Genomic DNA, 50,602 nt, shown 5'->3' with positions numbered 1-50,602 from the left:
TTCTTTGGTAGAATGACTTGTGTGCTTAGGGTTGTTGTCTTGCTGCATGATCCACCTTCTCTTGAGATTCACTTCATGGACAGATATCATGACATTTTCCTTTAGAATTTGCTGGTATAATTCAGAATTCATTGTTCCATCAATGATGGCAAGTCGTCCTGGCCCAGATGCAGTAAAACAGGCCCAAACCATGATACTACCACCACCATGTTTCACAGATGGGATAAGGTTCTGATGCTGGAATGCAGTGCTTTCCTTTCTCCAAACATAACGCTTCTCATTTAAACCAAAATGTTCTATTTCAGTCTCATCCATCCACAAAACATTTTCCCAATAACCTTCTGGCTTGTCCACGTGATCTTTAGCAAACTGCAGATGAGCAGCAGTGTTCTTTTTGGAGAGCAGTGGCTTTCCCCTTGCAACCCTGTCATGCACACCATTGTTGTTCAGTGTTCTCCTGATGGTGGACTCATGAACCTTAACATTAGCCAATGTGAGAGTGGCCTTCAGTTGCTTAGAAGTTACCCTGGGGTCTTTTGTGACCTCACCAACTATTACATGCCTTGCTTTTGGAGTGATCTTTGCTGGTCGACCACTCCTGGGGAGGGTAACAATGGCCTTGTATTTCCTCCATTTCTTTCGATTATGTTCATTATGTCTTATATTAAATATAGTTAGTTTTTTTTTTCTTTTTTATCACACATCTAATTTTGGGGTTTGTTTACCTGACATGTTTCGACGTACAACTTCCGTCTTCCTCAGAGTGTCACCGGATGTTATTGGTGACGCATCTTTTATCAGCTGCTGTTTCTGAAGGCGTGGCCTTCCTGTCTGGTTTGACAGGTCGGTCAGAAACAGCAGCTGATAAAAGATGCGTCACCAATAACATCCGGTGACACTCTGAGGAAGACGGAAGTTGTACGTCGAAACATGTCAGGTAAACAAACCCCAAAATTAGATGTCTGATAAAAAAGAAAAAAAAAACTAACTATATTTCCTCCATTTGTACACAATCTGTCTGACTGTAGATTGGTGGAGTCCAAACTCTTTAGAGATGGTTTTGTAACCTTTTCCAGCCTGATGAGGATCAACAACGCTTTTTCTGAGGTCCTCAGAAATCTCCTTTGTTCGTGCCATGATACACTTCCACAAACATGTGTTGTGAAGATCAGACTTTGATAGATCCCTGTTCTGTAAATAAAACAGGGTGCCCACTCACACCTGATTGTCATCCCATTGATTGAAAACACCTGACTCTAATTTCACCTTTAAATTAACTGCTAATCCTAGAGGTTCACATACTTTTGCCACTCACAGATATGTAATATTGGATCATTTTCCTCAATAAATAAATGACCAAGTATAATATTTTTGTCTCATTTGTTTAACTGGGTTATATTTATCTACTTTTAGGACTTGTGTGAAAATCTGATGATGTTTTAGGTCATATTTATGCAGAAATAGAGAAAATTCTAAAGGGTTCACAAACTTTCAAGCACCACTGTAAGTCTTTTGTTGTTTTTTTTCGCGAATCAGCTGTATGATACGGGCTGAGCGCATGGCTACTTAACTGCATACAGGCGTGTGATTTCACTATGGAATGAGTTACTAAACAGAGCGCAGAGGAGCAAACACCGTGAAGCAAACAGACACTCAGTATTTACATCAGAGATAACCATTTCTAGCAAAAAAAACCCCGCAACCTCGTTTTCCAGATTGAATGGAATACTTGAATGATTGGATGATACACGGACCGTTCTAGGATTACATTCCATCGGAGGCATTGGTGTGTGCAAGGCGCCGTTTCTCTTTCTGATGGGGTAAGTTTATTAATCTAAGGCTGTGTGGTTATTTTTGCATGTAACGGAGAGTGTTGTGGTTTGGTTAAGCCTAGGTCACAACCGGACATACGATTTTTTGGCCATGTGATTTTTGGCGTTTCCCAAATCGCTGCATTTTTTTTGTTGTTGTTCATGGAGAAAGACGCGCGTTGGCTGTAAGTTTGTCTTGCAACCTGAAAAAAACGTAAGCGCCTGTAGAGTTTTTTTGACATGACAAAGAACCTCTGCGGCCGGTCTGCGGCTCGAAAATCAGCACATCACACGCACGCTCTCGTGCGTTTCATGCGCGCTCTCCGTGTGTTTCTTGCGTTTTTTGCGTGTAGACCGGCCGTAGGGGCGCGTACTGTACGGCCGGTTGTGACCGAGGCTTTACATGAAACTAGTGTTGTGTTAGTTGTGTCATCATCGTGCTATCTTTCTTTCTTACGGTGTGAGTAATTTTTCAACCACAAAACGTTAAAGTATACTTTAGGACTTATTTTTGTACTTCATAATTGTTTTGGGCACACTTTGCATGGAAGGAAAATTGACGTGGTAATCTTTGTTTACATGAAAGTAGTATCGTGCTAGCTCGTAGGGGGTAGGGCTTTCCTTAATGTCATGCAGATGAGCACCATTATGTGCCCGCCCTACACCCAGAGTAGCTGAGATGGAAAACTTTGAGGGCGATTTTCTCCCTTTTCTGTTTTAAGAAGTATACACTTTCAAAAGGCCACACATTCTTCAAATATTGTCAGATCTCCACATGGAAGGCATCATTGGAAAGCTTAGAAACTGTACTTTCTGAATCTGTCAGTAACTCAAAATGCCCCCGGGCAGACATGTGTCCCTGGATTCTGTGATCTGCCACAAATTATTCTTTGAGTTTACTACTATCAAAAACACCTTCCAAAAGAAGCAAAACATGACTCTTCAACGTACCTTCATCTTAATACGAACTCTGTCAGGGACACCTGACCTATTCCTTAAATGATTTTATCAGTCTTTTCCATCTTTCAGTTGATTAAAGGTCAGAGGTTAGATGTACAGCAGGAATCTCGTGTGTGCTTGTGTTTTGTGCTATCTATTTTTGGTCTATAATCACATGATTTGATGTCACCCAGAAGGTTTCTTCCTCATGTCTCTCAGGGAGATTTTTTTCTTGCCACCATCACCTCTGGCTTACTCATTAGGAATAAATTTATAAAACAGATTTATATCTGGAATTTATAATTTTCTGTAAAGTTGTTTTGTGACAATATCAATTAGACTCTGTTAGAATTTTGATCTAACAGTACACTGAGAGCCCAGGACCTGAGCAATTTTCATGATGATAATGAACTAAGATTGTTTTGTATTTTATTGATGAAGCTCCATACTTAAGAGAATATTGTAATGCATCAACCTGATTTTTGATGGCTTTTGCAACCATACAAACTTTGTACACTACCGTTCAAAAGTTTGGGGTCACCCAGACAATTTTGTGTTTTCCATGAAAAGTCACACTTTTATTTCCCACCATAAGTTGTAAAATGAATAGAAAATATAGTCAAGACATTTTTCTGGCCATTTTGAGCATTTAATCGACCCCACAAATGTGATGCTCCAGAAACTCAATCTGCTCAAAGGAAGGTCAGTTTTATAGCTTCTCTAAAGAGCTCAACTGTTTTCAGCTGTGCTAACATGATTGTACAAGGGTTTTCTAATCATCCATTAGCCTTCTGAGGCAATGAGCAAACACATTGTACCATTAGAACACTGGAGTGAGAGTTGCTGGAAATGGGCCTCTATACACCTATGGAGATATTGCACCAAAAACCAGACATTTGCAGCTAGAATAGTCATTTACCACATTAGCAATGTATAGAGTGGATTTCTGATTAGTTTAAAGTGATCTTCATTGAAAAGAACAGTGCTTTTCTTTCAAAAATAAGGACATTTCAAAGTGACCCCAAACTTTTGAACGCTAGTGTATGTGTACCACCACAGGGAACCTGATCGTAAGTGCAAGGCAATGTATCTCAGACACTAGACCACTAGACAATGAAATTTGTGTCTTTATTTCTCTAAGATAGATGGGTTTTTATCTAGCTCTTATTTTTAACTTGCTTTTTAAAAATTAACATGGGATTATTTACGAACACTGGCGCAGCCCTTGACATTATGATCAACAGCAGAGCGTCTCTGATGGGTGCATATGCATTTTATTCCTCTTGAACACGAGTATAGCATCAAACACCAGACATCAAACACCGTACACCATGAAACTAAAGAAAACAAAACCAATTCATGTAACATGGTTGTAAACGAATACACAGTTTTGCAGAGTAATGTTCACAGACTATGCTCTGAATGTTACACACCTTGCTCCGCCCAAAGCCTTGTGCTAAACCACAGTTCAAGCAATGCACCAAACACAAAACACACTCAATAAACAGCACACACAAACTTTACATTGTGCCTGAATGACATATCGGAATGACAGACAGCAACGTTTTATAACATACCCTGCTAAACCTCTGACGGAGGCACATGGTGAATATAAACACAGCAGCGAGCGTCTGTAACATAAATACATCTTCCTAGGCTGACGGCTCTGCCCGAAACATGAATAATGAGTGACACCACTTACATGTACTGTACATTGTACACTCATCAGGAGCTCTGTTTTTAGGCAGTGCCTAAAGATATATCTATATTAATTATCTTAGTGACCCAATAAAACCAAAACTTACTTAAAATAATCATTAGAAATCTTTCATCAGATGGAAATCTAATGTTGACTAATATGATCCAGTATAATGTGTTTGTGGAAGTGTATAATCCAATAACTGAGCGTACACACTGCAACATCAATCAGCAAACAATTACAACTCTGAACAATAATTCTGTCGAAGAGTGAGATGATGTTTCCTACCAGACAGCGTGAGCAGAATCAGAGCCGAGAGCAGCATCTTCATCTCTTCTTCAGCAACAACTTCACACACTCGCTGTTGGGTCTGTGTTTATACTGAGCTCACTGACTCGGTCATGATAGGTGAGAACTAAGAGTACTTCCTGGATGAAAAGAATCAAACTAATATAGCTACAGACACCAAGAGTGTTAAACCATATAGGCAGGAAGATGAGCAGGGGCCTCATGCATTATCTTTTGCACATGCGTGCATGCACACTCACACCTTATTAAAAATACATTTTGATTCAGAAATGCACTGTATGGACAAATATGTGGACATTTGACATCATATATGATCTTGTTGGACATCCCGTTCCAAACATGGGCATTTATATGGAGTTGTCCGCCATCTGTGCAGTAAAGGTAATAATGCATCATGTACAGAGGAGTATTCCACATCAGAATCATGTGATGATCATTAAAAGACCTCAAACATGAACACTGTGTGAGCGTACACCTCAATGAGATCACAGCGGTGTGTGACATTGCCAAGGTGAGACATTAGCTAGTTAGCAACATGGCAGGAGTCAAGCTGCATCACAGCTCTGCTGAGAGAGTTCTCTTCCTATTTCAGAACATATATTTTGTTCAAACAAAGACTATTTATAACAAATTTTGTTTATACAGAGGGACCTCCATGTCTGCTGACTTGCTCGAGTATACCAGCATGACTCTAAAATTCACACACCCTGCTTATAGACAGCATTATACACACACACACACACACACACACACACACCTGCTATCACTTATTACTCGTGTTATTTAAACCCTGGCTTCTCTAAGTGTGTCTTGTGTTTGTTTTTATTTTCCAGAAGTGTTCCTCACTTCTACTGTTGTATTTTCACACCAGGGTGATTTTATTGCTTTGAATGTCCTGCGTAAATAAAAGTTTTCTGCACTTGCATCTGTCTCTGTTCCTCAATCATGATAAAATATTAAGCAGAAATGTCAGAATCCCAAGGCAGAGAGAGAAACCACGTTGACGTAACTTATAATAGTATATTGTTAACCCATCCATCCATTATCTGTAGCCGCTTATCCTGTGCAGGGTCACAGGCAAGCTGGAGCCTATCCCAGCTGACTATGGGCGAGAGACGGGGTTCACCCTGGACAAGTCGCCAGGTCATCGCAGGGCTGACACTCATGCCCCTTTTCCACCAAAGCAGTTCCAGGGCTGGTTTGGGGCCAGCGCTTAGTTTGGAACCGGGTTTTCTGTTTCCACTGACAAAGAACTGGCCCTGAGGCCAGAAAAAATGGCTCCAGGCTAGCACCAACTCTTTGCTGGGCCAGAGGAAAGAACCGCTTACGTCAGCGGGGGGCGGCGTTGTTAAGACCAACAACAATAGCAAGACAGCGAAAGGTCGCCATTTTTAAGTGAAGAGAAGCAGCAGCTGTACAAATGGGAAATCATCCATTATTGTTGTTGTTTTTGTTGCTGCTTCTTCTTCTCCGTGTTGTTGTTACTTCAATGTTTGCGCCAAGGTTTATGCAAACGCAGCAGCGTAACTGACGTATACAGCGACGTAATGACATGGCTCCCCTTAGCACCCCGAGCTATGGAAAAGCAAACTGGTTCTCAGCTGGCTCGCAAGTTGAACGAGCACCAGCCCTGGAACTGATTTGGTGGAAAAGGGGTAACAGAGACACACAACCATTCACACTTCTGGTCAATTTAGAGCCACCAATTATCCTAACCTGCATGTCTTTGGACTGTGGGGGAAACTGGAGCACCCAGAGGAAACCCACACAGACACGGGGAGAACATGCAAACTCCACACAGAAAGGCCCTCGCCGGCCACGGGGCTCGAACCCAGGACCTTCTTGCTGGGAGGCAACAGTGCTAACCACTACACCACCGTGCCGCTCCTCTATTATTATTCTCCTAACATTTTTTAGGACACTGTGTCTCCCTTAGTTTTCAGCCAATCATCACCAGATTCACATGAAGAATACCTCTGGGCTGAATTACGTTGCTGTGACTTCTGGTGCCAATCCAGATCACTGGTCTGGAATGATCCATGAAAAACGGGATTATTTTCAATCACTTATAACTCTGTCAATTTTCATGATTTTTTCAGTCAGTTTTTTTTCCAGGGTGGCAGGGTGCAACTTTTCCTCATGAAGCATCATTCTCTATCTCTTACCATTCTGGATTTATAGGGTACAGTGACCAGACATCTCAGTTTGTAACAGCTAGCAGAAATTACTGTGACTTTAGTCAGTCTCTATCTAGTTTAATTTAATTTCTGCGTTGCATTGGATACATCACACCACCCTGGCATTGATTACTTTCCTATAAAAACATGAAAACTTTGAATACTCCGAATACTTTATTCCTTACACAGTCAATAAGTATCAGCAGCTCATAAACATCTTAACCAACCTTTATTTATGACATTATAAAATTTAGTTCAAATGCAAAACACAGCAAGCGTGAAGGCTGTATCATGTTTGTCTTTTTCAGTTCAAAGGGGAAATTCACAAACAGAAGACATGAATGAAGTGAACGAGGTGTGAAACTCTGATCAGCTCATTGTTATTGCATAGAGAGCTATAGCTGTACATTAGCATAGACTGGAGAATTATTCTGTTGCTGTATGTTAGCGTAGATAGCACAATCATCCTCCTTCTGCTGCTCAGTGCTGACAAACCTGCAATCACACAGAAAACTGTTTAAAAACCACAAAATACAAATGTTAATTTCTGTTTTAAACTTTTTGGCATTACAGATTGTGAGTGAGATGATGGTTTCATCAGGAAATTGTGAGAGTTTAAAATAAAACTTATTGTATTGTGTAAAAAAAAATAAACAAGCAGAGTTTTACCGCCTCTTGTAAATCACAGCTCCAATGGCTAAACCGATCAAAATCACTCCCACTATCACCAAAACAATGATCCAGATTTTCCACTGATTTTCGCCTGTAGAAAAAGAACTTACATTATTTAACACATGGATATTTGACTGAACACAAGTCACTTCATTTCCTTCAGGAATCATTCGAGATGTTCAGGAATGTTGTGAGCAGATGGACCCACCCTCGACGTGAAGGCTGATCGTTTCAGATCCTGATGTCACGTTGGTTTTCCAAGTGCAGGTGTAATTCCCAGAATCCCTCACGGTTAGAGCAGGAAAGTGAAGAACGGGTCCTGATTCAGGTAAGAGCTTGTTGTTCTTCGACCACATGAACTGTGAGGAACTGTGTGTACACGTCACATCACACGTCAGATTTAACGAGTCTCCTTGTTTAAGGGTCCCGTTTCCACTGAGCCTGATTAGTGACACCTTTAAATCTTTTCCAGAGAGCAGGAAAGACTCCACGTCAGTGAATCAGGATTTCTCTCACTGATGAAAATGTTTTACTGAATAATAAACATCAACTACATGAGATTTCTTGATAAAAATTAAAGCTGGAGTTAAATTTACTTTCACTGTTCAAAAGAGAAAGATTTCCACAAAATGATTTAATGTATTCCTATAGGTGAGGAAAGTCAATTATACAGATCATGAATCATTTGGATTTTTATTTTAATCATTAAAATTTACCTGCAACTTGTAGAGTCGCTCCAGGAAAACCTGTCCATCTGCCATCAGGATTATCAGTTATAAATCTGAATCTGTACTCTCCAGAATAACTGAACTGTAGATTGTGGATTAATAAAGTGCAGTTTGATTTGTCGTCTCCAGCGTACTCAAAGTCTGAGTTGGTGTTTGATGAGCTGTCATAAACGTATGGAGGGTTTAAACAAACATCTGTGTTTGAGTTCAGTGAGCACCAAAGCTTTTGTGTCACCTGAATATTGGGATTTGATGTTGGATCATAATAATAACTGCAGGGAATGGAGACACTGAATCCTCTCACAGCACAGATTGGATTATCAGGATATTTCACAGACCAACGACTTTTGTCCTGAGTGAGAACACCTGTGTAGAGAAATAAATGCAGATTAAAAGACATTGATAAAGTTTTGCTGATGGATTGTTTTATATGTTGTGTGTTCATCAGATATTTCTCATTACTGCACTGAACACAATACACCTTTATATCTGTACAAGGCCGTAGTCAGAGGGGGTCAGGTGGGTTTTCCGAATCCCCCACACCATGTGAAAGTCAAAAGTTAATTAGTGGACAAGTTTCTTTCCTTCTTAATGCATTAGAGATCAAACAGTAAATAATAAAAATACAGTAAATAGCCCGATTCCACAACTGCAGTAATCCATATTATGTCAAGAACCGCTCAAGTAAATAAAGAGAAACAATATCCATCATTACTTTAAAATATGGGCGGCATGGTGGTGCACTGACAGTTCCATCATTCTGTCGCTAAACGAACAGCTGATCACACCGAGGTGCTCGCTGAGCGCCGATATTTATTAGTTTGGTCCTGCGTTTCCTTTCCTTCGTATATAACATAACGTCTTTTCTTCTCACTTTCTGTTATTGTAGTCGCTCTTTCACGTTTCATTCGCACACTCACGTCCTCCATTTTTCTCTCCTGTTTCAAATTTGTATCCCTCAATGCCTTGTGCGAACGGGGAAAGCCCGCCACGTGATGCATGATGTAGTATATTGAATTGGGTCATGGTGAAGCAGGAAAAAATAGCGGAGAATTTACAGCCACATGGCCCCAAATTCATTAATTGTTCTATTTTTAAAAAGCTAATAAAATTGGAAGTCTGTGATTCAAATTCAGTAGCTTTTGGTCACTAAACAAAAATAATTGGGTGTCGGGAAAAATTCTTTTTCTGGCCTACCCTTGAAAAATCTGAAAGTCAGTCTACGTTGAAACTGACTTATCTTACAGGGGCGGATCCAGGAAATTGTGAAGGGGGGGCGGCATCAACCCAGTAAGGCTGGGGGTCTGGGGGCCGCCAGAGGCCCACGGAAGCTCTGCAATTTTTAAATACCCAGAGATGCATTTTGAGCTGTCAGAGACATGTTGTAAATGAAACCTCTTAAATAAAATTACCATCTCAAAAATATGTTTTAAAACTCAGAACTTTCAAAACATTTTATTTGTCACTGAAAATGATATGGGGTGGCACGGTGTTGTAGTGGTTAGCGCTGTCGCCTCACAGCAAGAGGGTCCGGGTTCGAGCCCCGTGGCCGGCGAGGGCCTTTCTTGTGGAGTTTGCATGTTCTCCCCGTGTCCGCGTGGGTTTCCTCCGGGTGCTCCGGTTTCCCCCACAGTCCAAAGACATGCAGGTTAGGTTAACTGGTGACTCTAAATTGAGCGTAGGTGTGAATGTGAGTGTGAATGGTTGTCTGTGTCTATGTGTCAGCCCTGTGATGACCTGGCGACTTGTCCAGGGTGTACCCCGCCTTTCGCCTGTAGTCAGCTGGGATAGGCTCCAGCTTGCCTGTGACCCTGTAGAACAGGATAAAGCAGCTAGAGATAATGAGATGAGATGAAAATGATATTGTCAGAGTTGCAGGCAGGGGCGCTGCTGGAAAATTTGGGCCCTATGAAAGAAAATAATATTCCAACCCCCCCCCCCCAAAAAAAAGAAAGAAAAAAACCCTTAGTTTATCCAGAGGAAGTGTTATTAGTGTAATTTTCTTACACACACACACACACACACACACACACACACACACATGAATTCAAAAGTCTGAGTTTGTCAAACACCAGTACCGACCCACTGGATCTGAACACCTCGACTGAACTGATCACAGAAGACACAGACCTTGTTTATCCCCTGATTTTACTTTACACCACTAGGTGTCAGTATTTATGCCTTATGGGCTTTGTTGTGCGTAATTCAGGATCCGTCATATAATCGTACTAATACAGTGTTAGTGAGAACTGTGTGTATGTGTTACTAACGTTTGGATGGAATGAGCTGCATGCTTGGTTAGTAACATTAGTTGATCATAAACGGAAAGAAATATCTTAAAAGGCTGATCATAAACGTGCCAATGGCATTATTCACTTTACATTTTAAATCAAGCGATCTCACAATCTTAGCCAGTTTTTGTGCATTTCATTATTGGAATGTCTATATGAATGTTATCAGCTAAAATAGTACTTGCTTGCTATAGCTAGCTGCTCACATGGCTAATGCAGCATAAATACTAAAAATCAGTCTGCATGAGCCTTAACCCCAAAGCCCTTTATTCACAGATTGCTCTGTAAATATATTATCAACAAAATACTGCTCACCTCCTTCAGCTACAACTGGGAGGGGGTTGAGGGAGGGTTTCCTAATCCTGAGGCTGCATCTGGGCATGTTGAGATCAGACCTCAGGAGTGAACAAGCTAGTTATTAGCATGCATCTTCACCTAGCTGGCGCACTAGCTGTCTAGTGGACTTATAAATTCACTGAGCTCTTTGCAGAACAAAATTACATTCATTACTCGTCTCATTTTCAGTGGCAATAACGGTAACCTATGAAATATTTAAATAAAACAACACTGCACTGTAAATTAAGTTGTTAGCTTGATCATCCAAGCAGTGGTTAAGCCACAGTAATAATCTCCTATAGCATTAACATTAGCACGTTGGGTTAATAGCCACTAAAGGAAGGTCAGTGAATAAATGTATAGGCCAGCTTTCTTCAGAAGATCTGAGTGACTAACTGTCGGCTCGTTTTTCTCTCTCTCAGCTTTGTGCTGCCTCTCTTTACGTTTCTGGTAACTCGACTTCTTCATGATGGTGTCAATTCACCATCAACTCTGCTTCTATCATGTACAGCTAACATGAGCGCTGGATTGGAAAGCAACAAACCTAATGCGGTGTCACGCTCTGGCTCCGCCTACACAAGACTGTAGCATGTAATGAATAGGGAGAGGAGTGAAAAATAAAGTCCGTCTATTGTAATAATTTTGTGGAAAATGGAAATCCAAACCAGAAGGTTGTTGTATTTGTTCATTTTAAGGGACAAAATTTTTTTTAAAATATTTTCGTTAAATTAACCTACACATGGTAATAATATTAATATTGTCCTCTGAGGGCCCCTGGTCAATGCTGGGCCCTTAGAATTGTCCTAACTCCCCCCACACACACACACGGTGACACTGGTTGCAGGTATATGTGTAGAACATAATTACAACTGATATTTGGTCATATTTATGAAAGTTCCATTGTCATATAACGCTTTTACCACATGACACACTACAGTGTAGAACACTGACCACAAAACACCTTCTGTCAATAAATTATTACTGTTTTAGTAACTGCAGTCTGAGCTCCTGCTCAGGACATTCAATGTACAGATAAGGCAGTGAATATACCCAGGGACACTGAGGGACTGCCAGGGGCCACTTAAGACAGAGCTTCATACCGAGAGAACTATAAACACAGACTGCAGGAGCTGCATGTCTATAATCCACAGTCAGTAACTGCAGTCTGAGCTCCTGAGTCTAACAGACTGAGAGAACGATACACTGATTGTGTGAGTTACATGTGAACAAGTTCTATAATAAGTCTTAGTTCCCAAGACTCAGGGGATTTCAAACAGATTTTCTTCAGAGTCGTTGCAAAAATCAACATCTCTCACAGATCTATCCAGCCGCTGTCATAAAAATCAAAGTGAGACTCCGCCCCAAAATGGCCCGTGTCCCATGTACACACACTGTATGAAAGCAAAGGTTCACATACTTTTGCCACTCACAGATATGTAATATTGGATCATTTTCCTCAATAAATAAATTACCAAGTATAATATTTTTCTCTCATGTGTTTTACTGGGTTCTCTTTATCTACTTTTAGGACTTGTGTGAAAATCTGTTGATGTTTTCGGTCATATTTATAAGAAATATAGAAAATTCTAAAGGGTTCACAAACTTTCAAGCACACCTGTATGCAGGGTTTAGTGAGTACAGGGAGACCCTATTAATGAATACAAGCAGGAGTCGGACAGCCGACACGTGTGTGTGTGTGTGTGTGTGTGTGTGTGTGTGTGTGTGTGTGTGTGTGTGTGTGTGTGTGTGTATGTACACAGTAAGCCTGATGCAGTATTTTGGCTTGTGAACATGCGTGTTAATGATAAACACAGTCGGATGGCACACACCCTTTACATGGAGTCTACAGTGCAGTCCGGGAATACAGTATGTTATTAGGTCGATGCATGAAGTTCCCGCGCCCTGTTAAAATCCAACAGGACTCGCCCAGCTTGCTGACCACTGCATTCATGTCACGAGCGAAAAACCCTAAGCTAGGATCTACTATTACAGTGGTGCTTGAAAGTTTGTGAACCCTTTAGAATTTTCTGTATTTCTGCATAAATATGACCGAAAACATCATCAGATTTTCACACAAGTCCTAAAAGTAGATAAAGAGAACCCAGTTAAACAAATGAGACAAAAATATTATACTTGGTCATTTACAGTGGGGCAAAAAAGTATTTAGTCAGTCACCAATTGTGCAAGTTCTCCCACTTAAAAAGATGAGAGAGGCCTGTAATTTTCATCATAGGTACACTTCAACTATGAGAGACAGAATGAGAAAAAAAAATCCAGAAAATCACATTGTCTGATTTTTAAAGAATTTATTTGCAAATTATGGTGGAAAATAAGTATTTGGTCAATAACAAAAGTTCGTCTCAATACTTTGTTATATACCCTTTGTTGGCAATGACAGAGGTCAAACGTTTTCTCTAAGTCTTCACAAGGTTTTCACACACTGTTGCTGGTATTTTGGCCCATTCCTCCATGCAGATCTCCTCTAGAGCAGTGATGTTTTGGGGCTGTCGCTGGGCAACATGGACTTTCAACTCCCTCCAAAGATTTTCTATGGGCTTGAGATCTGGAGACTGGCTAGGCCACTCCAGGACCTTGAAATGCTTCTTACGAAGCCACTCCTTCGTTGCCCGGGCGGTGTGTTTGGGATCATTGTCATGCTGAAAGACCCAGCCACATTTCATCTTCAATGCCCTTGCTGATGGAAGGAGGTTTTCACTCAAAATCTCACGATACATGGCCCCATTCATTCTTTCCTTTACACGGATCAGTCGTCCTGGTCCCTTTGCAGAAAAACAGCCCCAAAGCATGATGTTTCCACCCCCATGCTTCACAGTAGGTATGGTGTTCTTTGGATGCAACTCAGCATTCTTTCTCCTCCAAACACGACAAGTTGAGTTTTTACCAAAAAGTTCTATTTTGGTTTCATCTGACCATATGACATTCTCCCAATCCTCTTCTGGATCATCCAAATGCTCTCTAGCAAACTTCAGACTAGGGGTCGACCGATAATCGGCCTGGCCGATATATCGGACCGATATTCTGCATTTTTAGGGTTATCGGTATCGGCCATAATTTCCACCGATATGCCGATAACATGCCTTTTTGCAGCCATTTCGTTCCTAACGCGACTGTCACTGCACGTCCTTTCCTGCACTCGCCTCTCTGAGTTCAAGAACACGGTCCCGCCCACCACAACATCTGATTTGTTTGGCACAAGAGATATAGCCAATCAACACGCGCAGCTAAACACTCTGAACTGTTTCAAGGCGCCCGTATCAAGGTAAGGACGCTGCTTTTCCCGCAATAAGTCACAAACACACAAGTTGCAAAAGCACAACATCATTATATGCTTACATTCTTCATCTACTACTCGTTAAAATTGTCCATTTGCATCTGTGTAGCCAGGCAAACTTAGCTTACGGAAGGAAGCACTTGAATTAGCCTACAACCAACTAGTCTCGCTGAAACAGCATAACGTAGGCTGCAGTCATTTTTAAATCCCCGTCTGGAAACGTTGTGAATGTGTCAGTAGTTCTACTCGAACAGTAGAATGACAGCCATACAGAGAGGTGGTCGGGGGAAGACGAAATAAAACGTAGTGTTTGTGTTCTGTAGGCTAGCGCAAGCCTAGCCTACAGAAGGCTGTTTGTTATGGTGATGAGTAAACTTCATGACGTGACTCGTGCTCAAAAAGCGCATTGCACTTGTATATGTTAGGTAACTTTATAAAGCGCTATTTGAACATTTAAACAAGCCAGGTGTGACTAGTATTTATAATTCTTGCGCAAGTGATTCTCCTCGCTAGCACTTCTGATTCGGAAAGCGATATACTCTTAAAGGAGCAGCCGCTCCTAATAGGGAGTGATAGCCTACTTTACTGAATGTTTGATTTTACTTTTTAAAAAATGCTGCAGGCAGCTCCCTACACTTGATTTGTTATTTAAAAACTACTTGAAGTTGGTAAGTCTTACTTAGTTCTTAGTGTAAAAGAATCCAGAGTGTATTTTCATTTATTTTCCACTGAAAATGGTGAGCTGTAAGGCCAAAAAAAATATATGTGTGTTTCCGGTTACGTAGATTTCAAAACTAGGGTCGGTAGGCAGGCTTTTTCTCATCCCATTCTCATTATCTCTCGCCGCTTTATCCTTCTACAGGGTCGCAGGCAAGCTGGAGCCTATCCCAGCTGACTACGGGCGAAAGGCGGGGTACACCCTGGACAAGTCGCCAGGTCATCACAGGGCTGACACATAGACACAGACCATTCACACCTACGGTCAATTTAGAGTCACCAGTTAACCTAACCTGCATGTCTTTGGACTGTGGGGGAAACCGGAGCACCCGGAGGAAACCCACGCGGACACGGGGAGAACATGCAAACTCCACACAGAAAGGCCCTCGCCGGCCACGGGGCTCGAACCCAGGACCTTCTTGCTGTGAGGCGACAGCGCTAACCACTACACCACCGTGCCGCCGGCAGGCTTTTTATTTTTGAATTTTTTTTTCAAGATGGCTGCCATAACCTATATTTAGACAGGAATAATTTCACAAAATATAATGAATTTCTTTGCAGGTCACCTGAGTTACCACCTTCTGACGAATCTGATGCAGCATGAGACACCTTTTAACATGAATTTTTCTGTAAATATTACAGCTCAATACACCATGAGAGAGAGAGAGCAGCCCCGCCCCTCTCTGCTCCCTGAGTGCAGCTTGTCGCCTTGGTAACGGTGCAGGGAAAAGACACAATATAACAAGCAAAGAGCGCTTTTTCTCAGAGTTCCCTCTCCTCGAACAACGCTGATTTACACGGAAACGGAAGGAGCTATTCACAAAATTCTTTCACATTGAGTGCTACAAGGCTCCCATGAACACATTAATGTAATTTTTTTGTCCCTAGTGTAAAAAATGTGGACACTAGAGTGAGTTAAAAACAAGTGACTTTTCTGATTTTGCAGTAAAAGCGCTGCCAGGTTTATAATGTGAGTCTATGGGAGAGTGCAGCTGTCCTCTCCTTACTCTCAGGCTTCTCATTCAAAACTGTAAATCCTATCGCTCAGGTAGACACTTGTCTTGATTCACACAATGTGTGACTACAACTTTTGAGAAAATTGTGTGTGTAGAGTGAAAATTGTGGCTGAGAAAACAGTTTAAATGAGAAAGTTAGAGCTTTTTTTTTCAAGCTGCCTACACTCTAAATAACGCAATAGACACCCATTATAAAGCCTGAATTTCTCCAGAGTTGCTCATGGGGTTTGATCTGTGACTGATCAAAAAGTATAGAACCCAGCAAAAAAGTTGAATGCCAGATCCACACAGGAGAATTTTGTCTCCGTTTTAAAGTTTGAATCATGTCTCTAGGTGAAAGACAAAATAAGTGTTATCTCTGCTTCTGTTCCCTCCGACAGCCCCGACACACTACTGCCTCCGCCGAGTGCGCGCGCACACACCGCATGTCGGGGCCGCGGATGAGTTACTCTCCCCTGATCAACGAAGTCTGCGGGGAATTTGTGGTTATTATCGGTACAAACAGCGCGAATCACAACTTAAATGAGTGCGGTTCAGTTTGACATTATTGTCAGTCCGTTAGATAAACATTTAATTTTATTAAAATCGAAAATTAATATTTAGAGCCTGTGGGCTACAAAAATAAGTCATTAAAGTAGCTGGCTGGACTTAATTGTGTAGTCGGCTGTATGGCCGGCGCTTGTGGAAAGCCCTGATTTTCCCAGTGAGTGACAAAAACTTCCGGTTCACGCGGTTGGGTTATATGTAAAAGTCACGACTGGGAAAAAAACGAAAAAAAGTTTAGGGTCGGGCGGTACGGATTAGGGTCGGTCGGGTAACCGGAAACACACACATTTTTTTTTTTTTGGCCTAATATAGTAGGGAGTGATTTATTTTTTTATTGGTGAATATTTATTTTATTATTATTTTATTTCTCATTTTATTCTAACTAATGTTTGACTTTATTGTACAAATGCTGCTGGCATCTCCCTGCACAAAATTTCATGTTCAATTTTACAATTAAACATACATTTCATGGATGTGAAGGTCTGTGTCAGTGTGTGCTATGTTTAATTTCATGTGAATTATAATGTTTACATTTATCGGTTGCACATATCGGTTATCGGCATCCCAATTCCATAATAATCGGTATCGGTATCGGCCCTGAAAAAAACATATCGGTCGATCCCTACTTCAGACGGGCCTGGACATGTACTGACTTAAGCAGGGGGACACGTCTGGCACTGCAGGTTTGAGTCCATGGTGGCGTAGTGTGTTACTGATGGTAGCCTTTGTTACTTTGGTCCCAGCTCTCTGCAGGTCATTCACTAGGTCCCCCCGTGTGGTTCTGGGATTTTTGCTCACCGTTCTTGTGATCATTTTGACCCCACGGGGTGAGATCTTGCATGGAGCCCCAGATCGAGGGAGATTATCAGTGGTCTTGTATGTCTTCCATTTTCTAATAATTGCTCCCACAGTTGATTTCTTCACACCAAGCTGCTTACCTATTGCAGATTCAGTCTTCCCAGCCTGGTGCAGGTCTACAATTTTGTTTCTGGTGTCCTTTGACAGCTCTTTGGTCTTGGCCATAGTGGAGTTTGGAGTGTGACTGTTTGAGGTTGTGGACAGGTGTCTTTTATACTGATAACGAGTTCAAACAGGTGCCATTAATACAGGTAACAAGTGGAGGACAGAGGAGCCTCTTAAAGAAGAAGTTTCAGGTCTGTGAGAGTCAGAAATCTTGCTTGTTTGTAGGTGACCAAATACTTATTTTAGCGAGGAATTTACCAATTAATTCATTAAAAATCCTACAATGTGATTTCCTGGATTCTTTCCCCCCATTCTGTCTCTCATAGTTGAAGTGGACCTATGATGAAAATTACAGGCCTCTCTCATCTTTTTAAGTTGGAGAACTTGCACAATTGGTGGCTGAGTAAATACTTTTTTGCCCCACTGTATTTATTGAGGAAAATGATCCAATATTACATATCTGTGAGTGGCAAAAGTATGTGAACCTCTAGGATTAGCAGTTAATTTGAAGGTGAAATTAGAGTCAGGTGTTTTAAATCAATGGAATGACAATCAGGTGTGAGTGGGCACCCTGTTTTATTTAAAGAACAGGGATCTATCAAAGTATGATCTTCACAACACATGTATGTGGAAGTGTATCATGGCACGAACAGAGGAGATTCCTGAGGACCTCAGAAAAAGCGTTGTTGATGCTCATCAGGCTGGAAAAGGTTACAAAACCACTTCTAAAGAATTTGGACTCCACCAATCCACAGAGCAAGGCATGTAATAGTCGGCGAGGTCACAAAGGACCCCAGGGTAACTTCTAAGCAACTGAAGGCCTCTCTCACGTTGGCTAATGTTAATGTTCATGAGCCCACCATCAGGAGAACACTGAACAACAATAGTGTGCATGGCAGGGTTGCAAGGAGAAAGCCAATGCTCTCCAAAAAGAACATTGCTGCTCATGTGCAGTTTGCTAAAGATCACGTGGACAAGCCAGAATGCTATTGGAAACATGTTTTGTGGATGGATGAGACCAAAATAGAACTTTTTGGTTTAAATGAAAAGCATTATGGTTGGAGAAAAGAAAATGCTACATTCCAGCATAAGAACCTTATCCCATCTGTGAAACATGGTGGTGGTGGTATCATGGTTTGGACCTGTTTTGCTGCATCTGGGCCAGGACGGCTTGCCATCATTGATGGAACAATGAATTCTGAATTATACCAGCGAATTCTAAAGGAAAATGTCAGGACATCTGTCCATGAACTGAATCTCAAGAGAAGGTGGGTCATGCAGCAAGACAACGACCCTAAGCACACAAGTCATTCTACCAAAGAATGGTTAAAGAAGAATAAAGTTAATGTTTTGGAATGGCCAAGTCAAAGTCCTGACCTTAATCCAATGGAAATGTTGTGGAAGGACCTGAAGCGAGCAGTTCATGTGAGGAAACCCACCAACATCCCAGAGTTGAAGCTGTTCTGTGCGGAGGAACAGGCTAAAATTCCTCCAAGCCGGTGTGCAGGACTGATCAACAGTTACTGGAAACGTTTAGTTGCAGTTATTGCTGCACAAGGGGGTCACACCAGATATTGAAAGCAGAGGTTCACATACTTTTGCCACTCACAGATATGTAATATTGGATCATTTTCCTCAATAAATAAATGACCAAGTATAATATTTTTTGTCTCATTTGTTTAACTGGGTTCTCTTTATCTACTTTTAGGACTTGTGTGAAAATCTGATGATGTTTTAGGTCATATTTATGCAGAAATATAGAAAATTCTAAAGGATTCACAAACTTTCAAGCACCACTGTCAATATAAATTTATACCATAAACTCTTCAGCTCAATCCCAAATAATGATTTATTTTGTTTATTTTTTAAAACCTTATGAATTAAATAAAAAAACAGTGGGCATATCTCGATATCTGCAATACTAAAATTATTTTTTTGGGACTGTAGGGGATCACTGGGTGCCCCCCCCCCCCCCCCCCAAATCCACGCCAGTCTTAAGTCTCATGTGTCTCTTTACACTTTTTCAAAAGCTAAAGTTCAGAAGCAGTGATGTTTCTATTTCTTCTGACGCTCCTTCAACACACACAATTCTATTTGAAAATATTCTTTTAGCTTTTTATGATTTTACTGCCATCAAAAACAATGATGCTTCCAAATGAAGCAAAACACGACATAAAGATGACATAAAGATGACTCCTCATTAAATGTTTTTATCTTAGTATTACCTCTGGGGAAAAGAAACTGACATAATCCTCCCATGATGATAGAAATGGTTCCATCAGCACAGGGTAAACTGTGTGAAATGTAGTCCAGCTCCGTGAGGCTCAGTGTTTTCTGATGTACAGCAGGAGTCGTGTGTTTACTTTTTAAAGAACCTGCTGTTGTGTTCTCTGTCTGTGTGTAATGTGTTTTTGTGTTGCACTCACACTGACTCTGTTCATTATGTGAATGGAAAGGTGGGTTCTATTTGGGCAAAAGAGTAACGAAATGTAAACCATGATCTTGATCCTAACAGCGCACTGAGAGCTCTGGACCTGAGCAATTACAATGATGTTAATAATCAGATCAGATCAGAATCTAATGTTGACTAATATGATCCAGTATAATGTGTTTGTGGAAGTGTATAATCCAATAACTGAGCGTACACACTGCAACATCAATCAGCAAACAATTACAACTCTGAACAATAATTCTGTCGAAGAGTGATACGTAACCAAACGTAACCCATCGTAGGCTTCTAGGCTAATTACGCGCTTACACTGTAAATGCTTGACATGTATTGCAAATAAAATAAGAGTGTTTTCCTGGCCAATGGTAAGGGTAGGGTTGACAGGTAGCCTATGAGGGGCCTCAAAAAACCCAGTAGCCCCTGGGCCACGGGTGTTGATAAAGCGCCCCTGATTATTGGAATGTCGATATGAATGTTATCAGCTAAAATAGTACTTGCTTGCTATAGCTAGCTGCTCACATGGTTAATGCAGCATAAATACTAAAAATCAGTCTGCATGAGCCTTAACCCCAAAGCCCTTTATTCACAGATTGCTCTGTAAATATATTATCAACAAAATACTGCTCACCTCCTTCTGCTACAACTGGGAGGGGGTTGAGGGAGGGTTTCCTAATCCTGAGGCTGCATCTGGGCATGTTGAGATCAGACCTCAGGAGTGAACAAGCTAGTTATTAGCATGCATCTTCACCTAGCTGGCGCACTAGCTGTCTAGTGGACTTAAAAATTCACTGAGCTCTTTGCAGAACAAAATTACATTCATTACTCGTCTCATTTTCAGTGGCAATAATGGTAACCTATGAAATATTTAAATAAAACGACACTGCACTGTAAATTAAGTTGTTAGCTTGATCATCCAATCAGTGGTTAAGCCACAGTAATAATCTCCTATAGCATTAACATGAGCACGTTGGGTTAATAGCCACTAAAGGAAGGTCAGTGAATAAATGTAATGAGCAGCATCTTCATCTCTTCTTCAGGAACAACTTCACACACTCACTGAGCTCACGGACTCGGTCATGAGAACTAAAAGCTGTTACTGAAGAGAAAAAAAAGATGCTGCACAATCTGGCTACAAGACCACAAGAGTGTTAAACCATTAGAGGAAGAAAGACAGAGGCCTCATGCAATATTTTCCCTTCACACACACACACACACACACACACACACACACACACACACACACACACACACACACACACACACACACACTTGTCTCCAATTCTTACAGAACATTCAGTTTGAATACCTGCTCATAGAAGGGTTTCTTCCACTTACTATTTTCTAATATGTCAGTATAATAATAATTATATTCATAAAGATTTATGTTTATTATTATTTTATAAATGATGGTTTCATGTGCTCTCATGTCTGTGTTACCCCCCCCCCCCCCCCCCCCCCCCATGGTATCATCTAATGTTTGGTGGAGGAGGAACAACAGTGTGCACAGCTTCATCAAAATACTGTTAATTTAAAATATAAAATGGTTTGGATTTTTGACACCACAGACTTTAGAAATGAGATGAATTTTACTTGTGCCAGCGTCCCCATGAGTCCCAGAATCCAGCTAACAGAGGAGGAGGTCCGGAGCTGCCTTGGACAGATTAAACCTCCCAAAGCACCAGGTCCGAATGGGCCATGTGGCCGTGTTTTAAAGCGATGTTCCATCTAAAGGGTGTTTTAACAAGACTGTTTCAGTTCTTATTAAAAACACAGACAGTGCCAGACACTTACAGACTGTCAGTAATAAGACCACTGCCTAAAAAGTCAGGAGCTAAGGCTGGGCTCACACTACAGGATAATCCGGCTGAGTTTGGGTCCGATTTGCCCCTTCTGATAATCACGGGGGCGTTCCTGAATCGAAGCTGGTCAGAAGTGATTATCTGCCTGAATAACTCTGCAGTCTGAGGGGTTTACAGACATAATCTTAAGGTCACGACCAAATCAGAGGCTCCCTGATTTAGAATCGTAAATATCAAATGTTTAATATTTACAATTAAAAATCGTGTAGTGTGAAAGGATCAGGGATGAAACATTGAGCAGAAAGTTAGCTGACCAGGAAGCGTCATGTTTATCACAGCAGCTCCAAGGCAGTGGAAGGTCGGAGGATCTATAAAAATAACATTTCTAATGACCTTGGGTTTCACTCTCCCCTCCAGCCGTGTGCACAACAACGTGAGCTTGTAGCAGCAGCTTGCACTGGCTCACCTCCAGCTCACACTGCAAAAAGGGCGTGTTTCTTCACACAGCGTTTCTTCCCAAGTGTCATTGTTGTTCCCAGTGAGGAGAGCACGCGCTGCACTCTTATATTTCTGTTTTGCTCCACCTTTGTTTTTTGTTCAGCCGCTCCAATGCTTCAAACTTTTCAGGGTGAGTTTCTGTGGGACCCCAAGTCCCCGGAATCGGCATTCTGAAATCTCTCAGTGACAGCACAAGTTCATGGCAGCCTTCAAACATGGCCGCCATGGACTACAACTCCCAAGCACCACAGCGCCCTCCCTCTCCCGAGTACTGACTGGGAGTACACCTGTTCTCAATCCAACTCCCTATATAAGCACGCCAAACACGCCAGCACTTTGAGAAGTATCGTTCTGTGTCCCTGCACCTGATCATACGCAGCCATTTGTCGTTTTGCCCTGACTCTAGTTATTCTGACCCTCACTATGTTTATTACTGACTCTGAGACTGTTGTTTACCTGTGACGCTCCATTTGTACATCGACTGACCCTTGGCACGAACCTGACTCTGATTCTCGTCTTACGATTTGGATTTGTTCATCAGTTTGCGACGCACCCGCTCTCCCCTGCAATTTTGTCTGTAATTGCCTGCACTGTGACAAAAACGTTCAGTATAATCACCAGGTGTGTGTTCCTGCTTCTCGATTGAATCACCTGGTGTGTGGGTTCTTGTGATTAAAACCTTAAAAATTGGTTAAATCTGTCGTTATGTCTGTGGTGTCCCATGCTTTAAAAATCAGTTAAGAGTTGAAAATGCTCTAAAGTGGGCCAGGCCGAAAGAACTGAATGATTTTCATCCTGTGGCCCGAAACCTCAATACTGGCCGTATGTATGGAAAGTGTTTTCAGCCATCATCTCATTTCATCTCTTACAGAGGGTTTGAACCCACTACAGTTTGGTTATAAGCCACGGAGAGGGACAGAGGACACCACCCAGACTCTGGTTAACATGGTTACCAGCCAGCTGCAGCAGCCTGAGGCTTAAGCAAAGATCTGAGTTCTTGATTTTAGTGCAGATTTTAACATCATGCAGACTCACTTGTTCTTGCAGAGGCTTCTGGATTTGGGGATAAATGGGGGACTGTCAGCTCAGCGCCAGAATCAACATCTGACCTCGAGTCTGATCTACGCTTCTGGACTACGCTTCCTAGAGCACACTACAGCCGCCCCAGACTGCAACGCTCATCATCTCACACACACACACACGGGACTTCTGATCCTGCACACCTGCTCTGAGTTTACTCGATGATTATCCTATGCATAAAATTCTTAGTTAATGGATGTTTCTTTATCTCAGTGATTTTGTCGATGCTTTTTGCAGTGTGTGTTGAAAGTGTTGATTTCAGTCATCAGCTCACAGTGATTAGACACTCAGTGTTATGTCTCTGTCTGTACTGTGTTTTAATTTACTACATGACTTTTAACTCCATCAAAAAATATTTCATAAAGAAGCAAAATTACGGCATAAAGATTGTTAACACTTTTGTCTTTTTATTCTCTCTCTCTCTCTCTCTCTCAGGACCTGAGCAATTACAATGATGTTAATAATCAGATCAGATCAGAATCTAATGTTGACTAATATGATCCAGTATTTATCATTTTATATCCTTACATTTCTTTGAGGGGCGGCACGGTGGTGTAGTGGTTAGCGCTGTCGCCTCACAGCAAGATGGTCCGGGTTCGAGCCCCGGGGCCGGCGAGGGCCTTTCTGTGCGGAGTTTGCATGTTCTCCCCGTGTCCGCGTGGGTTTCCTCCGGGTGCTCCGGTTTCCCCCACAGTCCAAAGACATGCAGGTTAGGTTAACTGGTGACTCTAAATTGAGCGTAGGTGTGAGTGTGAATGGTTGTCTGTGTCTATGTGTCAGCCCTGTGATGACCTGGCGACTTGTCCAGGGTGAACCCCGCGTTTCGCCCGTAGTCAGCTCGGATAGGCTCCAGCTTGCCTGCGACCCTGTAGAACAGGATAAAGCGGCTAGAGATAATGAGATGAGATGAGAATCTGTGTTTTCCAGGAACCAGAAATGTGCTGCTGCAGTCAACTAAGATTGGATGTGATGGAAAACAAGGTGTGTGTGTGTGTGTGTTAGCTGTAGTTAACAATATAACTGTATCAGATCAGCAATTAGAATGTTTTACTCCCCTTAGAGAAATTAAATTACTTTCATTAATCTCCGCATCAAAATCCTCAACTTGTGCTTCTAAAAATAATAAATTATTCTCTCACGATTGGCTATGTACCCAAATCCTTTACACTAGCAGTTATCAAACCCCTGATTAAAAAACCTGACCTTGATCCCTGTCAGCTGTCCAATTATCGGCCGATATCAAACCTCCCCTTTATCTCCAAGATCCTAGAAAAAGCTGTGGCACAGCAGTTATGCTCATATTTACATAGGAATAACATCCATGAAATGTATCAGTCAGGATTTAGACCTCATCACAGCACAGAGACAGCTCTGGTTAAAGTAGTAAACGACCTACTGTTGGCGTCTGATCAGGGCTGTGTCTCGCTGCTTGTGTTGCTTGACCTTAGTGCAGCATTTGATACCATTGATCATTCCATTCTTCTGGATAGACTAGAAAATGTTGTGGGAGTTAAGGGAACGGCCCTCTCCTGGCTCAGCTCTTATTTAACTGATCGCTATCAGGATGTTGATGTACAGCGCCCTCCACAATTATTGGCACCCCTCATTATGATATGTTCTTAGGCTTTAATTGAGTCTCAGTATTTAGTCTCACGTGTAGATTTTTCGCTGCTAACACGTGTTGATAATCTGTTCTATGATTTACTGCAGTATTTAACACACACAGTATTGTTCCTTACGTTCCTCAAGCTCCTGATGAAGAAACGTTGAAGAAGGAGGAAGTAACTTACGCGTCTGTCCAAATCAAACCAACAACCAAAGGGTAAAAAAAACACAGCATACAGTGGATATAAAAATACAGTTTAATGTGTCATGGGAAACTGATCTTTAATTGAGAGGGCGGGGCCATATGATGATATAAATCAATATTTGTGTTGCAGTTTGTGTACAAACCTGGAGATCATGTTACATATTGTGTCTCAGAAATGTCTTTGAGAGTGGCGATACGATATTTTTGTCATTTCACCCAGCTCTAACTGAGTAATATAGAATTGTAAAGACATACATTATGTTTGTTCTCTCTCTCTCTCTCTCTCTCTCTCTCTCTCTAAGGTCTCAGGTCACAGCACAGCTAAACCAAGTTCCTCAGTCTGATGAAGTGTTAGATGAAGGAGGAGTGACTTATGCATCTGTGGGCATCAAACCCAAAGGATCACCCAAACAGTAAGCATGAAAATCAAATATTTCCACTAATTAATTGGTTCAGAAGTACCATGCATGGGCGCCGCCAGGGGGGGAAAGGTTAGAACAATTCTAGGGGCCCAGCACTGCCATGGGGCCCTTTAAGGGGCTGATAATATGCTTTTAATGATTTTAATAAGACTTTTGAAATAACAACAATGCAATATTCCATCTGGTAAAATGAGCTAATTGAACAAAGTTGTCTATTTGTTGAGTTCTTCAACATATTGTCATTTAACCCTCCCCCATTTGCGAAATGGTACGGTCCAGTTCTGGTAGAAGCGCGATGCGTTAAATCTGTGTGCTGATCAGTGCAACGCTACTTGCTGCTGTGTCGCGGTGCAGCAGCCAGCCAGCCAGCAGTGGAGTGCGTACAGTCTATGATCGCTAAATATGAAGAGTGGCTGTCAAAAACGTAAAGAAAGGCAGCTGAAAGCTGAGAGGGACCGGAGAGGCAGGCGACTGGTCACTCAGTTTTTCCCAAAGAAAGGTAGCTATCGCTCACATGTGTGTTCAAAATATTAGCGAATGGTAAATGAACAGTATGAACGTGGTTGGATTAGCCTATCAAGAGAACACTTTTACAGTTTGTACAGTGACATTTTTTCCATTTTAATAACTGAACTGACTTGTGTGATAAACAAGATGAAATATTACATTATGCTGGTGCTAATAACTAGTGCTAATAACCAGTTTCATAACTAATGGGGTGCCCTAAATATGCACAGATTCAGCCTCAGGGGGGCCTCCGCCCTACCAAACCACTGAACCCCCCTTTGGAGAAGGAGGTAAGCAGCAATACAACCCATAAATGCTTTAGGATTGAAGTTTTTCATGAGCGAGCGCCATATACAGTTTGCTAGATTAAAGTGTTGCTAACAGTTTGCTAGATTAAAGTGTTGCTTAGCAGTCACATCACACATTTCACTACCAATTGTCCTAGCACAAGAAGGCATGTGGCAAAATCTTGAATTTTCATTTGTGATTGTAAATGCACCAGAATTAGTCACTGACCAGTTTTCATCTAGTCCCTGGTAGGTTAATACATAAAATGTAATAACAAAGTCACAAACTCAAGGTCCATGGGCTATCAAAAGTCAAATAATGACAATAGTGCAATTGTGACGAGGGTGGGCAAAGTTGGGGGGCCCAAAATTCTAATATTTCATGGGGCCCAAAATTTCTGGCGGCCATGTGATGTAAACAGAGGCAGATTAAATCGACACTAAAGGAGAATTGTAAAAACAGTGTGCGTTATCTGTGTTCATCCACTAATTAGCAAATAAATATGAAATAAAACACACTGTGTTGGGCTTTTATAGCAAGTTGATCAATAATGGCATGTTTTATTCCTCTTATTTTCCAATTATGACAATTTTTCTTTATTAAAGAACATGTTGTACTTTTCATTCGTTTATAATTACAACCCCAATTCCAAAAAAGTTGGGACACTGTGTAAACTATAAATAAAAACAGAATGTGAAGATTTGCAAATCATGGAAACCGGATATTTCATTGAAAATGGTACAAAGAAAACATATCAAATAGTGAAACTGAGAAATGTTATTGTTTTTTGAAAAATATCTGATCATTTTAAATTTGATGTCAGCAACATGTTTCAGAAAAGTTGGGACAGGGGCGTGTTTACCGCTTTCGTGCATCACCTCTACTTTTAACAACATTGTAAAATGTTTGGGGTCTGAAGAGACCAATTACTGTTGTTTTGAAAGAGAAATTTTGTCCCATTCTCGCCTGATATACAATTTCAGTTGCTCAACAGTTCGGGGTCTCCTTTGTTGTATGTTGCACTTCATATTGCACCAAATGTTTTAAATGGGAGACAGGTCTGGACTGCAGCAGACCAGTTTAGCACCCAGACTCTTTTACTACAGAGCCATGCAGTTTTCATATGTGCAGAAAGCGGTTTGGCATTGTCTTGCTGAAAGAAGGAAGGCATTCCCTGAAATGCCTGAAATTGGCCACAGAATCTTTCACAGAGTGGTGAACCCCTCCCCATCTTTACTTCTGAGAGACTCTGCTTCTCTGGGATGCTCTTTTTATACCCAATCATCTTACCAATTATGTTGGTAAGAAGATCGGGTATGAAATCATCATGTTGCCAATTAACCTAATTCGTTTTTTTTTCATCATTACACAACTTTTCAGTCTTTTGTTTCCCCTGTCCCAACTTTTCTGAAACATGTTGCTGACATCAAATTCAAAATGAGCAGATATTCAGTTTCACCATTTAAAATGTTTTCTTTGTACTGTTTTCAGTGAAATATAGGGTTTCCGTGATTTGCAAATCTCCACATTCTGTTTTTATTTATGTTTTACACAGTGTCCCAACTTTTTTGGAATTGGGGTTGTACTATTAATGCTCTTGATCATCTGTGAAACAAGTCACTTCCTGTTCACACTTATGTTATCACAGCTATAAATCGTACCAGCATCTCTTATCTTTAAATGTAAATGCGTCAGTGACAAACCACACAGTGTCGAGTCAAAGCAGTCTAACATGCCGAATCTGTAGCTGATAAACAGGACGGTGTGTAATTTCAGGCGAGTCCACACTGAGCAGCAGGAGGACGATTCTGTGATCTACAGCGCTGTGAAAAAGGCCTGATGATGTTTCCACACCTCATTCACCCACAGTGCAGATGAGTTTTATTTACTTATCATCATAAGACCTGGGATTTTTCCCCCCAAGCATGAAACTCATTATGATTTAAGACGTGCTAATATCATAAGAAGTGTCAGTGTATTTACTGTAAACATGCAGTTTGGAAGAAAATTGAAATTAATTTGTTTTCTACACATTCCTGTGATTTCTTTTTATTTTAATTTGTTTTTAAGTAAACAGGCTCCATTTTCTTCTTTGGATGCTTTCAGGCAGGTTTAGTTTCGTGTGTGTGTGTGTGTGTGTGTGTGTGTGTGTGTGTGTGTGTGTGTGTGTGTGTGTGTGCAGGCCCGCCGACAGGGGGGGACAAACGGGTATGTTGTCCCGGGCCCAGGAATGGGGGGGCCCAGAACTGGGCTCTCATGAAGTTGCGATTAAATTATTTTATTTCATTTCAAAATGTGTTGATCTGGGGGAGAAATGTGCTATATTTGCATTCAATAAATTATTTCTAGATCTTTTGCCTTTATTGTCTTTGAAAAAGGCGTCAAGAACCCCCTACCACCCCTAATGCAAAAATGGTTTGGTCTGACTCTTTGATTAAGGGGAAAAAAAAGACATCGTTCAATCATAGTGCTTCGACAATCAGCGTGCGTGCCATTTGCCAACATGCACAAGTCAGGAGCACAGAAAAGAAAAGAAAAGAGAAAAAGAGAGGAAGAAACCAAGAGACTCAGGAGCTCACTGCATAAATATTTTAAAAAAGATTGGGATGATGCAGCAGGTACTAGCAAAGGCAGTGGGGCAGCTGAGCCAGGTAAGACACAGCCAACTTTTTCCAGCCCCGTAAAGTAACCCCAACCAAGGCACGCGCGGCACGCAATTCATGTTACAAACGAGGGGAGAGCAAGTCACACTGAACACCATATCAAACGCACAGGGCACTGAATCATTTCATAACCACAACGGCTTAATAACATTGTGTTTCATATACTGTATCTGATTGAGGCTAAGAATATTCACATTAGCCCACAATCATATCCCGCCGTTTCTCGAGCGGTGTGTTCTTCTCTGCTTTTCACACTGGACAGTACGCACGCACAGTATACTATGTTCACCCCCAGCCCTCCCCGAAATCCCCCGTCCATCGCTGCTCCTTCAAGAGCACCCCAATCGCGTGATTATAGTAGACTATCCACGAGTTTAGGAATACCTTTTTGAATACCTGTCATTTAAGGGTTGGAGTGAGTAGAGACTGGGATAAGAGAGGTGGGTGTGTGTGTGGGTTGGCCCGGGGGGGGTGTTAGTGGGGGCCCATTCAGAGCATTTTGTCCCAGGCCCAGCCAAAGTTGTCAGCGGCCCTGTGTGTGTGTGTGTGTGTGTGTGTGTGTGTGTGTTAAAGTCATGTGACCGACTAATGCTCAAGTGCAACTTGTGTGACCACGCCCACTTACAACAAGCACTTACTGTATAAAGGACAAGGCGATCCTTTTACAGAAAAGTAAATGTATAAGATGTGTGTAACCGGCTACTTTCAGTGCAACAACCATGGATACATCATGAAGACACGCCCATCTGTGTGATTCATACAGAGAGCCCTTACCCTGTGTGATTTTGTTCACAATCACTACAGACGTCCTCCGACAACATTACTGAAGTCCTGAAAACTAATCCCGTCTGAATTCGGCTTTAGAACCAAAACTGTCACATTCTGATGTTGATGGTTACCATTTAACACATGGAGTTTTTAATGATATAAAATCCCGGCACTGCCAAGCTGCCACTTGAACAAGTTCTTTAAACTTCATCTACTCGGCTCAACTGTAACTCGCTTTGGATAAAAGTGTTTGCGAAAGAAGGAAATTTATTGGTTGTTTTTTCCCCCTTGCAGTAAGATATTTTTAGCATCATAAATATTTAGATGAGCCTTTTTCTGTCCAAGGTAACATATATGCTGTGTAAAGTTTTTGCGCATGCTGCAGGTCATTAGTTTTCTTCCGATTTTTAAGCTGTTATTGATCTTTAGATTTTCTAACTTTATTAATTAACACAGTAGCAGTGATGATAATGATCATTCCCCCTGCTATGTTCATGTATTTACCTGCTATGGTTTGAATAAATGTAGATAAAGTTTTTCTTTCTTCGGTCTTACAACAGATCCTCGAGTTTTATTTTTTGAACATTAATGTATCGAGTTTGACTGTAATAGCAGAGTGTATGTTCACGTCAGGCAGCTGAAAATATGATTTGACACCCACCCCCCACCCCCCTGCGCCCAAAAAAAAAAAAAAAAATAATAATAAATTGCTACAAAAGGTTTCTCAAGGGGTATTTATTTATTTTTGCAGTATCAGGTGGACTGTGGGGGAAACCGGAGCACCCGGAGGAAACCCACACAGACAGAACATGCAAACTCCACACAGAAAGGCTCTTGTCAGCCACTGGGCTCGAACCCAGAACCTTCTTGCTGTGAGACGACAGTTCTAAACACTACACTACCGTGCTGCCCTAAACATCCTATATAGATTTTTGTGTATATTTATACATCCTGTTAATACACACATACAAAATGATGATGCATATTTATTAACTATTTAACAAAAAGTGAAGAGCTGCTTATTAGGTTGGATTTCACTCAATAATTTGCCTGCAATTCTTCTTGAACAAAGAAAGAATACAGAAAAACGTGTCTAAAGCTCTGTCTAAGGCCACGGCCCTGGAGTGAGATCATCTTGTTAAATCATCCTGAATGCTGTGTATGATGATACTGTACAGCTGTTTACAAGGAGCTCATTTATTCTTATTTATCCATGAATACTTTTCCAAAATGTTCCACCCAACCCTTTATTGGACCTGCCTGATCCATCCTGATGCCCTACTTCTGGCTGAGGTTTTCATCCTTCACTCCTGTGGAGGACGGCCCGTTATGGACAGTCTCAAGGCACACTGAGAAGACGGCTCTGGACACTTAGTTTTGTTATGATGCCTGAGGACTACAATCACCAGGATAACTTTAGGACTGCAGTTGTGGTTAGTTTTGCACTCAAGTCTCCATCAATAACTTCAGCAAAATAGACTTCATGTTAAACTATAATACATTTCCTGGTTGGACTTTGTGACCGTACAGGACACAGTTGTAGAAGTGAGTTATTTATAAATCACCCAGATGAGGATGGGTTCCCTTTTGAATCTGGTTCCTCTCAATGTTTCCTCCTCATGTTGTCTGAAGGAGTTGTTGGTTTTTTTTGCTACTGTCACCTCAGGTTTGATCATTAGGGATAAATTTATAAATTCATAGATTTAAAATCTATATGTTTCTGTAAAGCTGCTTTGCGACAATGTCTATTGTTAAAACTGCGATACAAATAAAATTGACTTATCTTAAGTCTCATGTGTCTCTTTGTACTTTTTGACATGACATAAAGATGACTCCTCATTAAATGTTTTTATCTTAGTATTACCTCTGAGAAAAAGAAACTGACATAATCCTCCCATGATGATAGAAATGGTTCCATCAGCACAGGGTAAACTGTGTGAAATGTAGTCCAGCTCCGTGAGGCTCAGTGTTTTCTGATGTACAGCAGGAGTCGTGTGTTTACTTTTTAAAGAACCTGCTGTTGTGTTCTCTGTCTGTGTGTAATGTGTTTTTGTGTTGCACTCACACTGACTCTGTTCATTATGTGAATGGAAAGGTGGGTTCTATTTGGGCAAAAGAGTAACGAAATGTAAACCATGATCTTGATCCTAACAGCGCACTGAGAGCTCAGGACCTGAGCAATTACAATGATGTTAATAATCAGATCAGATCAGAATCTAATGTTGACTAATATGATCCAGTATAATGTGTTTGTGGAAGTGTATAATCCAATAACTGAGCGTACACACTGCAACATCAATCAGCAAACAATTACAACTCTGAACAATAATTCTGTCGAAGAGTGAGATGATGTTTCCTACCAGACAGCGTGAGCAGAATCAGAGCCGAGAGCAGCATCTTCATCTCTTCTTCAGGAACAACTTCACACACTCACTGTTGGGTCTGTGTTTATACTGAGCTCACTGACTCGGTTGTACTATGTGAGAACTAAAAGCTGTTCCTGGAAGAAAAAAGAAGACGCCCAACACAACAAGAGTGTTAAACCATGAAAGGAAGCAAGACGGAAACCTCATGCAATTTTTTCTCTTCTCTCACACACACACACACACACACACACACACACACACACACACACACACACACACACACACACACACACAGTGTTTGTCCACATTCTGTTTGAACACCTGCTCAAAGAAGGGTTTCTTCCACTTATTACTTTCTACCATTTCAGAATAATAAAGTTAGAATAAGAAGAACAGAATAAACATTATTTTCAGAAAGATTGTTTGGTATTATTATTATTTTATATATGGTGGTTGATGGAGGAGTGGCTGGCCACTTTAGGTGTGGCTGGAGACTTCATTTCCAGCACCGTGTGAGTGGCAGCCAGTTTCAGCAGCTCTTACTTTTCTGACTATTTTTTGTTTCTTTTGATCGTCTTTAGTCGTACCTTTCTTAGTATTTAATCTTACTCGTTTGCATACTAGTATGGATGTGCTTTTCGGTGAGACTACTTTTGTGTTTTTTACTAGTTTTGAGACTTTTTAAAACAATATCAGGAGAGCCATTCAGTCACGGCTCGATTGTTTACACCCACAATCAGCTGATGGCATTGCACAGCATGAGGATACTCCCCGAGGAGAGACACAAGGTCCCCGTGGAAATAAGGAGGAGAACAAGGAAATGCAGAGCTGGAGTTAAGCGCCGTGAGAGGAAAAGACGGTATAAACCATCCATACTGTCTGTTATTTTGGGGAACGTAAGATCACTCCATAATAAGATGGAAGAGCTCAGAGCGCTGACCAGGCTGCAGAGGGAGTATCGGGAGAGCAGCATCATGTGCCTCACAGAGACCTGGCTGAATGAACTCACTCCAGTTTCACTTTTCACTCTGGATGGTTTTCAACTCGTGAGAGCGGACAGGAGAGCGAAGAGGGCCTTCAGATCTTGGGACAAAGAGGAACTGAGGAGAGTGCAGAAGGAGCTCACGAGGGAGATGAGAAAGAGCAAGGAGTGCTATAGGAGGAAGCTGGAGGAGCGCCTGCAACAGAATAACACACGAGAGGTGTGGAGGGGCCTGAAAACCATCTCTGGTCACAGCAAAGACAGTGGGAGGGGCCCTGAATCTGGGGACCTGGAATGTGCAAACAAACTGAACCTGTTTTTCAACAGGTTTGATTCTGCCCCCACTCCCTCCCCCACCCACTTGACCCCAGACCAGTCGCTTGACTTGGCCAGAATTGCAGCAGTAGAGCGGCTGTTCTTTTCTGTGCACTCACACACACACTCACAGCTACAGGAAATTAATAGCTAGCCAGTTAACCTACTGCATGTCTTTGGACTGTGGGGGAAACCGGAGCACCCGGAGGAAACCCACACAGACACGGGGAGAAAACATGCAAACTCCACACAGAAAGGCCCTCGCCGGCCACGGGGCTCAAACCCAGGACCTTCTTGCTGTGAGGCGACAGCGCTAACCACTACACCACCGTGCCACCCCTAAAGAGAGATAGAGATGGTAAAAGTCTCTGATCTCAGCCACTTCCTGATACCAAGGTGATGAAAATTTCTCGCTGGTAAGTTATCACAAAATTATTGTTTCCGAAATAGTTATTAATAGCCAGACAGTAATAGTTATTAATGCACCTTTTAGTTCGCTTTTAGGTGATTATTAAGACCATTACGTTGTCAACATTACCAAGATCTTAATGTCGCTTCCTCTGATCGGCTGATGCAAGTGTGCAGTCAACTTCTGATCAACATTAACATTTCACCAAGCAGTTATTATTTTGAAATCTCTAAAGAATATGGCAATACCTGATCACATTTACTCTGAGGAAGAAGACGACAGTGATGGTGAACCTTCTTTGGGTTTAGGCTGGGGTTACTTTACTTCATTTCTCTCGTTTAACTGTTGAGCACATGAGACACTCAAGACGATAGCTTGGTAGCTAGCTCGGTCATCGTGTACATCTGATGATGATGATTATGAGGATTATTATTATTATTATTATTATATTTTCTTGCAATTTGCAAAAATCCAAATAACTTGAGTTGCTTGAAGACTGATCTGTTTGACTCATGTTGGCGCATTATTGATTATTTTACTGCACTGGGAGCAAGTGGGACCTTACCCGTGTCATGCCTTGCGTGCTAGCCTTTTGTGGAGCATTAGCATTAGCATTTGGTTTACTTGTGAATTTGGTGGTTATAGTTTTGTGATCATGTAGTATGTCACTATGGATTTTAAAAAAGAAGTTAATTTACACTGAACTGTCAATAAATTATAGATTTTATTGCTCAGATGTGATGAATTTTATATTTCAGGTGGTTGTTGGTCAGGTGTTTGCTCTGCGATCCACAGACTTGCATCTTGGGCTTGGCAGAGACTCAGAAACGTTTTCAACCATCCAGGTTTCTCCCTCAACACTGACTATTTATTTTAAATAATGAAAATACAGAGTAACACAGCTGGAGTGTTATAAACAGTGTGTATAACCAAGCAGAGTGTATAACACTGTAATAACTGCTGTGGGAAGCAGATTTACTCTACACATCTTACAGAATAATAATAATAATAATAATAATAATAATATTGGGGCGGCACGGTGGTGTAGTGGTTAGCGCTGTCACCTCACAGCAAGAAGGTCCGGGTTCAAACCCCGTGGCCAGCGAGGGCCTTTCTGTGCGGAGTTTGCATGTTCTCCCCGTGTCCGCGTGGATAAAGCGGCTACAGATAATGAGATGAGATGTCTTCAAGAGTATGTCTTTTGCTTTTCTGAGTTCAGTCAATTTGGTGGGAAGGATTAGAATAATATAAATTTGTTAAAAAAAAAATTCCAGTTCATGTTCAATTGTTTGTTCTTTGTTCTTTTTATCTGTGGAAAATGAACTGATTTTGCCTCTCAGTACTGCCTTAGCTGTTTCCCAGAGGACTGTGGGTGATGTGTCTGGAGAATCATTCATTTCTAGAACAGATGCCCACTCTCTCTGGAGGTACCTGTTAAAAATTGGGTCCTTTTATAAAGATATGTTGAAGCGCCATCTAGAGGTTGTTTTTCTAAAGTGTTCGTGATGTAAATCAAAACTAATTGGGGGCGTGGTCTGAGATGATAATTGGATGAATTTGTGTGTTAGAAATCTCATCTCATTCATCTCATTATCTCTAGCCGCTTTATCCTTCTACAGGGTCGCAGGCAAGCTGGAGCCTATCCCAGCTGACTACGGGCGAAAGGCGGGGTTCACCCTGGACAAGTCGCCAGGTCATCACAGGGCTGACACATAGACACAGACAACCATTCACACTCACACCTACGCTCAATTTAGAGTCACCAGTTAACCTAACCTGCATGTCTTTGGACTGTGGGGGAAACCGGAGCACCCGGAGGAAACCCACGCGGACACGGGGAGAACATGCAAACTCCACACAGAAAGGCCCTCGCCGGCCACGGGGCTCGAACCCAGGACCTTCTTGCTGTGAGGCGACAGCGCTAACCACTACACCACCGTGCCGCCCTGTGTTAGAAATATTAGGCATAATGGAATTACTTGTAAAGAAGAAATCAATCCTAGAAAGAGATTTGTGTACAGATGAGAAGAATGTGTCCTCCTTTGCTGATGGGTTTTGGAGTCTCCAGCTATCACTAAGACCAAAATCATTCATCTATTGTTGGATTATTTAGTGGAGTTCCAGGATCTTTTATTTTCTGTAGTGTTGGATCGATCAGTTACTGGGTGTAAGAGTGTATTAAAGTCTCCCCCTGTTATCAATGTGGTGGATGAGAAATCAAGTAGTGATGAAAAGAAGTTATGGAAAATGTTGGATCGTCGTTGTTTGGACCAAACACACTGGCTATTGTTATCTCATTATTATTGACTGAACCATGGATTAGAACATATCACCCTTCTGGGTCAATAATACTTGAATTATAAATGAATGGTATGTTTTTATTTATTAATATAGAGATGCCTTGGGGCAGCACGGTGGTGTAGTGGTTAGCGCTGTCGCCTCACAGCAAGAAGGTCCTGGGTTCGAGCCCTGTGGCCGGCGAGGGCCTTTCTGTGCAGAGTTTGCATGTTCTCCCCGTGTCTGCGTGGGTTTCCTCCGGGTGCTCCGGTTTCCCCCACAGTCCAAAGACATGCAGGTTAGGTTAACTGGTGACTCTAAATTGAGCGTAGGTGTGAATGTGAGTGTGAATGGTTGTCTGTGTCTATGTGTCGGCCCTGTGATGACCTGGCGACTTGTCCAGGGTGAACCCCGCCTTTCGCCCGTAGTCAGCTGGGATAGGCTCCAGCTCGCCTGTGACCCTGTAGGACAGGATAAAGCGGCTACAGATAATGAGATGAGATGCCTTGGGGTTTTGTTTGTTTTTTTTAAATCACAGAAAGCAGAGTAGACTTGAGTGTACACTGAGGATTTTATTCATTTTGTGTTGTCGGATTGTAAAAGCTGTGTCTCTGGTAACAGACAAATATGTGCTTTGAGATGAGTAAGATGGTTTAATATCTTTGTTCTCTTTGCCTGTGAGTTACACCACGGGGCTCCAGCTAACGAATCTGACTGACATTAGGATCCAGAAACATTTTCTACTTCTAATTCTTTTCCACTTCATCAGGGGACTTGCAGGATCGGACTGCAGGTCAAACAATTATTAATATCAGTCAGAAAAATGACAGAAAGTCTCCACATAGTCAATATACAGCTTCAGTAGAGCTTCAGTCTCCAGCCACTAGAGGGCAGTATTAATCAATTTATAGCGAAGGAGCAATTGAAATCCACTCTAACTTTCAGAAATGAGCAGTCTATCATCACACCGAAACATTTATAGCAGAGCCCCAGACTGAAAAGAAATGCATCGACCTGATTTTTGATGGCTTTTGTGACTGTACGATGTACATATGATCGTGTCCCACCACAGGGACAGCTGTGAAAGTGCAAGGCAGCGTATCTCAACACGACAATTTGTATCTTTATTTCCATAAAAGAGAAGAGCTTTTATCCAGCACTTATTTCTAATTTGCTTTTTAAAAAATAATGTAAGATTATTTACGAACACATTTTACAGAAAATATTCACGACAGTTTCATATAAAAGAGTTAAAACAGTTTTATTAGTCCACTCGCTTGTTGGACAGTTGACAGTTTGTGTCGTGTAAGGGTGATAGACGGATGTAAGTGCAGGAAGAGTTTTAGTGAAAACACCCTCGTGAACAGATCCAAAACTGAGACAAAGGCAGAGTTGAAAACCAGGCAGTGGTGGAGTGAGGCACAGACAGGATATCAGAGGGATACAATACTCACAGTCCAAAAACACAAACAGGGTCAAAACCAGAAAAGCGATACAGAATGCAAGGCTTGGTAACATTAGACACAGGGTACAGAGTGTACACTTCACAAAGTCTGTGTGTTACTGAGAGTCCTTCTACATATGTGCTGTGATTGTGCTCTAATCAGGAACAGGTGCAGGGTGATTAGTCCTAATGGCATGCACACATGTTGTAGTCTGTGGCTTTATGCTCATATTATTCTATTCAGGTTGATTTTGTGCCCTCGCAAATATTTTGCTCAGGAGTTTGGCTTTTAGGCACCGACTAAATATCTATATAATATGAATTTCCAAGATCAGACTAAAGACTCAAGGAATCAGTTTAATAAATAATCAGTTTATTCAGCCAAGCCTGAGCAAACATTAACAATAAACATAGAAAGCCCACATCATTAATGTGACACATGAGCTTAAGGTTCCTAAAACCTCAGGTAAATATGACCAAGAGTACCTTTACTGTTCTTATTCTTATTTACCACCACTGTTATTTTGTAGAAAAGATTTTATAACTCCAGAAGTCACACTTAAAAAAAAAAGTTCCATATTGCATAGTATCCTGCACATTGTTATATATCACCATGGTTTAAAAAAAAACATGATTCACGCAGAAGAGCAAATTCATTCACTAATTTGATAAAACAAAAAGCAAAAAAGCAGGAAAAACTATGACATTAACTTCAAGATACAAACAGATTAAAATAATTGTTAATATGGTGAAGGTTTCTGTGAGGAAGTGCTGATGTAACATTGATGGAAGCAGTCTCCAGGATCAGCACTTTAAAGCTGTAATTTTAGATTTTCTGGCATCTTTAAGACCGACTTCTTCTTTCATACAAAATAATGAACACATCACTGTGGTGTAAGAGGAATAAAACACACGCGGGACATGCTGTTATTGGAAAATAATCAACTTCAGGTGGTTACAGTAACTCTGCTTCATCACACCACCCTGTCAATCTGTATTTGACTATAACACACACACACACACACACACACACACACCGAAGTCTGGGATGAAGTAAGTGAGGTGTGAAAGTGTGATCAGTTGATGGTGAATGTATTGTACTGTACTGTGGTGTAGATGCCTGAATCGTCCTCCTTCAGCTCCTCACATCTGCAATCACACACACACACACACACACACACACACACACACACATTTCAGAGACACAAATTACACACTGATAAGAATGTAACACTTTTAAAGATTTTACAGATTGTACTAGGTGGAAATATGTAGAGTTTTACCTCCTGATGTAAATCACAGCTCCTACGATGACTGAGACGATGAAAATCACTCCAACTGACACCGAGACAATGATCCAGATTAACCACTGATCAGGATTTTCACCTGTTAAACACAACAGTATTTAACATTTATTGAATATTAAACTGAACACAAGTCACTTCATTTCCTTCAGGAATCATTCGAGATGTTCAGGAATGTTGTGAGCAGATGGACCCACCCTCGACGTGAAGGCTGATCGTTTCAGATTCTGAGGCCTCGTTGGTTTTCCAAGTGCAGGTGTAATTCCCAGAATCCCTCACGGTTAGAGCAGGAAAGTGAAGAACGGGTCCTGATTCAGGTAAGAGCTCGTTGTTCTTAGACCACATGAACTGTGAGGAACTGTGTGTACACGTCACATCACACATCAGATTTAACGAGTCTCCTTGTTTAAGGGTCCCGTTTCCACTGAGCCTGATTAGTGACACCTTTAAATCTTTTCCAGAGAGCAGGAAAGACTCCACGTCAGTGAATCAGGATTTCTCTCACTGATAAAAATGTTTTACTGAATAATAAACATCAGCTACATGAGATTTCTTGATAAAAATTAAAGCTGGAGTTAAATTTACTTTCACTGTTCAAAAGAGAAAGATTTCCACAAAATGATTTAATGTATTCCTATAGGTGAGGAAAGTCAATTATACAGATCATGAATCATTTGGATTTTTATTTTAATCATTAAAATTTACCTGCAACTTGTAGAGTCGCTCCAGGAAAACCTGTCCATCTGTCATCAGGATTAGCAGTTATAAATCTGAATCTGTACTTTCCAGAATAACTGAACTGTAGATTGTGGATTAATAAAGTGCAGTTTGATTTGTCGTCTCCAGCGTACTCAAAGTCTGAGTTGGTGTTTGATGAGCTGTCATAAACATACGGAGGGTTTACACACGTGCCTGTGTTTGAGTTCATCGAGCACCAAAGCTTTTTCCTCAACTGAATATTGGGATTTGATGTTGGATCATAATAATAACTGCAGGGAATGGAGACACTGAATCCTCTCACAGCACAGATCGGATTATCAGGATATTTCACAGACCAACGACTTTTGTCCTGAGTGAGAACACCTGTGTAGAGAAATAAATGCAGATTAAAAGACATTGATGAAGTTTTGCTGATGGATTGTTTTATATGTTGTGTGTTCATCAGATATTTCTCATTACTGCACTGAACACAATACACCTTTATATCTGTACAAGGCCGTAGTCAGAGGGGGTCAGGTGGGTTTTCCGAATCCCCCACACCATGTGAAAGTCAAAAGTTAATTAGTGGACAAGTTTCTTTCCTTCTTAATGCATTAGAGATCAAACAGTAAATAATAAAAATACAGTAAATAGCCCGATTGCACAACTGCAGTAATCCATATTATGTCAAGAACCACTCAAGTAAATAAAGAGAAACAATATCCATCATTACTTTAAAATATGGGCGGCATGGTGGTGCACTGACAGTTCCATCATTCTGTCGCTAAACGAACAGCTGATCACACCGAGGTGCTCGCTGAGCGCCGATATTTATTAGTTTGGTCCTGCGTTTCCTTTCCTTCGTATATAACATTACGTCTTTTCTTCTCACTTTCTGTTACTGTAGTCGCTCTTTCACATTTCATTCGCACACTCACGTCCTCCATTTTTCTCTCCTGTTTCAAATTTGTATCCCTCAATGCCTTGTGCGAACGGGGAAAGCCCACCACGTGATGCATGATGTAGTATATTGAATTGGGTCATGGTGAAGCAGGAAAAAATAGCGGAGAATTTACAGCCACATGGCCCCAAATTCATTAATTGTTCTATTTTTAAAAAGCTAATAAAATTGGAATTCTGTGATTCAAATTCAGTAGCTTTTGGTCACTAAACAAAAATAATTGGGTGTTGGGAAAAATTATTTTTATGGCCTACACTTGAAAAACCTGAAAGTCAGTCTACCTTTAAACTGACTTATCTTACAGGGGCGGATCCAGGAAATTGTGAAGGGGGGGCGGCATCAACCCAGTAAGGCTGGGGGTCTGGGGGCCGCCAGAGGCCCACGGAAGCTCTACAATTTTTAAATACCCAGAGATGCATTTTGAGCTTCAGAGACATGTTGTAAATGAAACCTCTTAAATAAAATTACCATCTCAAAAATATGTTTTAAAACTCAGAACTTTCAAAACATTTTATTTGTCACTGAAAATGATATTGTCAGATTTGCAGGCAGGGGCGCTGCTGGAAATTTTGGGCCCTATGAAAGAATATAATATTCCAACCCCCCCCCAAAAAAAAAAGAAAAAGAAAAAAAACTTAGTTTATCCAGAGGAAGTATTTTTAGTGTAATTTTCTAACACACACACACACACACACACACACACACACACACATGAATTCAAAAGTCTGAGTTTGTCAAACACCAGTACCGACCCACTGGATCTGAACACCTCGACTGAACTGATCACAGAAGACACAGACCTTGTTTATCCCCTGATTTTACTTTACACCACTAGGTGTCAGTATTTATGCCTTATGGCAGTGGTCCCCAAACTTTCCTGCTGGGCCCCTCTGTGGTAGATAAGAAAATGTTTGGCCCCCCCCCGACAAAAAGAGAGGAGAAAAAAAAAAGATAAACAGGACACACATACACATATTTTGTTTTCAGACTCCATTGCAGTTTATTAATACAAACCTCAACCTTTTTTGAACGAATAAAAGTAAACTGCCATAAACTACAGGTTGCAATATAATTATTTTAAGGATAACTGTTTTCAAGCACTTTAACTGTGTAACAGGTTTCTTTTTTTAATATTCAACATTGTTATCAATGCAGTTTTCAAACATTGCCTCTCTGCAAAAATGGGTTTTAAAACATGACCAACTCCCTGAGAAGAGAAAAACAAAAACCTAAAGATTTGTTGTGCAAAAATGACACCTTTAATCCTCACATCTTTTCAGTGACTGGTGTGGGCCTGCTTCATGCTGCAGATCTTCTCAAATCTGGGTTGCAGTTTTGAGATTGCCACTCTGAGTTCATTTTCAATGTCCAGCTTTGATCTGTATTTTGTCTTGATTGAGGCCACAGCAGAAAAACCTCTCACATAGGTAGGATGTGGCAAAAGGAAGAAGTATGGCCAGGGCTCTCTTACCTAGCAGTGGGTAATCTTTCTCCACTCCAATCCAAAATGCATCCAGTGTCTTTGACTGAAACTGCAGCCTCATTGTTGAATCAGAGGTGACATCAATGAACTGTTCCTCCTCTGATGTGCTGGAGTCGGCAGGTGGTGTTGCACTGAAGGGGTCACGGATCCAGTCATATTCTTTGGGATCCTGCATCAGGAAATATTTCTGGAAATGGTTCTGAAGGGCAGAGATGTGTGCTTTCATGCATGGGATCACTGTGTTCTGCAGTTTGTTGTCTTCAATGAATGATTTCAGGTTCTCAAATGAGTCCACATTTCCAACCTTCACTCGCTGCAGCCACATCTCAAGTTTTCTGGTGAATGATGTGATTTTATCTGCCAGATGTGGGAGGTGTGTATTTGTGCCCTGCAACTGCAAATTCACTTCATTGAGTTTCAGAAACATGTCACTGAGGTATGCAAGTTTCATGAGGAACTTGTTACAGTAAAATTTGTGGGCAAGATCATTGCCCTCCTCCTTCAAAAAGATGCGGATTTCATCTCGCAGTTCAAAGACCCTGGACAGCACCTGCCCACGTGACAGCCATCGGGACTCGCTGTGAAACAGAACAGCTGTGTGGTCGGAGCCCATTTCCTCGCACAGTGCCAAAAAAATCCGGGCTTTAACAGGTTGTGTTTTGATGTAGTTGACGGTGGCAATAACGTCGGTCATTACATCATTCAGCTCGGGACTCAGCTGTTTAGATGCCAGTGCTTCGCGGTGTATCATGCAGTGCGTCCACTGCACATTGGGGGAGACGCGCTTGATGAGCGCTTGCAGCCCTGCCCGTTTCCCAGCCATAGCCTGTGCCCCGTCAGTGCAGATCCCCACACAGTCCTCCCATTTCAGGTTGGCCTCTTTCAAGTAAGAGTCAATGATTTTAAACAGTTCTTCTGCTGTGGCTCTGCCAGTAACTTTTTTGCAGAAAAGCAATTCCTCCCTCATGTCATCTCCATCTATGAATCTGACGTAAGTAATTAATAAACAGTCTTTGTTACTGTCAGTGGCTTCATCCATCTGAAGAGAAAAGCGGCTGTCACGCACTTTGTCATTAAGCTGCTCCTCTATGTCCTTTGACATGTCATAAATGCGCCTGCCGATGGTGTTGTTGGACAGAGGAATAGTCCTTAGTTTGCTGGCTGCAGTGTCATCAACCATAGTTGATACCATGTCCATAGCACAGGGAAGTACTAATTCCTCCGCTATTGTGTGCGGCTTTTTACACTGTGCCACTCGGTAGGCAACTTTATATGAGGCGAGTTGAGCATTTGCCGGCACGGATGCAGCTTTAGTAAATAGGGACTGTTGAGCACGGCAGTTTACGAGTTTTTGTCTGAAAAACTCAACTGGCTTGTCTTTGTGCTCTGGATGTTTTGTCTCCAAGTGGCGTCTTAGCTTGTTCGGCTTCAAGCTGTCACAAGCTAGCACTTTAAGACAGACAACACACTGCAGTCTCTCCTCATTACCCACCGTTGTACAGGTGAAGCCAAAGACAAGATATGTATCGTCATATTTTCTCGTCTTTGCCTTGGAATGAACTTGCTTTGGAAGCACATTTAACGATGCTTTATCTTCTGATTTGCGTTTATGTGGGAGCCCCGCGCCCCCTGCCAAAAACTTCTCCATGTTATGCTAGCAGTGTAATTTATTCATTCATTCATTCCATCCGCGCCCCCCCCACAATGGCTCTGCGCCCCCCCCGGGGGGCACGCCCCCCACTTTGGGAACCACTGCCTTATGGGCTTTGTTGTGCGTAATTCAGGATCCGTCATATAATCGTACTAATACAGTGTTAGTGAGAACTGTGTGTATGTGTTACTAACGTTTGGATGGAATGAGCTGCATGCTTGGTTAGTAACTGTCATGGTCCTACCTGTGGTTTTCCTCTCTTCAGGTAACATTTCCACTCCTCTCCACTCAGTATTACTGCCACGCCCGCATACTCCTCCTCTTATTAACTTTCAGTAGCTGTCATTGGCTGTTGCCTATCACCTGCTCCTCCTCTGTGGGTATTTAATCAGCAGTCCTCCCAAGCTTCAGTGTCAGATCATCTTCAAGGCATCGACTCCGTCAACTCTTCAGTCCTGGTAACCTGACCCTGCATTTCTGTCCCTAATCTTGCTACCTGATCTGTGACTCTGTGTTCCAGCCTGTTCCCTACTCCTGCCTGTTGTGCTGTCCTGTCTGTCTGCTGAGGGACTGCTTGCTGGGAGACTGCCTGAAACTAGTGTTGCCACCTGTCCCGGTTTTTCCTGATTGTCCCGGATTTTCATGGTCTGTCCCGGAAAAAAAAAATAATAAAAATCCGGGACACTGAATGTCCTGGTTTTTTGTACATGATGGGCAAAATGTGTATTTCAACTTGTGAGCCAGCTGAGAACCAGTTTGCTTTTCCATAGCTCGCCGTGCTAAGCGGAGCCACGTCATTACGTCGCTGAATACGTAATTACGTTGCTGTATACGTCACTTACGTCACTGTATACGTTAGTTACGGCACTACGTTTACATAAACCTTGGCACGAATATCAAAGCAAAAACAACACGGAAGAAGCAGCAACAACAACAACAACAATAATAATAATAATAATAATAACAATAATGGATGACTTCGCGTTTGTACAGCTGCTGCTTCTCGGTGCTTAAAAATGGCGATCTTTTGCGGTCTTGTTATTGTTGTTGGTCTTAACAACTCCGCCCCCCCGCTGACGTAAGCAGTTCTTTCCTCTGGCCCAGCAGAGAGCTGGTGCAAGCCTGGAATCGGTTTTTCTGGCCCCAGAGCCAGTTCTTTTTCAGTGGAAACAGAAAACCCGGTTCCAAACTAAGCACTGGCCCCAAACCAGCCCTGGAACTGCTTTGGTGGAAAAGGGGCAATGGAGGATGCTTGGACTGATAAAAGAAACAGACTCTCTGTTGCAATGGTGAAGGCTGAGCTTCAAGTCAGGCTAAACTTTCAGTTGTCCTGTACTGAGTTCAAGACATTCATTGAAAATCAGCCAGGACTCATAGCAGCAGCAAAGAAAAACACCAAATATAAATGGAAGATTAGGTAAGGTTTTGGTGAATTAAATGAAATAGTGTAGTGTAGTACATACTCCTGTCTGTACTGTATGTGCCCGGTTATATCAGTTACATGTCCTCCTATGTATTTGTTTAGCCAAGAGCAGCAGAGGCACAGGCAAGCACAAGCAAAGCACACACCACACTCTAAGCAATCAGGTAAGCTGTTTGACACTACACCTTACACTGTTACATTCAGGTATTTAGATACAATGAAAAATTAGATTATTTTTATTCCACATAAGCAAACAAACAGAACTTAATTATGTATTCCCCTTTTACCTGTGCCCACTACTGCCCCCAGGTGTCCACAACCAAAAACTGTTGGAAATAAACCAAAATAATGAAGACCTGCTATATTATGTAAAGCAATTAACTAAACAAATAACTAGCAAAAGTGTCATTTTTACTAATTAGAGCAATACAATTTCAGCGTAGAAGGGCAATTTTTGTCTTGGGTTAGATGTGCGAAGGGCGCCATTGCTTACAAGCAAAAAGGTCGATTGGATGGTTGAAATGTCCAGGATTTTTGTCAGACACAGGTGGCAACCCTACCTGAAACCCAAGTACTGTCAGCTTATAGCCACGCTACTCTGACAACGCCTGATCTCAGAAGCTAAGTAGGGTCGAGCCTAGTTAGTACTTGGATGGGAAACCGCAGACATCACCAGCCATCCCTGCCTCTCAGTCCTCCGGCCACTGAACTTCACACACGCACATCCTCCCAACTCCCTTTCCCCTGCTATCAATAAAACTCAACATTTAACTTGCGCTCTTGGGTCCTTGTCTGTTTATCCTGACAGAAACATTAGTTGATCATAAACGGAAACAAATATCTTAAAAGGTTGATCATAAATGTGCCAATGGCATTATTCGCTTTATATTTTAAATCAAGCGATCTCACAATCTTAGCCAGTTGTTGTGCATTTCATTATTGGAATGTCTATATGAATGTTATCAGCTAAAATAGTACTTGCTTGCTATAGCTAGCTGCTCACATGCTTAATGCAGCATAAATACTAAAAATCAGTCTGCATGAGCCTTAACCCCAAAGCCCTTTATTCACAGATTGCTCTGTAAATATATTATCAGCAAAATACTGCTCACCTCCTTCTGCTACAACTGGGAGGGGGTTGAGGGAGGGTTTCCTAATCCTGAGGCTGCATCTGGGCATGTTGAGATCAGACCTCAGGAGTGAACAAGCTAGTTATTAGCATGCATCTTCACCTAGCTGGCACACTAGCTGTCTAGTGGACTTATAAATTCACTGAGCTCTTTGCAGAACAAAATTACATTCATTACTCGTCTCATTTTCAGTGGCAATAACGGTAACCTATGAAATATTTAAATAAAATGACACTGCACTGTAAATTAAGTTGTTAGCTTGATCATCCAAGCAGTGGTTAAGCCACAGTAATAATCTCCTATAGCAGGGCTTTTCAAAGTGTGCCCCCCCCCCGGGGGGGGGGGGGGGGGGGGGGGGGGCAGAGTTCTTCAGGGGGGCGCAACGTGAGAGACAAAATGGATCGTTTTTTAGTACCTAAAGCTACAGTGAGTGAGGAGACAAAGTCTGGGCCAAGCAAAAAACCAGAGCCTCCAGGATGTTGCGATTTGCAACTTCAGCGCAAATTCAACCAATCCCCGCGAATTCAGGGCGGTGTTACAATTATATCCAATCACCGCAACTTTCCCGCAAATTTGACCAATCGTTGGCGTCGTCTTGAGGTGACGTCGACAAACTACCTTCCGCCTTACTTCCGTGTGTTCAAGAGAAGCAGCATGCGCGTCGTGTTGCCAGATTGGACAATTTCAAGTGCATTTTGGCGGGTTTTGAACATATTTTGGAAGGGAAAACGTCAGCAGTATCTGGCCACACTGAAAGTGTGTTATGTTTACAGTGACGGACTGTGTGCACTTTATTTATTTTTTACTTAATACAAGAAGTTAATGGATGCCAGCATTTTTGCCAAAATGGTATTTTATTTTCCATTGTTTCGGCAGCTTCAGCATCATACTGTGAGATTCTGTTCAAATTGTTTTTTTCTTCTATGAAGCCTGAGCCATTTATTTTATTAGCTTATAATTATTGTTTAATTTAGTCTTCAGGAGAGACTGCCTGCACACGGTACTAATATTAATAGTTTTTTTTTTCTTACATGAAAGCTGAGGCATTTATATTATATTTTAAGGTAACTTCATGTTCTGCTGTGAGGTTCTATGCACTTTAACTTTTGAACCAACAGGTGCATTTGGATAAGTAAAGCCTATTTTTCTGCATTTTTGTAGTCCTGGTAATCTTTTATATTGGTAAAGTTGTTTATAGGACCATTTCTCTTTGTTTTTTTAATCAATAGTTTTTCAGTAATAACTTAATATTTAACATATCACTCAATTTTAATCACAAAAAGAGAAAATCGCAACAATTTCTCGCAACTTTCACTTCCTCCCGCAATGTAATCGCAACAAAAACCTAAAAAACACCGCAACTTTCATCGCAATTTTTTTGGAAACCCCCCCGCAACATCAGACATTTTAGCCCACAACAATCACAAAAAAGGCCCGCGGAATCCTGGGGGACTGGAAAAAGAAGGAAGTATGACCACGATTATTTAAAGTTTGGATTTTCATGGACTGGATCTGAAGATGCTCCACTGCCACAGTGTGTTGTCTGCCAAGAGGTGCTAGCTAACAATGCTATGAGATGTTTAAAATGTGTAAAACAAGATGTTTTAAAAAGCACAGATGTTTAAAATGTGAAAAAGAAAAAAATAATGTGTACAACAACCATTTTTTCAAAAATACGAATGGAACATTAAGTATAGCAACAACAAAAATTGTAAGGGGGGGCGCTGTTGTTTATTTGCTCTCCGAGGGGGGGCTGACTCTCCCACACTTTGAAAACCCCTGTCCTATAGCATTAACATTAGCACGATGGGTTAATAGCCACTAAAGGAAGGTCAGTGAATAAATGTATAGGCCAGCTTTCTTCGGAAGATCTGAGTGACTAACTGTCGGCTCGTTTTTCTCTCTCTCAGCTTTGTGCTGCCTCTCTTTACGTTTCTGGTAACTCGACTTCTTCATGATGGTGTCAATTCACCATCAACTCTGCTTCTATCATGTACAGCTAACATGAGCGCTGGATTGGAAAGCAACAAACCTAATGCGGTGTCACGCTCTGGCTCCGCCTACACAAGACTGTAGCATGTAATGAATAGGGAGAGGAGTGAAAAATAAAGTCCGTCTATTGTAATAATTTTGCGGAAAATGGAAATCCAAACCAGAAGGTTGTTGTATTTGTTCATTTTAAGTGACAAAATTTTTAAAAACATTTTTGTTAAATTAACCTACACATGGTAATAATATTAATAATTTCCTCTGAGGGCCCCTGGTCAATGCTGGGCCCTTAGAATTGTCCTAACCCCCCACCCCCCACCCCACCCCCACACACACACACGGTGCCACTGGTTGCAGGTATATGTATAGAACATAATTACAACTGATATATGGTCATATTTATGAAAGTTCCATTGTCATATAACGCTTTTACCACATGACACACTACAGTGTAGAACACTGACCACAAAACACCTTCTGTCAATAAATTATTACTGTTTTAGTAACTGCAGTCTGAGCTCCTGCTCAGGACATTCAATGTACAGATCAGGCAGTGAATATACCCAGGGACACTGAGGGACTGTCAGGGGCCACTTAAGACAGAGCTTCATACCGAGAGAACTATAAACACAGACTGCAGGAGCTGCATGTCTATAATCCACAGTCAGTAACTGCAGTCTGAGCTCCTGAGTCTAACAGACTGAGAGAACGATACACTGATTGTGTGGGTTACATGTGAACAAGTTCTATAATAAGTCTTAGTTCCCAAGACTCAGGGGATTTCAAACAGATTTTCTTCAGTCGTTGCAAAAATCAACATCTCTCACAGATCTATCCAGCCGCTGTCGTAAAAATCAAAGTGAGACTCCGCCCAAAAATGGCACGTGTCCCATGTACACACACTGTATGAAAGCAAAGGTTCACATACTTTTGCCACTCACATATGTAATATTGGATCATTTTCCTCAATAAATAAATGACCAAGGATAATATTTTTGTCTCATTTGTTTAACTGGGTTCTCTTTATCTACTTTTAGGACTTGTGTGAAAATCTGTAGATGTTTTCGGTCATATTTATAAGAAATATAGAAAATTCTAAAGGGTTCACAAACTTTCAAGCACACCTGTATGCAGGGTTTAGTGAGTACAGGGAGACCCTATTAATGAATACAAGCAGGAGTCGGACAGCCGACACGTGTGTGTGTGTGTGTGTGTGTGTGTGTGTGTGTGTGTGTGTGTGTGTGTGTGTGTGTACACAGTAAGCCTGATGCAGTATTTTGGCTTGTGAACATGCGTGTTAATGATAAACACAGTCGGATGGCACACACCCTTTACATGGAGTCTACAGTGCAGTCCGGGAATACAGTATGTTATTATGTCGATGCATGAAGTTCCCGCGCCCTGTTAAAATCCAACAGGACTCGCCCAGCTTGCTGACCACTGCATTCGTGTCACGACCGAAAAACCCTAAGCTAGGACCTACTATTACAGTGGTGCTTGAAAGTTTGTGAACCCTTTAGAATTTTCTGTATTTCTGCATAAATATGACCGAAAACATCATCAGATTTTCACACAAGTCCTAAAAGTAGATAAAGAGAACCCAGTTAAACAAATGAGACAAAAATATTATACTTGGTCATTTATTTATTAAGGAAAATGATCCAATATTACATATCTGTGAGTGGCAAAAGTATGTGAACCTCTAGGATTAGCAGTTAATTTGAAGGTGAAATTAGAGTCAGGTGTTTTCAATCAATGGGATGACAATCAGGTGTGAGTGGGCACCCTGTTTTATTTAAAGAACAGGGATCTATCAAAGTATGATCTTCACAACACATGTATGTGGAAGTGCATCATGGCACGAACAGAGATTTCTGAGGACCTCAGAAAAAGCGTTGTTGATGCTCATCAGGCTGGAAAAGGTTACAAAATCACTTCTAAAGAATTTGGACTCCACCAATCCACAGAGCAAGGCGTGTAATAGTCGGTGAGGTCACAAAGGACCCCAGGGTAACTTCTAAGCAACTGAAGGCCTCTCTCATGTTGGCTAATGTTCATGAGTCCACCATCAGGAGAACACTGAACAACAATGGTGTGCATGGCAGGGTTGCAAGGAGAAAGCCACTGCTCTCCAAAAAGAACATTGCTGCTCATCTGCAGTTTGCTAAAGATCACATGGACAAGCCAGAATGCTATTGGAAACATGTTTTGTGGATGGATGAGACCAAAATAGAACTTTTTGGTTTAAATGAAAAGCATTATGGTTGGAGAAAAGAAAATGCTACATTCCAGCATAAGAACCTTATCCCATCTGTGAAACATGGTGGTGGTAGTATCATGGTTTGGACCTGTTTTGCTGCATCTGGGCCAGGACGGCTTGCCATCATTG

At 41.5% G+C, this 50,602-nt stretch overlaps 1 protein-coding gene and 1 long non-coding RNA gene across 2 annotated transcripts; one reads left to right on the top strand and one right to left on the bottom strand.

Moving 5' to 3' along the window:
* Positions 1-7,143: 7,143 nt before the first annotated feature.
* LOC132867647 (uncharacterized) lies at positions 7,144-43,200 on the bottom strand. The gene is made up of 7 exons (XM_060900620.1): positions 43,041-43,200; positions 39,583-39,960; positions 39,071-39,329; positions 8,324-8,679; positions 7,816-8,070; positions 7,605-7,698; positions 7,144-7,430 (listed from the first exon to the last, which is right to left on the bottom strand). The coding sequence occupies exons 1-7, from the start codon at positions 43,198-43,200 to the stop codon at positions 7,331-7,333; spliced, it is 1,602 nt and encodes a 533-aa protein (XP_060756603.1). The 3' UTR covers positions 7,144-7,330.
* LOC132868030 (uncharacterized) lies at positions 25,080-28,275 on the top strand. Its single transcript, XR_009650794.1, has 3 exons — positions 25,080-25,144; positions 25,435-25,545; positions 28,126-28,275. It is a non-coding gene; the product is annotated as an uncharacterized LOC132868030 (long non-coding RNA).
* Positions 43,201-50,602: the final 7,402 nt, after the last annotated feature.

This window comes from Neoarius graeffei, chromosome 19, assembly GCF_027579695.1.
Source record: "Neoarius graeffei isolate fNeoGra1 chromosome 19, fNeoGra1.pri, whole genome shotgun sequence".
In the NCBI taxonomy this organism is placed as follows: domain Eukaryota; kingdom Metazoa; phylum Chordata; class Actinopteri; order Siluriformes; family Ariidae; genus Neoarius; species Neoarius graeffei.
The sequence above is the reverse complement of the archived record's forward strand: the minus strand, read 5'-3'. Positions and strand labels throughout refer to the sequence as shown.

Bases quoted from the DNA above. Each gene is read 5' to 3' on its own strand.
- LOC132867647 (XM_060900620.1), bottom strand. From the start codon at position 43,200: ATGGTTGATGACACTGCAGCCAGCAAACTAAGGACTATTCCTCTGTCC. The intron at 8,071-8,323 runs GTAAATTTTAAT...TCTCTGGAAAAG, and splicing joins AGCGACTCTACAAGTTGCAG to ATTTAAAGGTGTCACTAATC. The intron at 7,431-7,604 runs GTAAAACTCTGC...GTGTGATTGCAG, and splicing joins GCTGTGATTTACAAGAGGCG to GTTTGTCAGCACTGAGCAGC.